This window comes from Desmodus rotundus, chromosome 4 (assembly GCF_022682495.2).
Source record: "Desmodus rotundus isolate HL8 chromosome 4, HLdesRot8A.1, whole genome shotgun sequence".
In the NCBI taxonomy this organism is placed as follows: domain Eukaryota; kingdom Metazoa; phylum Chordata; class Mammalia; order Chiroptera; family Phyllostomidae; genus Desmodus; species Desmodus rotundus.
In genome coordinates, this window is record NC_071390.1 from 126,391,289 (window position 1) to 126,461,575 (window position 70,287).

Here is a 70,287-nt window from a genome sequence, read left to right on the forward strand (position 1 = left end):
CATATACTCCCTAATGTATATTACAATGTAATCACTGATAATCCACCTACTATCACCGAAGAGAACAAAAATCTTGCTCAGAGCATCATGAAACATAAACTATCACTCTCCACAGTGGGCAATGCACACCTTATTGATTACAGGGATGGCTATCAAACCCCTGTTGCTGTCACTTCAAGCAATGATAATAGACTGACCAGTGAAGACAAAATGGCTGGGGCTGAAATAACAAACACCCCTCTTGGCATTTCCTCTGTAACTAATGATATTTACTATGCAGACCAAAACACTGAAGTTATAACAGACTTGGCTTTAACGGTTGCCACCTCGCCAGTAAAGAAAGGCCTTCTGACCGTGAATAAAGTTAGTAGTTTTAACTATAAACCTAATAAACTAGGAGACGACTTTATCATTTCCAAAGATCTTGATGTGTCTAGAGATGATGGCACTGTATTAATAGCAGATTCCTCTACCTTTATGAAGTCCATTGCCTCTAGCCAAGAAACAAACCCTGTAAAAAAAACCTCTTTGGCAGATATCATAATATCAAAAACATTTTATAGTAAGTCTACCCCAGCGACTTTGACTGTACCTGTCACCACTGCTTTTCAAGGAGATATTGACACCATGTTTTATATCCCACAATATGAATCTGAAAACACTTTCAAGGAAGATATAACACTGAACTATGAAGCAGATCCCCCAAACAACATAGACATGATGGCAGAGGAAGAAGACATACTTACAGAAGAAAATGTGAGGGATCATATTTATGTTACACCTATTGCAGGTGATAATGTTCCTAAAGGCAATAACTTGCCAGCAAAACATTATTCTCTTAATTCTGATGTATATAACTCCATCAGATTGAAAGGAACAACCAAAAGCACAGCTGGCCAACTTGAATTTGAGGATCCTGCATCATCCCACATGGTTGAAATCTCAAAATCCCTACTTGAGAAATCCATTCCTGAGTTTCAAGAAAAAGTGGTTGTAAGAAATGGTAATAGTGGTGGTGAACATGTTGCATTTTTTGGTGATATTTATCCAATGATGAAAGAAAATGTCCCAAAAGGATATACCTTTCCCCCTAAAAGAAGACACAACTTTAGGATTCCTATGAAAGATAATATAAAGTCTGCTCTGGAAAACACTATGTTATTAGATAAAGGAACTTCCAGCAAAAAGTATGCATCCTATATTGATGAACAGACTGATCCAGGAACAGAAAAAGACCAAGTTGCTACAGTTAGTATAACTAATTCTCATATAAGCATGATACCTCTGACCTTCTCCACACCTGTTTCCTCTGAGGACATAAATGTGGAAAACTATTACAGTGTACCTGAAACAAGTTCTCCTCTATCACTGAGATATGCAAATACATTGAGAGATGATTTCTTTATTCATAGGCCAGTGACCACTCTGGCAAAGGAAAATAATCTAGATGGTATGGACTTGATCATCATTGAACCTGATAAAAGTGATTCTGAATATATTTCAAATAAGCATACTTTTGAACTAGAAAGGGAAGAAAACAATTATATTAAGAAACCTGTTCAATCGACACGTGGACCCGATAGATTTGTGTCACATATACCCTCCTCTACAGGTGAGGCCTCAAAGAGTCTCCTGTATAGACTAACTCAACCTGAATTTAAAACTAAAGAAAAGTATCAAACTATTATTGTCAAAGACTCTGATATTTTTGCCACTTCTTTCAAAGATTATACCAAAAACTTCAACACAAGACATCTGAAAACCCTGGTTCCTTCCCTAATTGATGCAGATGAGACTTTGTCCCCCGAGTTTCAAGAGAAAACATCTGCAGGAAAGGGCATGCTAAGTGCAGATGATGTCATCATCACTCTTCCTGAAGTGTCTGATTTGGGAAATAAAAAAAGCAACTACATCTTTGTACCACACACAGAAACAATTATCATGGAAGAGAGCAGAACATTTAACGATGTCCCCACTGACCATGGTGTGATCGCCAGCCCCATAAAAAGTCAAGGTCATTTCTACGAGAAAGGCATTTCATCCAATGTTCACAACACAGCGGCTGTGGGGTTAGCTGACTCCATCACATCAGAAAAATCAAAAGTCAATGAAAATAAAATGGATTTCTCTGGAGTAATGCTTTCAGGTGATCACATTAACCCCTTGCCTCAGGACATTGCCTCCCAAGTTGAGAACATCTTCTACGGTAATGAAATTACTAAGGGTGTAATAAAAACAGATTCAATAGCTTCTCTGAATCCTGTTAAAGCCAACAAAATGAGAACAAATGCCAACGCTATTTCACATAGTGTCTCTGCCTTGGACTCTAAGGAAAGCAATGAAAATGGTGAATCCATCATGCCTGCAGTGGATGGTATCCTGTCCAAAAAATTAAAATCTCTATTAATTCCCAATCAGAAAATACCTAGGACTGCTATTGTTTTTAGTAAAATTGATGGTTCTTTATCTGATAAACCGGTGGCACTACAGGAATCAGAGCCATTGGGTGAAGACTCTACTATTATTGACCAAAATAGGGGAATCACCAAGGAGCAAAATAACCCTCAGTTCTTCTCTATGGTCTCCTCTGTTCCTCAAGATGTTACTACTCTTTTAGAGAATTCTATAAATGTAGTCACTGGCATACCTGCCACTGGAAATATAGGCATTAATAATAAATCTGACATTATGGCCTTTGTACCTAATATGTCCCTTCAACCTATAATCTATAAAAAACAGCAGAAAAATAACACTTCTGACCATGTTGTAAGTCACCATGTAAGTAAAGAAGTTATCAATCCATCTGCAAAAGGAGTCACTACCTCAGAAACTGAGACCAATGCATTCCTCAAGAAAAATACAGGTGTTATAGAGGATGAATCTCATATTTCTAAAGCCAAAATTCCAGTGAGCTTAAGAGACATAAATTCAATAGACATTAATCTTTTCATTCTTAAACCTAATGTTGCTTCTGTTGAACAGAAAGCACCTGGAACTTTAAAACAAATATTTTACCCTGATTCCACAGTGAGCACCACACAGCCAACAAAGGCCAGGACTACAAGCTTGTTTTCTCTTGATAATGATAACTTAGAGAGGTCTACTACAAACTCTTATAATAATAATAACTTATATCATATGCCCTTGAAGCCAACCCCTCCTCCTACTGATTTTGTTGATTTTATTAAAATCACTTACTCTGAACTTAATCCAGCATTCAATATGAGAGAGAGCATCAAAAAATTGACTGATGAGTCTATTATATCTAATAATATAAGTGTCCTACCTGATAAAGAAATCATTTCATCTAACAATATTATCTTTGTGGATGACATAAGGAATATTGCAAATGAAAAAAGATATGTAGAGTCTACAGAAAAAGATAAGGTAACTCAACATGAAGACTTTTCAGTAGACTCAGATGTGGTTTTTCTAGAAAGGGAAAACAATCCAAATAATATAAATCTATCAGCTGTTGGGCTTGATAGCAGTACTGTTAAATATGTATCAGAGGAAAGTACCTTTTTTATTGGAGAAGAAGGGAAGAGCCCCACAACAGAAATACCTACTTTTATTCAAGGGCTCCATAGATTTGGATCTCATGCTCCCTTCCCCATTGCCCATGTCACTGAGAGTCTATTGAATGAAAATCCTGTAGAACTCAAAACTAAACAAAAATACCAAATTCTGATCTCCAGGAAAGAAAGCCCTGATTCTTATGAAGATGGCCCCTTTCTCAAAGATTATACTGCCAAATTCATGAATAAGTCACCTGGAACCATGACTCACTCCCTAACATATGAAAATAAAAAAATGTCCCCCAAGTTTCCAAGTGATTTAGCTCTGGCAAGTGGTACCTTATATGGAAATGACATCATCACCATTTTTCCAGAAAGCAAATGGATTGAGCAAATCAATACTCCAGAGCTAGATTCAAAGGAAACTGTAGGAGAAAGCAGGTCATTCTCAGATGAAATCACTGATCTCACCATAAGTGAAACTCCAACAATAAGCAAAGACCAGCTCAACAGGAGATATGTCACATCCACTGTTCTTTATGACCAGAGGAAACCCACTATTTCACTCAAGTCAGAACATAATCAAGATGAAACTTTCAAGGCTGAGAGTTATCATTCACAGGGTGCCACTGCTCCTTTAGTTACATTCAATGTCAACCCTGATAATGAATTTCACTTTGTTGAGGAAGATTCTGAGACTACAAAAAGCAGACCTTTAACTTCTTCAGCTATGAAGACAGCTCCTACCATGGCTGGTACCCCTGCTCTTTCCCTTCAGAACAATTATGAAGTGAGTGATTCAATGAAACTTGATAAAAATAATGTTAGAGAATTCCCATTTCCACTAACAACTGAAAGTGTCATTCTCATGCCGGAAGTCTTAACTGAGGATTCCATCCTAAAGAGTAATAACTCCTTAACTGACTCCTCAAAGTCAGTATTGGGAGTATTAGAGACAGTGACTGAATACCTTGATCTTATTCATGGAACTGATATTTCAGAAAATCAGGACATTCAAATTCAAACAGACCTTCAGCCCCACTCCTTGGACTCCATTATTTCTCCTACTAATTCAATAACTTATACCAGCAATTCTACAGATGATGAGGCTTATTCAACACCTACTATGGGGAGAGACACTGCTAATTCTAAAGTTAAGACAGATGCCCCTCTGAGCACAATAATGAAAGTCCTTTCATCTAGACAAAGAAGCCCATTCCCTTCTGAAATAAGGAAAATAGCTAAACTCTCTGCTGAGGAAGAACCACCTGCTAAATTCAACTCAGGTCCCATTATAAGTGCAACAGCACTGGTTCCAACTTTGGAGAAAACACTTGTCTCAACCCCTGATTCCAGCACCCTCTCCAAAAGCAATAACGACAAGGAGGAGGAACTCAGTATTTCTGGAGCAGGCAATTTTGTTTCAGGAGATTCAAGGATATTGAAAGATGATTCATTTATTGATAAATTTAACATTTCTGCTAAACTTCAAGCTCCTCCCAATTTAAAAAGGATCCATTCAACTGATTCCTCCATGACTCTGGGAAAGGCTATAAAGCTTAAGGATGAAAACTCTGCTTCTTTTGATGAAGATACAGGCACAACAGGTTTGCTTCATAATGCTCCCACTGGAATCTATGAATTACTACGGAAGTTGAGTATTTCTCCTAATTTCACAACTTCTCTGAGTTCATCTAAATATTCTGAACTTGATCCAATTGTCAAAATGAAAAAAAATACTACAACAAAGACTAATAACAACATTCCATTTCAGGAAATATACATTCCATCTCAAAAACACATTATTTCACCAAGTAACAATACTTTAACAAAAGATATGTTGAACACTTTTCTTAAAAGAAGATTTGTGCACAGATATTTTGTAGGGAAAGATATAATCCCTGAATATGAAGTAGTTTCTATTACAGAAAACATTTCAGATATTTCTTTAGATAGTGAAAATATTCCAAATAATGAATATATAATAAGCACTGCTCTTGATGACAGAGGTCTTGAGTACATTGCAAATGAATATGTCCTTGAACAACAGGAAGAAAAAAACAACCCTATTACCAAGACACCTACTACAAGTTATGACCCCAAAATACTTGGGTCACATCCATTGTACTCCAGTGCCGATGCCTCTGAATATTCATCTCAAGATGTTCCAACTGAGAACAAAACTAAAGAAATACTACAAACTTTGATATCTAGAAAGGGACTCACCCATTCTGACCTTGATGCTATTGTCCCCAAAAGTTCCACTGACAATTTGAATTCTAAGGCTCTCAGATCCATGATTTACCCCCTAACTCACTTGAGTGATAATTTTCACAACTTTTTTGGTGAAACAACTCTAAAAGAGGACATTCTAAGGGAAGATGACACCATTGTCATTCTCCCTGAAGATAAAAGGATGGACTACAACCTTGTCCCTTACTCAGAAATAATAATAACCATGGTAAAGGAAAAGATGTTCCCAGATGAACCCACTGATCCTATTGTGATCACTTCTCCATTAAAAAATAAGAATCAATTCCACAGGAAAGTCACTTCATCTGCTATTTTTAACACTAATGCCCAAGGTGAAGCAGAAAACATCTTATCATCCAAAGTGAACAATGTTAAAGGTAGAACTTATATGGCAGAGACTCAACACTCATGGGACAGCATAATTTCTTTGGTTGACCTCAGTACCATCCCTGATGGTATATTTCCTTTTATCAATGAAAACACTGAAATTATAAACAACAGGGCTTCAATCTCTCCCTCACCAATGAATACAATCCACACTGTGAATGATATAACTACTCTCTCCGCTGATAGTAGGTATGAAGAAGGTGATTCTATGCTGCCAGATGACAATAGTAAATCAAGAGGATTCCTAGCTCTACCAGTTCCAGAAAAGCCCATGTTCATTCCTAATGCCTTAAGTAAAAATCTTGAAATCTCTGACCCAGTGACAAATAACTTCTTGACTAATTCTTCAACTGTATGGTCAAACATGCTTAAGTCAATAATTGAATACCCTAGTTCTATTAATGATGGTGATAATCCCATTAAAAATAAGACTGACCTCAAGCATTACTCCTTAACCTCAACTAAACTCCCCACTGGTTCCACTACTTTTTCTGATGATCTCACAAATAGTGAGTTTGATTCCTTGCCCTTAGTAAACAGAGAAACTCCTGATCTTTCTAAAATTGATACAGATGAAATATACTCTGAACTTCGGGAAACAATCATAAAAGCCTTTTTTCCTACAAAAGTCTCTCAACACAAGGTTTATGAAGAAAGAAAAATTGCTTATTTTTCAGATCAAGATCTAGCTACTAAATTTGACTTAAGCCACATGACAAATGCAACTATTCTCAGTTCAGTTACAGAGAAAATACTGCCCTCAGTAACCAAACCTAGTACGCTGTCCAAGAGTGACAGTAATGTGGAAGAAGTTCATATTTCTGAAGCAGGCATTTTTTTCCCAAAGGATTCAAGTTCATTGAAAGATAATTCTTTCACTGTTGAATTTGGTGCTACATTTACTGAACCTCAAGCACCTCTTAATTTAGAAGAAATATTTTCAGTTGAGTCCACATTAAGTCTTCCCAAAGCATCTAGGTATAATGATCAAAGCTCTTCTCTTGAAGTCACTAGAGGAGAAGGAATCGATGCAAACACTCCCACTGGGACATATGGTCTACCACCATGGAAATCAACTCTTCTTCCTTCTGATTTCACAACCTTCAGGAGTTCATCTAAGTATTTTGAACTTGATCCAGTTACCAAAATGAAAAAAGATACTACAACAAAGACTGATAATATTATTCGAACTGGAGAAAGAAATACTCCATCTGACAAAGTCACTATTTTACCTACTATCATTATTTCAACAAAAGACATGAAAAACACTATTAATACTATTAATAACAATAAAGTTGGATATAATACTTTTATAAAGGAAGATATACCCACTGAAGAAATTCCTTTTGTAGAAAATATTTCAGAAGAGGCATATAACACCCTTTTGGCAGGTGAAAATATTTCAAACAATGAGGATATAATAACTATTATGCCTGTTGACAATGCCCTTGATGATGTGGAAGGTAACTATGTTTTTGAACTAATAAAGGAAGAAAATGTTCCTCTTATAAGAAAGATCACACTCACTGACTCCAATGTCTTTGAGTCTCATGAACCCTATGCCAGCGCTGCAATCTTGGAACGTTTATTGCAAGGATCTCCAATTGATATCCAAACCACCAAAAAACACCTAAGCTTAATCCCCAAAGAAAATCGTAATTCTGACACTGATGCCACTCTTCTCACAAGTTCTACTATCAATTTTAGTATTAAGACTCCTCAATCCAAGATTTATCCTCTAACTGATTCAAGTTGGATTTTTTTACCTGAGTTTCTAGATGAAACAGTTATGGAAAATAGTTACCTAACAGGAGATAATATTGTCACTATTATTCCTAAAAACAAAAGAATGAAGTACCCGTTTATTCCAGACCCAGAATTAATAACAAGAATGGGAAAGGACAGTATATTCACAACTGATCCCATTGATCCTGCTGTGATGACCAGTCCCATAGAATACGAAGACCAATTCAACAGGAGAGGTATCACATCTGCTTTTTATAATAATGCTGTCACAGATGAAGCAAAAATCACCCTATCAGCCAGATTTGATGCGATGAAACATAAGCCAAATGTGGCAAATATGCTCCATTCACAGAACATTATTCCTTTGGCTGAGTTCAATGTCATTCCTGATGATCTCTTTATCAGTGAAAGTGCTGAAAAAGAAAACAACATAGCTTCAATCTTTTCCTTATTTATGAATCAGGCAGCCAACACTATGGCTGATTCCATTGCTCTTTCCACTGAAGGTAGTTATGAAGGTGGTGATTTTATGTTACCTGGAGAAGATAATGTTAAATCTAGACAATTCTTATCTCTATTGACATCTGCCATGCTTATTCCTAATTCCTTAACTGAAAATTCTGAAACCTCTGGTCTAATGACAGATAACTCTTTGTCTGAATCTTTGATAACCATGCCAGAAGTGTCAGAGAGGGCAACTGAATATGGTGATGTTCTGGAGAGACAAATAATAACTCAAGCTGACATTCATTTCCATCCATTGACCTGGAATATTCCTCCAAATGGATTGACTTTTTCAGAAAGTACCACAGATGAAGTTGATTCATTTTTTCTTACGAATAGAGATACTACTGACAATTATAAAACTAAGACTGACAAAATGTATTCCAAATCTCAAAGAACAATGATAAAAGCCTTTTCCCCTAGAAAAGGCTCTCAAAATAATATCCACAAGACAAGAAAAATAACTAATATTTTCAATCAAGATCCAGCTGCTAAATTGGAATTAAGACCTCCAAATTCAGCAGAAATCTTCTTAGCTGATTCCACATCAACTCTTCCAAAAACTTCTAGGCCTGCCTCTCCTGAGGAAGTCACTAATACAGAAGGGTCCATCACAAGCAGTCCAACTGGTTTATATGGTCTACAATGGAGGACAATTTTTCCTCCTCCTGATTTTACAAAATCCATGGGAACTTCAAAATATTCTGAACTTGTTCCTGTAACTATTATGGGAAAAGATAACACAAAAGAGATTGATAATAATATTCCACCTGAGGAAATAATTATTCTATCTGAAGAAATTATCCTTTCACCCAGCATTACCTCTGATGGAGACAGGGAAAGTACTTTTAAAGGGAATATATGTGAGCACAAAGATCTAACAGAGAGAGAGACAGCTGATGAATATGATGAAGTCAATTATTTTACAGAAGGCATTTCAGAAAGGGTGGATGATAATTCTGCAGGTAAAACCACTCCAATATATGTGGACCCTATAATTGTTATGTCTGATGACAGTGGTTCTGAATAGGTCTCAGATAAACATGGCTTTGAATTAGAGAACAGAAGAAATAATTCCCTTTAAAAATGAGTATAGTGGGCTATCTCCAGGGCATGTCCACACCATTCCTCCCCAGATGTGTCCTCCCTTAGCTCTAAGGGTCCCCACAAGACTTGCAACCAGGGGAGAAGTGAGCAGTGGTAGTTCATCCCTGGTTTATTCCCTGAACCTGTCTTCAAGCCCCCTTTTCTCTGGCTTTTTAGTGAGCCAAAGGAGCCTTGCCTAGGCTCTCTGCTGTTTCTTCTTCTATCCTAAGCTCTTCCTTATTTCACTATCCACAGCTTTAATAAATGTACTCTCAAGATCAAAAAATAAAATAAAATAAAAATGATTATATGCATATATGCCTCAAAGACATGTGTTTCATGCATCATATGCCACAATTTCTGCTTCAGGCCGTCTATCTAAAACAGCACCATCAGAGCTTAAAGCTAAAGAAAATTGCCAAACTGTGATTCCAAGACAGGAAAACAAGAACTCTGACACTGATGCCATTGCTCACAGACCCACGACTCACTCCCTGGATGATGCAAATAAGAATTTTCCTTTTAGTTTATCTGACAAAACATCTGTGGGGAAAAAGCACCATAAATGGTGATGATGGCAGTGTGATTCTCCCTGATGGCCTTGACTTGGGAAATAAACTCATTGAGTACCCCCTTTTTGAAAACACAAAACCCATCATTGACAGCAGGTCATTCACAACTAATGCTACTAATCATGCTTTAAAAACAGTGCTAATTTCCTCAGGAAAAAAATGCATCAGCTGCCATTTATAATACATTTACACCCAGGAGAGTAGACACTACCATATCTAGTATATCTGATTTGATTGAAGATGAAACATGTATAGCTTCAGTAATTTTTGTTTAGCTCAGCTTTCCGGTGATGACATCACCAATGAGAATGAAAACACAAAAAGTGCAATCAACATAGCTCTTTCTTTTGTCCTTTGAAAAAGATGCCTGACGATATGCCAAATGTTCCCACTATCTCCACTAAGAACAAAAATAACATTGGCCATTACAGCCTTCCATCATAAGAGAGCCTTGTCTCTAAGCCTTATATCTATGGAACTACTTCAAGCTCTCATCCTAACTTCTAATTCTCCTAGTAAAGAAACTGCAGCTCAGACCTATAAAAAGTACAAACCCATATTACCCAGAAGTGTTAATATTAGCAGCATCAAAGCCTGTGTCTATAGACTCACCTTACTTCAATGAAGGTGTCTCAAGGGCAAAATACTAAAAGTCAAATGGCCCCAAAGGCTCTCTGCCTTAGTCTGTAGTGTTTTCCCAGCTGATTCCACTGGATCTCTGGACAATATGGCCAATGTCAAACCTAAAACACCTGCTGCAGTTGTCACCAAGAACTAATTTTTTAAAATATTAATGCCTCTTGTAATCAAAATTTAGAACCCCCAAAAAGAACCACAAAGTTTTCTACTGTTTTTCTCAATGAATATAGTAAACCAAATTTGTGCTACACAAAGGAAATAACAAAAGCTTCTGCAGTTAAGACATAGGTACTGAATTTGAAATGGACCACCTTATAGATGTAAGTATGATAATAGAAAATGTTATTCAGGTAAAAACAAACTCTCCAAAAGATGTTGTCCTGAAGCCTTATCTTATGAATAGAAATAGCATTGCCGATAATCAATCAATAAGAATCATGACAATGTCCTGTAGCAGCTTATTCAACCTTTCACATACCCATGGATTCCCTCCCAAATGGATCTATTAAGCCACTTTATGGCTGAACACTCAAATTTTCTCCCAGAAGTAACTACCACTATTCACACTGATAAAAATATCTTCATCTGACATGGAAATAATTTCCATAGTAGAAGGAAATTCCCAGTTGGAATTTAATGTAGCCAATCTCAGAGCAACAGATCCTGAATTTCAAACTTCAGAAAGTACAACTGTTACACATGAATCCATTGTTGAGGTAGAAAAAATATATTACCTAGGTTTCCAGAAATTTATATTGTACCACATGTTAACATGGAGGTTGAAGTAAACATTCTTTAGGGCTGGTATTTCTCAGTCACAGACAGAAACAATTACTTCAAAGGATGCCCCTGAGGAGCCTACCAACAACAAAGCTGACATGAGGGTCATGACTGACCCTGCTATAAATGCCATCTTTCCTGAAATCAAAAAATACTCACCCCAAAGGCCAACACATTCTTCAATTGCAATTTCCTTACTCATGTACCCAAGATCCTGATAAATGAAAAGGAAGAGGGCAAAAATGTGGATGTGGATAGAACCAAATCTCACAACATAATTGCTTCTCTAACTTCCTTTGTTATTTCTAAAGGTGGGAATTTTTTTGTGAATGAAGATATTGAACCGGAAACTTCCTCAGCAACACATTCCAGTGATGATTATAATCACTTCAATGAAGATTAATAACTCTGTTTTTTCAAATAAATATACAAAATCCAAAGCTACATAGAATCGTTTTTAATCCTCACCTGAGGATATGTTTATTGATTTTAGAGAGAATGGAAGAGGGGGAGAGAGGGAGAGAGAGAGAGAGAGAGGGAGAGAGATCAATGTGAGAGAAACACGGATCGGTTGCCTCCCATTCACACTCTGACCAAAACCTAGGTATGTGCCCTGACCAGAGACTGAAAACACATTTTGTTGTACAGGATGATGCTCCAACCAAGTGAGACACCTGGCCAAAGCTAAACTCTTTCTAAAAGAAGAATTCTAGTGTCTATAGAAGACACTACTTGGTGTCCATTGATTCTTTTAAAATGGTAGTTAACAATGGAAGAAACTACTATTCAAATAAAATGAAACTTATCTATAGAATGTGATCATCTGTCCTTAAGTCAGATAATACCTTTGATGGCAATGACCTATTGGTCAAGGGGAAGTGTACCGCACTACCTCGGGCAGATGACTCCTGTTCCATCTTGACTATTGCTGAAACTCCAGCAGTCCCATCAGGATTTTCACCATATGCTTCCTGCTCTTTGACAAATGACACACACTCAATCTAAGTGTCCTTTTTGATATCAATGATTTAAAAAACATGGGTGGAGGGCATACACGTATCTCATATTGTAGAAATGTAAACTTGAAACCTATATGATCTTATTAACCAATGTCACCCCAATAAATTTAATTTAAAAAATAAATAAAAATAAAAGGTCTTAGAGCTTGAACTGTTAGAAATACATACATACATACATTCATAAATACATAACATAGATACTGTTAATAATATTCCCCATTGGAGAGAAAAGCCTATTTTGCTATAATCAATGTGATTCCACTTCACAGCTCTATTAATACAGGCAGAGTTGGTATGATAACCAAAATAATCTATGAAATTAAATACTATTTGACAAACTAGTATCTCTGAAGGTATTGTCATTTCAACTGACATTTCTAACCAAAAAATGCTCAAAAAATGAATATTTTGTTCCGTATTCTAACTCCATTCAACATAAATACCAAGTAGTCTGGGATAACTTCCAGCAGCTATAAAACTAACACCTGCATCTTTTCTCGCCCTTTTGTACACAGAAAAATAGTCCTCCTAAAAGAACACCAAGTCTTCTTCTATCATGTCTTATCCTGAATCAAACTTTACAAACACTAAATATTGTGAAAAAGTAGGAGTTAAAAAACCTGCCATTAAGTTAGTCGACCCAGATAATGCCTTTACTTTGCTATTTTCTTCGCTGTCACTGGAACTGGTGGTATTCTATCTAGAAATAAAGGACCTGTGCCTATCACTAACTTGAGACGTCCTTCCCTGTTTCTGATGCTGACAGCACTCCCTACATCAGTAAAAACACTGGAGCCCTCAGTAGTAACATCCCTTTGAAGGAAAAACACTTCTAGAGAAGCTGCCCATATCTTTAAAGTAACAAATCTGTCTTAAAATCTATCTGATATTTCTACAGAGAGTGCTAATATAGCTATATGTGGCCAATAACTAAGAGAAGACACTCCATTTTGAAGCTGAGTCCATAGCTAAGAAAAATAAGCCTTTGCCTTTGAGATGGAAATGACTACTCCAGCTCACACTGCTGTCATTTTTCAAACTTAGCTGTGTCCAAGTCTGAAAACCCTCTCTGCTGATGATATTGGAAAAAAATTAACACTAGGCTACAGTCTCCTTTAAGCAATTACCTAGACCTGGAGAGGGATAGTTAAACAAAAGGATGATGACTGCCATCATTAGGGAAAATCCTCCCTCTGAAACTGAGGATATAACACCCAAGGCTAAGGCTCTTGTTCCACAGCCTGATCTGTTTCTGGGTGATTTTTGACAGATAATGCCAACTCCCTGCTTGAAAACTCTTTGGGGGTTGAAATAACACTGTACATAAAAACATTCCTAAAGAAATTAAAACTACAAAACCTGACATTCTCACTGTAGTTCAAGAAAGAATAAGGAGTACAATGAAGAACAAAACTGCAAAGACCTTAATAGGCCAGTAACTTATTTTTTATTAGCCCTACCAGAAAAGTGAGAATTTCCTCTCTTAATAAGAGAACTGAAATCTCATTACCTAATTACTTTTGCAGCTCCCTTCACTGACAAAAATGTAATTAATTTTTTAGACAGTTAAGTATATGAATCACAAGAGAAGATGTTTTACCTTAATAAGACCCTGTTACTTACTCAAAATAAAGTCAACTTGAAGCTGATGCTGATAATCTTGTCTCCTACAGTTTTCCCCATTTGATGCTAAACCCATAAATATTGTGCCTGGCAGACTCTTCTATGTCTGTTTCCAGTGACACTAGCTCCTTATCAGAAGGCACACCCCTTCTAACCTGAGAACTGTTCCCATGTTCATAACAAGTCCCCTGTTATTAAAATATTGGGCTGTGAATGGTGGTTCCATAATCAGAGAAGACTCTGTTGTCTTCTTATCTAATATCAATACCAGATGCCCCGTCAGAGCATAGAAACAACCTCCAAGGGAAGCCAGTGCCATTGGCCCTGTGGCTGATGTAACAATCACTATGATGACCAGTGCCTCAGTCACTGTAATGAATACCACTCTCCTGCCAAGAGACACCACTGGGCCCAGAGAAAGACCTGTGAGTGTGCATGGTGCCACTTTGTCTCATGGCTGAAGATGGCTTGCCAAAAATGTATTCTCAACCTCCAAAAGAAAGCAGTAAAACAACACCTGAAGCAACCATTCTCTTTGAGACTGACAACACTATTCCTAGATCGGAAACAACTATTACTTCAGAAGGAGACCACATTACCTCCATAAGTGACTATATGCTAGAAAGTGATTTTTCAACAACTATTGGCAGCAAGCTTTCACCTCAAAAGAAAAGACTGAATTCAGAAGATAATGTGGAGTCCCACATTAAGTCATCAACCCATCTGGAAAAAGAAGTTACCACTCTGACAGGTGCCCCACACTCCATGGCTAATGACTCTATTACTGAAAATTTCATTGCGGTGAAAATCGGTGATTTTTCATCTCCAGTCACTTCTGTTTCTTTAATAGATTTTTCTACTAACATGGCAAAAGAAGATATTCTCTTGGATATAACTGACCCAGGAGATAAAGATGTGTCAATAACTTCTGAAGTCTCTGGCTCACTAAAGACAAGCACAGCCAGAGTTACTGACACCCTCGTCCTTTCAGCTAAGAAGGGTGGACTTAACCTTAATAATTATAGTTCCTCAGTTAAATCCGACATCACTATTGATGAGGCTGTCCACATCACTGACTCCTCTATTCCTGAGACTGAAGTTTCTCTCAGTGCTGAAGAAAACATCAACACTATTTCAGACATAACTGCCCTTACAGAAGAGAAAATAACTGAAGTTGACTTACTTCTTCCAAAAGATGACCCCCATGCTGTGTCTAAACTAACTGACTCGGATGAGGAAAAGCTCATCACTGTGTTTGAACTTACTAGCACTGTCAAAAGAGACGAAGATAATGCAGAAGATATTCTGCTAACTAGTGATGAGTCTATGGATGAAGTCAATGTTTGGATGGAGAAAGATTTTGCCAATGAAGCAGAGAACTATCCTGTTTTGCTTACTGCTGTTGAATCCAGGTATGACTTTGTTATTCCTAAATCAGTAAATATGAACCTCATGGAAGATTCATCTCCTACAACAAAAGAAGATTTGCCTGAAAATATTAAAGTGGAATTGGTAACTAAGGCTACTGAGACATTTTCCAAAACTACCCCTGATCTAGATACCCCAAGCCAAAATTAAGACACTTTTACAACTGAAATGGGTGTTTTTAAACTCCTGAAAGAAGAACCAGATGAGTTCCTGATTTGAAAGCAACAAGAAGATGCCACATAGAATTGTTCAATAGACTAGACAGCTAGTTTTAATATCTAAGAATTTTGTCCAGCAAGAAAAAAAGGTTAATGAAAAGAAGAATGTGGGCATTTAAGGCAAGTATTGGACTTAGCAAACGCAGATGCTAGGAATAGCGGTCATGCAACAGAGCATGTTTGAGGACACTTACAAACCTGCACTGCACAAGAGTTCCCCTAGCCTCACAAAGTTTAACAGAGTTTTCCAATCATTGTTTTAATATAAAATCTTTAATCCCAGCCTTCGGGGATAGGAAGAGAGAGCAATAAGGAAAGCTCACTTTCTGCTACATGAACAATTTGTGTCATTTTAGTTAATCCTCAATTGCATAATTTACTGTGAGTTAAAGAGATGAAAAGAATCAAATTAATAACATCTCAAAAAATTACTCTAGTATTAAAAGATATAAAGTTCCTATTATAAACAGCTTTTCATTAGTATGTAACCAATAATTCTCATCTATTAAAAAAATATAACTACAATCCTTACTCATATGAGAATTAGGCTCTTCAGTAATTGTTTTATAACCACACATAAGAAACATAAATATTGCAGGTTTCTAGGATATGTCGTATGCAAACTAAGGCAAAATGATATTTTACAAATATGTACATTTGGTCAAAAACAATATTGTATGTAAATGTATGAATCAATTTCCCTTTTTTAAATTTCTTTTCTGAATTTTTGTCAATTATTTTCCAGGTCTTAAATACTGGTATGGCACTCTTCCTAGGTTTTGGTTAACAATTCAAGGACATGTATCTTCATCCTTTTCTGTCACAGACTTTTGAAATCTGTCTGTTACACTTTGCTGACTTTTCTTCAATAAATCTTGACAGCAACTGATTTACTGTGTGTAGGTGTGTTTGATATTCTAGTACAGAAATTCTCAAATTAGGAGGGATGTAAGTAAAATGAAAATGTACTGGTTGTTTAAAGAATAACTTAGCTCTGGACACCAGGAATAGAATTATTCTATAGAGACTAATAATTTTATTGTATATCAAAAAAGAAAAAACACTAGCTGAATAGTAAATGTCACATGGGAGTAGTTGGGAGGAATGGAGATTTACACCATTAGGTAGACTATAAACCAGAATAACTGTGGTACCATATTAAAACACAGAAACATTTTAACAAAAATGTAGAGTATGGTAAAGTAGACTTCAAAATCATGGAATATGGTGGTTAATTGCTCTTGCTTTAATGATCAAGTATTTGGAGAAAAAAATCAAGCTAGAGTACTATTTAAAACCATACTCTTAAAAAAATTTACATGAATCAGAGGCTTAAAAATAAATCATATAAAAACTTACAGGAAAACATGTATATTTATCTAAATGGGGTAGAAAAATCTAAGCATACTAGAAACTACCAAAAATATTAATAGATTTGATATTATGAACAGTTGAAATTTTGTACAAAAAAATTAATGTAAAATTTAAGAGTAAATGATAACTGAGGGAAAATAATTGCAATATACATGGCAGGTAAGTTATCTCTCAGAAAGTGAGATTTAAGCTAAAGATTGAAAAGTGGGGAGAGTTAGGGACACAACATGCCCAAAGCCCTGAAGCTAGAAATGGCTCCTGAATCACAAGAAAATCCTATCCACAGTTCCCTCTGTCACAGATACCTCCATCAAAATTTCCATCTGTCCTAATAGTACCTAGTGAGATGTTCTCAGCCCACACTGTATTCCTTACCCACAGCTACTCCTACCCTGTGACATAAAACTCTCTTATCAGCCCTGGATGGTGTGGCTCAGTGGATTGAGCACTGACCTGCGGACCAAAGGGTCGCCAGTTGGATTCCCAGTCAGGGCACATGCCTGGGTTGCAGGCCAGGTCCCCCAGTAAGGGGCATGCAAGAGGCAACCACACATTGATATTGCTCTCCCTTTCTTTCTCCCTCCCTTCTCCTCTAAAATAAATAAAATCTAAAAAAAAACACAAAAAAACCCTTTTATCATAAGGCGTTCCTGATGGCAATATGAGAGAGAGGGTGAGAGCAAGACTGAGAGAGAGAGAGAGAGAGAAGTTTTAAGACAAAAGGACGCTGACCACAAAGATAATGTGTAGTATATAGGCATTGCTTAATTCTTCTACCTATTGTACATTAATTCATTAATAAATAATACATGAATTAAATTTTGAGTCTGCAGTCTATTTTCACACACCACTTGTTTGTTCTTTAGGATTTCTCACATATACCTCAAAAACAACAGAAGTTTCAAATGATATTGGCATTTCTCTTCCCTCAACTTTCTCCTTTTCTAATATTCTCCACCATAGCAAAAGATACCATCTGCACAGCGACAGATTTTTTGTTCACAGCTCTCTCTCACTCTCTTATTCTCTACACCCAAAGAAAACCAAGTTTTTACCTATGGGCCCTCAGAAATCCTCTTGCCTCCATTCTCACTTCCCCTTCTTGATGCCACGTTTTATCAAGCAGGAGTGACATTTTATAACAAAAATTGATCATGCTACTCCTGTCTCCACACAAAATGCTCAGTGACTGCACCCACTTTAAAATAAAGCTCAAAATCGTCATGATATTTGTGAGATTCTCCACAACTTGGACACTGCTTATCTAAAAAGTGTCATGACATGCTATTGGTCTTTTATTTTCTTGCTCTTCAATCCCAACTATATAAGTCTTCTTTGGATTTCCTTAAAGTATCAAGCTATGTCTTCTCCCAGAATCATTAAACATGCTATGTTCTCCCTGAGTCATGCTCCCAAATGTCACTTCCTCCAACCATGTAGTCTCCTCTATTGTCTGTCCCATCACAATGCCCTATGGTAAACAATATCTTGCTTTATGTAACACCCATAATTATAAAAAATTGTCTATTATATTAATTTCCTAGGACTGTGTCAACAATTACTACAAACTAGATGCCTTAAAATAATAGAAATTTATTCTCCTACAGTTCTGAAGCATATAAGTCTGAAATTAAGGTGTCAGCTGGACCATGTAATCTCTGAAGGTTTGAGGAGAGGATCTTTCCTTGTTTCTTTCTACCTTCTACTGGTTGCTGGCAATCCTTGACATTCACCACAATCTCTGCCTCCCTCATCACATAATGTTCTCTTTGTGTGCCTCTGTGTGGAAAGTTCTCTCAATTGTAAGGATACCAGTCACTTGATTAGGCCCCATAGTCCAGTATGACTTCTTAACTTGGGTACATCTGCAAAGACCTCATGTCTGAATAAGGTCACATTCTCAGTCTCTGAGGTTAGGATTCCAGCATATTTGAGGATGAAGAAAAAGACAAATTTAAGCCATAACATGTGTTTAATATTTATCTTCCCTACTAGAGTTTATGTTTGGGTGACTAAGATCACATAATTTATCATCAAAACCAGAACATTCTTGAGACTGAAAGAGGACACTATTAATAACCACAAAACAACAGAAATAAAATATGAGTGTCCATTCTAAAGGAAGGGATCATATCCCCTTTGTCCACTGCTCAATTCTGAGAGCTTTGAACACAATGGATGTTCAATAAACATGTTAAATGAGTAAAAATTAATGAGTTAAATGAAATAGTGAATAATGACTTTATTTATCAGGCTATGAATGCTCTCAGAGAAAGAATGGTATACCGGATACTTAGAGGTAAATATGAATTTACCAGGACAAGAGGATAACTGGTTTCAAACAGAGGGAAGGGCAGGGGCAAAGACCCAGAGCATGAGGATACTTGCTGTGCTCAATAATGTTGAAGTAAGCTTAGAGCACAATGCATCTGAGTGATAATGGTAACAGATATATGTAATTGTGACTGACATTAAAACCTTACGGAAAGCAAAAATGATTACACGTGCAAGACTATGTGTATTAGTCACGATTCTCCAGGGAGTGGGAGGGAGAACAATGATATAGATAGATGATAATAGATAGATAGATGATGATAATAGATAGATAGATGATAGAGATTTTTTTTAAGAAATTGGATCATGTACTTGTGGAGATGAGCAAGTTCAAAATCCATTAACACAGGTTGGTATACTGGAAATTTAGGTAAGGGTTAATATTGTTTTCTTGAATCCAAAATCCACAGGGAAAGTCAGTAAACTGTAAATTAGACAGTGTTTCTATGTTTCAGTCTCAAGGCAGAAATCCTCTTTTTTTAGGAAACTTCAGTCTTTGCTCTTAAGGCCTTCAGCTGATTAGATGAGGTCTATCCCTATTATGAAAAGTAATCTGCTTTACTTAAAGTCAACTGATTATAAATGTTAGTCCTATCTATAAAATGCCTTCACAGCAACACCTAAACTAGTGTTTAACTACACAACCAGGTACCATAACCTAGCCAAGTTAACACAAAAAATTTACCGTCACACCACGTGTAGCGATTTACGGTTAAAATTCCACATAACTGACAGTTCATATTTCCTAAGCTAGTTTCACTGGAACTAACACATTTTATTGTTTCTGTGTTGTTTATTTGTTTCGGGTGATTTTTTTTTTTTTTGCAGGAGCAAAAAAGAATTTCATGGTAAAATGCATTGATAAAATGTGATAAATTTTCAGGAACCTTTAAATGAGAATAGGTATATGAAGTGTTCATGTAGCTCCAGGAATTCTAGGTACTATGCTTGTGTAACATGGTTTGCAAAATGCTAGTGTAGACAATGGTAGGCATCCAACGTTTTAGGAAAGTGGTAAATATATTAATTGTTGCAGAAAGGTTATTTTGATGAAAAAGTAAAAGTTGAATTGGGAAAGTAGAAAAAACAAGGGGGAGAGGAACAAGAAACTGTAGCAGGAACCAATAATAATTATCAATATATTCTAATACTCATCAGTGTATTATATTTATACTAAAATAAACACAAGCTGAGCTACACAGACTCCTTGACATAAAAATTTTATGCAGAAATTTGTAAGTTCAAGTATCATCTCATTTTGTCATTGTTCCCAGCCACGTTTGCCGCTTCTCTTTAAGGAAAACAAGCCTCTTACGAGTTGAAATTCTTCCATTTTCTCTCATTCTATAGAATTTTGGATCAGATATAATTTACAACAAGTAAAAAAAGGAAAGGAAGCTCATATACATTCACTTGGTCAAAAGTATTATTTATCACCTAAATTTATGCCAGAAAATCTAGCTGATAGGGACACAAAACTGCCTAAGACAGTCTGTTGTACTCACTATAATAATCAGAAATTCTCATAACAGAAGTTAACACACTCTAAAATATCCTGATACATTGGAAAACTGTGAAAATAAACAAATTTGGGTTAAAATGCTGGCTCTTAAAACTATGAACTAATTAAGCTTTAAGCTTAATTATGAGCTAATTAAACAATAAGCTTCATGTACAAAATTACTTTGTATGTAAAAGCACACAGATATAGGTCTGTATCTTTATCTAGATTTTAGGTTGTTCTCCTAAAAAAATGGTTTAAAAAAGATATGGTCAAATTGGAAAACAAATAACCAAGCAGACACTGTGTCCAGGGCCGTCTAATGCACCTTTAGGATAAAAAATCTAGACATCCTCATCTGACCTTCGATTCATCACCAGGGAAATTAATGCCAACATACACCATGGTTAACAGTTAATGTGAAAGAAAAGCATCACAAATCCAATTACCCACCAGTAGAACTTCTACGTGTAAGTACATAATGCTTTCCCATCTTTCTGGTGATAACCAACATTTACAAGAAAAGTAAAACTTAACTGACATCAAAGCAAATGTCAAACTACTACAATGCTCACATTTTGTATTGTTCAATGACTAGAACATTTCACCTGAGTGAGGTAATTATGTGGTTCAAAACATACCTTCTTTTATAATCTATTTAAAGAATTATTATTGGTCCACTGATAACAATATAGGATGTTATTAAGGGGTGTCAAAATGGTTCATTAGTCATCTTTTTTTTAATTTTTATGTCTCAAAAAGTCAGGAAAGAATGCAACGTTTGAAGCTGCATTCCAACTACTAATGTTTAAATTTAACTCATTTTATAATCTCTAAAAACTAACATTCAAGAATGAAGCACTTTGTCTTAAAAAGCTAAAAGTGCACATGAAAGAAACTACCATCTTCAAATGCTTTCTGCACCTTATGCTCTACAACATTCATGTACACTAGCAAGGCAAATGTAAATACCAGTCTTAATTATGGAAATGTTCATTAACCTAGAGTTTGTAGTCATTTCACTAATTATTGCTTTGTTAATAAAATGTCAAGTTAGTAAAATGTTAAGTAATAGGCCTTCACTTTTTCTGATAATTAGCCATGATATTTCTAAGGAAAATGAAAAGAACAAAAGTTAACTTTTGAAGATTATACCACACCTTGTTTGCTTCAGGATACAGCTGAATTAGCTCAGAAGCAAATGCTAAAAAATAATAATATTTTGCTTAACAACAGGTGAAAAGTAGGATAAAGGAGTAGAGGTTGGAAGGCAGGGAGGGGAATCCTTTAAAAGGCATGAATCATTTCTACTTTTCCAGCTTCAGAAGCTGAGGTAAGGCTGATGTTTCTGGACAAACAGAAGGAGGATCCCATATTACGATATCATTTTTAAAATTTTGAAGACTTAAACCAATTTTCTTTCAACTTTGATTAAATCTAGTTTTTAACTAGTGTAGTTATTATGAGATCTCCAACTCTGTTTCCCATGGAGTTCTCATAGACAATGCATTTAAAAGGAAATGTTAGACATTTTTTAAAAAAATGTAAATGCTTTAAGTCATCAGTCTACAGGTTTTATCCACTTTTATTAGTAAAATGTTAATAATGTCAGTAATTATGATAATAAGAAAAATAGCTTAGCTTTGCGCAGTGGCAGCATCATAGCCAATGAGGTTTATCCAAGGTGCAATTATTGCTAATTGAGAAAAATAGCTTGTACTCTGGAATAGCACATAACTCTGGACTGAACCTTTTAGACATAAATCAATATTTTAGTTTTGCATCTATAAAAATGAAAATTTTTTCAGTAGCAGACATATCTATTGTACTAAATTGTGCAAGAAATCATTGGGCTTGACTTTTTTTCAATTAACCAAATGTTCCCATTTAATTTATCTTTTATTATAAAAGGAAGAATTTATAAATATCTAAATGTATCATATTTTACTTGAGATTGTGGCTGTTTTACATGATGGAGATAAACTTATTAATTGGGTTTGCTATTTTTATTCTTCATGTATTGGGATGTAACATTTTCATCAAATAAATGAACCACTTAATTTAAAAATTTTTTAAATAGGCCTCAGATAGGTTCAGTAATGTGGCCAGAGTTTGACGACTGAGTGAAGCTCAACTCTGTGACTATAGACACAGTGGTTTTTCTCTTAAAATCACATTGTTAAAATAGTACTTTGCCATCAGTTATGTGGCAAATATCATGTTTTTAATATGGTGACTTAAAGATTGGAAAAGCAGTTGCATTTGAAGCTGAAACTTTATAAACATAAATAGTCAGTTATTACTCTACTTAGCTACTTTTCTTCTTTGGGAGAAAAATTAGTTAAGTAAATAGTGACCAAAAAAAGTGTTTCATTACTGAAGTATGATATGTGAGTGCAAAACAATGAAGAAAATACTTGAAGAGATTTAAGTTTGGTTTTGGTTTTTCTTTTTTTATTTCCTTTGAGTAAGTGAATTCAGCAATAATGACCATTTCAAAAAACTTTAGCAGAAACAGGCATAGACTCATGGAGCAGACTGACGCTGTCGGAGGAAAGAGCGGTGGGGGGACTGAATGAGAGAAGGTAAAGGGATTAGCCAAAGAACAGGTGTGCATGACCCACAGACAGGGGATGGCCTTCAGGGTGCGGAGGCTGGGAAGAGATGGGCAGATGGAGGTAGGGGGCGGGGGGAATGGGGACAACTGCAATAGCATAAACAATAAAACACAAGGAAAAAAGAAGAGAATACAATTTCTGAATGAAATCTTTACTGATTATGTAAAGACTATTTTTTTAACTTCAGACACAAAGAACCTATTGTTTTACAAAATTAATAATAGTTTAGCAGAAATGTCAAATTTCTATAATAGTTTAGCAGAAATGTCAAATTTCTGTTATTCATAATAAAAATAATACTGAGATTAATAAAATATTTCATATTTCTAACTATACACTTTTTAAGTTGTAAGTTAATGTTTCAAACTTTCTGTCTAGTATATTTCCTTTATGTATTTAAATTATAAAATCAATAAAACACCATAAAATTTTTTTTCCTCTTCAGACTGAAATTTTATTTTTTTTATTTTTATTCAGTTACAATTTTTAATAACAGAAAATTCACACATAAATAAAAACATCATACTACACATTTTAATTTTTGCTTATGTTTTTCTGTCCTTATCTATTTGGATAATTTATATACCGTATGCTATTAAACTTTATTATTAAATATAAGGATTTTTTAAATTTCTGCAAAGATTTTATGATTATCAGTATCCATAATTTTCATTATAAATGTTTATCCTTTGGTTAAAAGTTAGCAAAAACCAAATAGTACTGCTTTTATTTTCCCACCACCAATGAAGCATCTCTTGCATCCTACTTCTAGAAAACCCTAAGACAAGATTAAGGGTCTGGTTTTGATTGCTACCATCTTGACTTTCCCTACTAGCTTCTCAGTAAATGTTATATACCTCACGTACAGGGTCTGGCACAAATAATGCTTTTTATTATAAATCTTTTATTACAAAATCATAAGCATGAATTCTGTAACATAACAATATCACACTCAAGCACACCATATGATATTTTAGGTGAAATGTTCAAATAAAAACTATAAATTATTAAATCCATATTATTTACCCAATTAACCACACTCAAGTAGCCATTACTTCTGCTGGGCACCGTATATTTATTTTTTTTCAATTCTTAATCATAAAATGTACAATTAGTTCATTGTTTCATGTCAACATAGGTTTATACTGCACATGTGTTGTTTTAATTTTATTTTTGCCAAAGACCTCAATTTAACTTCCTCCATGATCATTTGTTGACCTTGAGATGCAATCAATTATTTTATTTTATTTCTTTACATTTCAGTAGTCTCTAGAATCCCCAACATTTGTAAACAGGACTATGTAATATCATTTTAAATTGTGTGTTGTGATTCTACCTCCGCAGTAGCATTTCTGTAGAGTATTTAGTCTTTGGTAGGCTCCCAAAAAGAAAGATATGTGAAGAAGAAAATTGATTATAAGATTATAAAATAAATTTGAAACCATATAAAGTTTTAATATGCATCAAATAAACTAAGAAATTTGAGGTATGATAACTTTCAATCAAGAACATGTGCTTGGTATCATCTATCATTTTTTTAATTTACATTTAGACAGACGGGAAGGGAGGAAGAGAAAGAGCAATGTGGGAGAGACCCACCAGTCTGTTGCCTCTTGCACACCTCCAACTGGGGACCTGGCCTGCAACCTAGGCATGTGCCCTGACTGGGAATCAAACTGACAACCTTTCAGTGCACAGGCCAGCTCTCAATCTACTAAGCCACACCAGCCAGGGCTTGCCTAACATTTTTAATTTGTTTACCTAACTTACACCATCTGAAGTATAAGTTATACTGCCTAAGGCTTATTGCTGCAAACATTATCCATTATCATTTCATGAACTGACAGTCTTATGGGCTCTGCTAACTTCAGGAACTCCCTCTTCCCCTGTTATCCCATGCTAAAATGTAGTAAGGAGGATTTTTATCCAATGAAAAACCCTGTTCTAGTGTTCTTTGGATCACCCATTTTTCTCTCCCACAAAAGACGGTCTGGTTTTTCCTTGCGTCGATTAATAGAGATGGTGGTTCCAAGTGGTCTCCAGGCTTGGCACCTGAGCGAATAGTAGTTATCATGACACAAGAAGCCAAACCTGGCACTACTAGAAAATTGGAGACTGGTTCAACACACCTGTGAGAGTGAGGATGGAGAGGAACTTTTCTGCTTAAAGATCTCCAGAAACAAACTGCTCATCCTTATCCCATGAACTGTGTGCACTTTAAACTGTTAGAAGGTCCCTCCCACTTAATGATGACCCTCAAAACCCTGTTGTATTCCATTCCATTCCCTCTAACCCAACCACATTTCATTCTCATAAATAATTTATAATCAATATTCTTAAAATGCCATACAAGGGGTGACCCCCCAAAAAACTGGAATAACCTTCTGGAGGGCTGACCCCTTGTAGTATAGACTTCCTCCACTAGGTGAGTGTTCTAGGAACCCATCTGTATCAGCGTAGCCGCTGGCATTTTTGTGAGAGGCTGCATTCACTTTAGTGAATTTCTTTTGAAGACTCTTTGAAAACATTTGCCCATTTTATGGTGGGTGATTTACAGTGCACCTGCCCACACTGAGTGTTCAGCAGTTTTGGACCAAAAACAGCATGCCAAATGTGCCCCACCCTCCCTAATCACCCAATCTCACTGACTTTCTTTGTTTCCATGGATGAAAAAATTCTTCAAAGGGAAACGTTTTCCCAATGTGGAAGAGGTGAAACAAAAAACAGCAAAAGCACTAAAAGGCATAAAACTTGATGAGTTATAAAACTGTTTTGAACAGTGGGAAAAGGGTCTCAATAGGTGTATTGCATCAAATGGAGAGTACTTTGAAGATGATTGAAGTTTATTCTTAAATGTAAGAATAAATACACCATTTTTATAAATAAATTCCAGTTTTGGGGGGGGTTCCACCCTCATATGTATATTTAAAATTGCCAGCATGATAAAAGTTACAAAAAGGTGTCAATACATACGTACCTTCAAAGAGATCATAGTCTAGTAGGACACATTTTCAAAAATCAGAGAGAAAATAAATAAATTTAATTTCTACATATCCATAAATATTCTCCTTCTGAATATCTCAAACAATATATTTCATCTAAAGAAGTATTTTCTCCAGAGATTATTCAGCTGAAACTTTGTATCATTTTATGAAGCACTTCATCCAAAAATATATTAGATCAATTTCTAATTCAGAAATTAATTTAACCAGGTAATTTAGAAAAAAATTAACTAAATATTGAAGAGAGAACAGAATAATATTACACAAATATAAAACTTCAATCGCTATTCCTCAAAGATTTAAATAGCAAAGACAAGACAATTAACTAAATAAGGAAACTGGAGTTAATATTACATGCAAGGCACAAAAGATGATAAACAAGAAAGAAAGATATTTACTCATCTTTAGGGAGAGCAAACACTAATAGAAAACTGTAATGTATAAACTAATATCAGAGAATCAGAAATTCACAAAACTTGGTACAGAAGGGTTGAAAACAAATTCTCTAGTTAATGCTACACAACCTACTACTCCAGTAGCATCAGTAACCTAATGCTACTCCAACTACACACCACACTGTCAAGTTGCTCCTAATCCTGTGAAACAGCTGTCGTCCATGAATATCAGACATACCTAGAAAAATGGATATGAGCATGGGAATTTATAAACAGATTAACAAGGACTAGGATTAAGAGTTCTACAGAAAGAGAAAATTAAGAAAAGTTTTACCACAGAAGATTATTAGAGAAAATATACCTTCAAAATAATAAAAACATTTCATTTCTTATATGTGGCAAACTCTGTTCTCAAGTTTCACATATAACTATTCAATACTCACTATAATCCTATAAGATAATTCCCATCATTATTGACATTCTACAGATAGGAACACTGAGGCACATGAAATTTAATCAACTACCCAAGGACATATAGTAGGTCAATGAAGAGCAGGTATTCAACCTGGATGGTGTAGCCTGTACTATTAACTTTTCCTACCACTAGTCCCTAGGACATCTAGAAGGTGAAAACAAACAAGGAATCAATTGTGATGGTCCAGTCAGCTTTGTGTTCTGTTCATCCTGGACTTTCATATAACAAAAAGTTTTGCTCAACTAGGACTGCACAAACTCCACATTAATGTAATTCAAATAGTCTTTACCATTAGATACAGTTTGGAGAACATTTCTGCTAGAAACACAAGTTCTTCTGTATATTTAGTGTTGTTCAGTAAAGAGAGAAGAGAAAGAAGAGGAGAATTAGGGGTTTGGAGCAGGACTGGTGGGGAGAAAATCAAAAGAAGGAGTGAGAAAGGTAGAATCATGAGGGAAACCCATTCTTAGACCAGAAGAAAGACAGGAAAGCAGATAGAAAAGAGGCAATCAGAGGTTACAGAATTCATAAACTATTCAAAAAAGCCAAGAAAAGAAAAGGGTTTAAGAGTTTATAAACACTTAGAGAAAAGCAAATAAGAACAATAACCACCTGGATGACACAATGCTTGGAAATAAGAAACTCAATAATTCTCCAAATCATAAAAAAGTTAAGGGGTGAAACGAAACATGAGGCAGCAAAACAAGAGGTTTCCTATTAAACAGACCACAAAGCGGCAGGTCATTGGCTTGAAAAGGTAATGCAATCGAGCATAAATTATATACAGTTGAAAATAAGGCATTGAACATTTAGTTTGAAAAGATGATAATTAATAAAACTGTATCCCAGAGAAGGCAGAAGGAATTAGACTTTCAGAGGATAAGGTTGCTCTTTTACGAGGAATGAATCAAATGGATTTGTCATCCCCTTGGCTCTGCTTCCCAATTGTGGTAGTTGGTACTAGTGTTCTCAGCCATTTACTTCCACTGCCCTTACAAAAAGAGGATTATATGTCCACTCACTGCCATAGGGCTGCAGGGCATCTGCCCTCTATACACAGTACACGTTGACAAACCGGCATCCTGACTTGCTTGGGCACTGAAATGCGAGCTCAAGGCAACATAGGCAACTCCTAGGCAACAATCCCACCAGTCCCTCTCTTCTGTCTTCCTTTATCCTAGGAGAGTTGCAAGTCCTAAATGGGGACTGTTTCTTCCAACTGGGTCCTGGGATGAGAAACACACACACCCAAATTGCAGAGACAGACTGCCCTCAGTTGTCAACACGTGATATGAGAGAAATAAACGTTTGCTTTTGCTAGTCACTGAGATTGTTGTTGTTACTACAGGAAAGACAAATATTACAGAGTCCATTTCTCTCCCAAACTTCTAACAGACGATTCCCACTGTGGTGAAGCCTGGGACATTTGGCCCTCCCTCCTCCTTCCCTTCTCTATGGCTGCTGTCACCCAAACAGCAGGTAGTTGATAATTATAATTTTGTGTTTTTTTCTTATCATCAGCTCTCAAAATTATATAAGTTTTAGGCCCCTCCAAACCTAGATCTGCCTCTAATGGGAACAAAAGGGAGCTATTTATTTTAACTTTACTATTTCACAGAAGAAAATAAAGCCCTGAGAGGTTAGCAAAATTTCTCCCAAGGCCATACTATTTATAGGGGCCAAGGTCAATTCTGAAGCTGAGGTCTTTTGATTTCCATTTCAGAGAACAATATACCATTCCCCCCTAAAAAAACCCATAAGATATTTATACTAGCTTTTGGTGATGAACATATAACTTTCATTCTTTAAATAGATTTATTTCCTAGAGTCCTGCTTTATTTTATTTTTTAAGGTTGTATTTATTTATTTTTTAGAGAGAGGGCAAGGAAAGGAGAAAGGGAGAGAAAGATCAATATGTGGTTGCCCCTCATATGTCCCCAATTGGGGACCTGGACCCCATGCCAGGCATGCGCCCTGACTGGGAATCAAATAGGTGACCCTTTGTTTCACAGGCCCACGCTCAATCCACTAAGCTACATCAGCCAGGACCCTTCTTTGTTTTTTAAGTAACAAATTCTTACCAATAGACTATGAATAATTTTTTTTAAATAAACTTGAAAGAAAGAAGGAGCTCCTACCCTTCACAAACAGCATGGATGGAACTGGAGAGCATTATACTAAGTGAAATAAGCCAGGCTGTGAAAGACAAATACTGTATGATCTCACATATAACAGGAACCTAATGAACAAACAAACAAATGAGCAAAACAGAACCAGAGACATGGAAATAAAGAACAAACTGACAGTGACCAGAGGGGAAGGCGGGTAGTGGGGAGAAGACGGAGAAGGGGCAAGCAAAGGAACATGAATAGAGGACTCATGGGCACGGACAATATGGTAGTGAGGAGGGCAGGGTAGGGATGAACAATGGGGAAAAAGGTGGGACAACTATTACTGGACAACAACAATTTTTTTTAAAAAGGAAAAAATAAACCTTATTAAACATGTGTGATGTGATCCTAATACTAACTCTACCCTTCTATTTTTTTTTGTTTAAAAAACCAGGATATTCATTTCTTCCTGACTATGTCTTAGAGGTTTTTTGCATATTAAATGAAAAAATAAATAGGATTTATCAACTAACAAATGTGTTTCATTCACATTTTACATTTTTTTAAGCACTGGATCTAGTTCACAGAGAAAACTTGTATACAGCCAGATTTAAAAAAAAAATAAAGTGTGAAAAAGGAAGTATATTATGAATAATAAGGTGAAGCCAGCAATATTCCCCAAGAGAGATCTTCAAAGAGGAACTAAAATCCTTTGGCTACCTATTTAGAGTTACCTATCTAATAAAATTCTAATTAAAAGGCAACTCTACACATTTTCATTCACAGGTGGGAGCCAAATACATAACTCAGAAGTGGCCCATTTACACGCCTTCCATAGGTCCAAAGAAACAGCCACGCTGCCGCAAGACAGAGCAGCAGACTGCAAATACGTTGCTGCATGACTGAGTTTAGTTTGGTTAAATATAATCATTCATGAAAATATTTTTCTATCTGTCACTTAATGCTCTGACTTCACTGTCACCTTGAACTTCCAGTGACTAGAGACATTATTTAGGTACTATTCTAGAAAGTATTCACTCAGATCTGTAAAGCCACGAATTAATTAAAGATTAACTTGAGTGACTGTTTTCTTCCTTAACAGACATGTGCTTCCGTTGGTTTATGTTGCTCTGATCCTTTGTTGGTCATAAGTCACTCAGAAATTATCTTTCAGTTTTGCCAATATTCATCCTAAGTCCTTCAGAGCCAATGATCCATCACAATGCAGATTGTTCCTGGATTTAAAACACTTGCTTTAAAAATATGTGGGCATCGAAACAAGAAAGAAGAGATACTTCTTTGACAACCTGAATAATTTTCAGAGAAGAAGGTAGTTTGTTGAACTTTCCATGTTAACTTAGACACAGAACCATTTTCACCATTAGGACACGTTAATTGTCCAGTAACTGATTATGCCCCAAGTTTAGCAAACCATTTATACAGTTTATTACACTTGATTATGTCATCAGAATTTCTTAAGGCAACAAAATGTCACAAAGCAAATGAATTTTTAAATTAGGTGCAATAATTTAAAACTAAGATCAAATCTCAAAATGTGGCTTCTTTGTTCTGACACCATCTCTTGACTCCCCAAATATTTTTAACAAACCAAACATTTAAATATTCTGTGACTTTGACAACTATGTCTGACATTAAATAACTGTAGTAGGCATTAAATAAATGTGGAATAAGTGAATGAATTAACTATGGAATAGCCAAACTCCATGACATAGAAATTATAAATGTCCACATTTTCAATGAAGATACTGATGTGCAATGGGTTGAAATAGCTTATCTGATATCACTCTGCAAATAAATATTGGTATATGCTTTGAAGAAAATGACCTGACTATAAATTCATTTTAATCTCTGCAGCATACTAACATATAATGTTAGTTAAGTTTTTGAAGGTTATTTATTTTTTCAAGGGATAGACACATTTTGTTTTTTAACACTTTGTTATGGGGAATTTAAAAAGTACAGAAAAGAGATAGAATTGTATAATGAATATCTATGTACCCAATGCCTAGCCCCAATAATAAGTAATCCATCATGCTTCATCCATACCTCAATTCACTACCCCCCTCCCAGAGTGTATTTAAGTAAGTCCCAGTCTTCAGATTCTATCTGAAACTATTTCAGAATGCATCTCTTAAAAAACAGGACTCTTGCTTGTAATGTAATGACAAAACAATTATTTCACTTACAACATCAATTCCCTCAATAACCTGTCGGGGTATAAATTGTATACTATGTGTGAATTAGGAACCAAATAAGGTCTACACGTTGTGATTAATTGGTCTATCTTTTCAATTTTTTTAATCTATCAGTTTCCCCTCCATCCTCTTTCTCTCTGCAATGTGTTGAAGAAACCAGGTCATTTCTTTTGTAGAGTTTCCTACTGTGTGGATTTTGAGGATTGCATTCCCATGGTATAGTTTAACAAGTTCCTTTGCCCACTGTTTTTTCTATAAAATAGTAATTAGATCTAAAGACTTGATTGTATCTAGAAGTTTGTTTTTTTCAGGACATACTTTTGATCTGGTGTTGTCTTCTTTTATTAGGAAGCATACAATGTCTGATTGTCTCTGTACATATATTTATATTAAGTTATCTTGTGTGTTTAACCATTGTTTGATAAATGGTTATATTTATCAGAGTCCAGCTTCATATTTTTTTTTGTATTTTTTGCATTACCATTTAGTCCCCTTAACCCTCCCCCTCCAGGATTCACCACACTGTAGTCCATGTCCATGAGTCCTTTTTCCTTTTTGCTCAAGTCCTCCATCCCCTAACTTCTTCCCACCCCCCGCCACTAGCTGTCACCTGCTCTCCATCTACGAGTCTGTTTCTGTTTTCCTTGTTAGTTCAGCTTGTTCATTGGGTTCCACATATGAGTGAAGTCATATGGTATTTGTCTTTCTCTGACAGGCTTGTTTAGATTTAGGTGGCACCATGGAATATGGGTTAAGTCAGTATTAGATTTTGAAGTGAGCAGACTTAGGTTCATTAGTATCTGTGTAAGATGGAGATAATAACAAAACTCATTCCATGTTGCCATGAGGTAAATAGTAAAAGTTTTTTAAATAATAGCAAATATTGTTATACAATAATTTGTAAAACTTGAGATTATAGAATCATCTAGCATAAGAAAACCCTCAAAGCCTGGGTTCATTAAAAATATAAAACTTTGACTTTCCCATAGATATACACTTTAAAGTAAAAATATATCCATATAATGTTCCCATAATTGAAAATTTTACATTGCTACTTTTTTATTTAATTAAATTTCTCAAATTAATTATGGCAAACAACATGTTACTTTCTAAAACACAATCTCTGACCACTGTTTTAGTTCTTCACTGGCGAAAGGAAACTTCCTTTTAAAAATGTTCATTTAAGTATCTTTTAAATAATCTACATATCTTGAAACAATCACAGACACAGAGAATTCAAGTACAGTTAAGATTAAGAAACTGCATGAATCTAGGTTTTTCTTTCTTGCTATTTCCAAAACTTAGATCAAATTTTAATCCAAGCACTCGTTTTTGTCATCCTTCAAAAACATTTATGCAACTATGCTAATTTTGCAAAAATGGGAGAAATAATACAAAGATTACCAGATATGTAGAAATACCTAAGAATAAAACAGTAATAGAATTTTACTTCAACTAAAAAAAGGAGTAGAAACAATAAACCCAAGAGATGTAGAACAGTGGTCCAAAACCCAGGCAGCATATCTGAGACACTCAGTCCGTAACTGGCCACAGCACCCTGGGTGTGGTATTTAGCAACACTGATTTAATAGCAACTTCTAATTTTAATTCTACATTTATCCCCCTAAATTATGTCTCTATTGGATTAGAGTTTATTTTAAAAATAACTAGACATTTTAATTTCTCACATAATGTAGTTAGCTTTTAGATAAAATTAAAAATATGGTAATAGTAACGTGTAACAAAAGATGACCCATTACAATCACTTGAAAAAGAACAGCTTGAGCTTTTCTTTAAAATAGAGGCAGCAGTGTCCCACAAACTCCAGATTATTTTATTGAAACAAAAGGGCATTATCATTCATTGTATAATATATGTTTCTTCAGGAAACATGAAATATTGAATGGGTCAAAGCTCCTCAGAAATGAAAAAAAAAACCCTTTAGAAAAAGACTGCCAAATTGGCAATGACACTTTTCTATCTTTGTTTAAATAACACCAACCTAGAAGTTTATTTCTTCCAACTAGCTTTTCCTTATTATCACTAGAAAGCCATTGCAACATATATAAGAGCTGCAGTTTCTTGTTCTTTCTCATCTTCTTTTGTCATCTTTGGAAAAATAGTTGGGAGGAGACATTTTGACCAGCAGAATTCTCAGCCCTGAAAAGGATCCTCACACAAAGGTAGGTACCTGGAAACATGGAATGAAGAATTTTTACTTTGAATACTAAACTTTTCTGAGACTTTCATTTTTTAAAAATTTTTATTGAATTTATTAGGGTGACATTGGTTAACACACTTATGTACATTTCCATTGTACATCATTCTATAACAATAATTCTACATAATTCTATAATACATCATCTGTATATTGTCATGTGTGTTCCCCACCTGCTGTTATGTCTCCTTCCATCACTGTTGTCCCCCTTTATCCTTTTCTACCTCCCCCATCCCTCTTTCCCTCTGGTAATCACCATACCGTCATCTGTGTCTATGAGGGTTTTTTTTTTAGCTTAATCACTTCACCCTTTTCACCCAGTCCCCCAACCCCTTTCCCCTCTAACAGCTGTTGGTCTGTTCTCTGTACCTATGGGTTTGTTTCTCTTTTGTTTGTTAGCTTATTCTGTTCATTAGATTCCACAATAAGTGAAGTCATATAGTATTTGTCTTTCTCTGACTGGCTTATCTCACTTAGTATAATACTCCAGGTCAATCCATGCTGTTCCAAAAAGTAAGATTTCCTTCTTTTTTACAGTGGAGTAGTACTCTGCTATGCAAATGTACCATGGCTTTCTGATTCCTTCATCTGTTAATGTCCACTTAGGCTGCTCCCAAAACTTGGTGATGGTAAATAACACTGCAATGAACATGGGGTGCATATATTTTTTCGAATTCATGTTTTGGATTTCTTTGGATGTATTCCCAGAAGTGGAACTGCTAGGTCATAAGGCAGTGCCATTTTTAATATTTTTAGGAAACTCCATACTGTTTTCCACAGTGGCTGCACCAATCTGCATTTCTACCAAGAGTGGCAAGGGTCTCCTTTCTCCACATCCTCGCCAAGACCTGTCGTTTGTGGATTTATTGATGATGGCCATTCTGACAAGATATTTCATTGTGGTTTTAATTTGCATTTCTCTGGTGATTAGAGATGTTGAGTACCTTTTCATATACCTATTGGCCATCTGCATGTTCTCTTAGGAGAAGTGTCCATTCAGGTCCTTTGCCTATTTTTTAAATTGTATTTATTGTTATTGTTGTGGGGTTTTCTTGTATTGAGTTTTTACATTCTTTATAAATTTTGGATATTGACCCCTTATCATATGTATCATTGGTAAATATGTTCACCAATTCAGTGGGCTGTCCTTTCTTTTTGTTGATAGTTTGCTGCACGAAAACTTTTTAGTTACATGTAGTCCCATATATTTGCTTTTTCTTCTGTTCTCCTTGCCCAAGGAGATATATTAGAGAAAATATTGCTACAATAAATAGCTCAGATCTTACTGCTTATGTTTTCTTCTAGGATTTTTAAGATTTTGAGTCCTACATTTAATCTTTAATCCATTTTGAGTTTATTCTTGAGATTGGTGAACAAATGGTCTGATTTCATTTTTTTGCACATGTTTATTCAACTTTCCCAACACCATTTATTGAATAGACTACCTTTACCTCATTGAATGTTCTTGCTTATTTTGTCAAATATTAATTGACCATAAAGGTGTGCATTTATTTCTGGGGTCTATATTCTGTTCCACTGATCTATAAGTCTGTTTTTATGCCAGTACCACTCTGTTTTGTTCTGAGACTTTTAAAGATATCATTTTCATGGGCTTTTAGAGAACATTCATTTTTCACTAAAATAATATGTGACTTACATGAAATTTGCTAAGCCATAAAATGCATTAAATCTTGTGAAATTCTATATGTCAGAGAAAAGCATTTATGTGAGCACTTAGGACAATTAATCCATCCAATTACACAATCAATCAATTCTTCACCCTGATGTATCTTAACATTTTTTGAGCTTCATAATGACCCCAACACTATCAAATGTCCTCAAAGAGAATTGAATTGTTCTACAGCACATTTTTATTATTAGTTTTGTGTTTGTTTTTTAAAACTTTATCTAAGAATGTGTCATAGGAAAAGTAATACTTAAATAAATAGCTATGTGCATATATAATGGAATATTCAGTGAAATTTGTCCCTAAGATTCTTTTAAGACTTGGATTGTTCAGTCAACACACACAACTGATGGGTAGAGTTGACTACTAGAAAGCCAGTCTTCACAAAGGTGCATGCACTGCTTTCCCAGAACAGAGGCTATCATGAACTTGAAATATATTGTAAATCTGAAGTTAATTGAGAGTAAAACACCTGAACATATACCCTTTTCTGCCTTGGTCTTTGATGTACATTATATGTATTTTTGGAAGTAACTTGAGATTGCTTATCATGGAATAAAACAACTTAGTAGAATGTTGTTAAAAATAGGATATATATTACATGACAATTTTTCTTTAAACTATAGTTTACCCATGAACAACATAGGAGTTGGAGGCATCAGCCCCCCACAATAGAAAATCCAAGCATAACCTTTGACTCACAAGTCGTCCTTCATTATCTGCAGGGGAATTGATTCCAGGTCCCTCATGTATACAAAAATCTGTGAATTTTCAAGTCCCTTATATATACCACGGTGTAGAACAATGCACACAGTTGGCCCTCTGTGCCCACAGATTCCCAATGAGAAGATCAAAGACAGTTTTCAATCTGCAGGTGGTTGAATCTGTGGATGCAAAACCTAAGGATATGGAGTGCCCACTGTATATTTACTGGAAAAAAACTGAATGTAAGTGGACACTTGCAGTTCAAACCTGTTTTGTTCAAGGGTCAACAGTCTTTGAAATGCACTCTTTTTCAGATTTGAACATCGTGATATTTTATAATAGGGATTGTGTTACTTTATACATTTGTATTAGAGGCATTAATATAACTAAATCACATGTTTCAAATTTTATGTCTTGGTGAAGGGATTAAGCAAAAAAACCTCATAGGTAACATTATGGTCATTATCAGAGGAAAAAGGGGGTTGGGGAGTCAAGAGAGGGCAAAGAGGGGAAAAATGGTGATGGAAAGAGACATGACTTAGAGTGGTGAACACACAATACAATATACAGATAATGTGTTATGGAATTGTATATCTTAATCCTATGTAATTTTATTAACCAATGTAATCCCAAGAAGTTCAATAAAAATAAATAGATCCTGTTTCTTGGGACATCTCAATAATAAGAAAACGAAAAGAATCAGCTTACAAGCTGAATCAGCATAATAATATGAAAGTAAAAATCTTACTCATAAAAGCTTCTGTCAAATGAAACATTTTATGAACAACTTTTTGCCATTGTCTCTTGTGCTTAGCTTACAAGTCAAAAGTGAAAACAAGTTTCATCCTTCCATAGTTCCACATCATAAGCCTAACGGTATTGCTCCATATTAATAGAGTCCAAAATAAAATTAGACAATTTTCTTAAAATGCTACAGTACTATTTCTACACTATATCAAATACCAGTGGTTGGGACACTTTCAAAAAAAGAAGGAATACTGATCAGCCATTATGCTTATTTTCAGGAATAACAATAAGAATGAAATCATTGTGCTTAATCTTGGGCCTTTTGGCCCTTGAAGCCTGTTTCTCGGTAAGTCTCGTTAATCACATCTTCATATTTTTCATGCAGCTCCTATCAGATTTTTTACATTAATGATATCACTATTCCTTATATATTAGCAGCTATCAATCACTGTTCTACTGCTTTAATTTCCATTTAAATTACAAATCTAATTTAATTTAAATTGCCACACATAGCTCATGGCTACCATATAAGACTGTTTAATTCTATAATATCAGACTGCATCATAAAGACATGTATAAAAGTGGGTACACATACACTAGCAATTTCACAAGTAGGGAAACTAATTTATTGCATTTTTTCCAATATACTTAATGACACTTTTGGAATAAATATACTTAAGTGTGTTCTTTAATTTTACTGGGGTTTTGTTTCCTCATCTATATAATGGCATAGTTAAAACAGATAAATTTTATCAACATAGGATTCATGCATCATACATATCAGAGTTACCTGACTCACTTATTAAAAATATAGTAAGCCAAGCCACATTCCAGAATGAATGAGTGTCTGAGAGTAGGACCTGGAAATATGAATTTTTCCAAGGACTCAGGCAACTTTTGATAAACTATAAACATTTATATTAATAAACACCTACCATGAGTAAAGGACTGGGTTAAGCACCACAGAAGCTTCTAAATATTCAAAGAATATTCAAAATTTCAATGGATAAAAAAAGCCACAAGTTTTGGTGATCTGTAAGTAATAGGATAATAATCAGTTTCCAAGTAGGGATAGATTCATTCCAGTTTTGAGAAAAAGAGATTAGTTCCAGACTAATTTCTACCAAAGAACTGTAAAATATATAATAGCAAGTGAAAAGATTTTTTAAAAAAACTTTTTTTCAGAAGAGACTAGGGTTAAACAAAGCAGGCAACATAAAATTATATCATTATAAGACATAAAAGAATTCTTCTATCTCCTCTCAGAAACTTGAATAAAAACAGACCATTGGACAGGTCTCTCAAGCAGTCAGACCTTGGCCATACTGCTAAGTGCATTATAGATGTGATATAATTTTTTAAAAGATTTTATTTATTTTATTTTTAGAGAAAGAGGAAGCAAAGGAGAGGAGAGAAACATCAATGTGTGGTTGCCTCTTGCACACCCCCTACTGGGGACCTGGTCCACAACCCAGGCATGTGCCCTGACTGGGAATAGAACCGGTGACCCTTTGGTTTGCAGGTCCACGCTCAATCCACTGAGCCACACCAGCCAGGGCTAGATGTGATATGATTTTTGATAAACCAATAAAACATATTGACATGTTTAAAAGGTCATATTATGTCATTCTTACCTGATGCTACAGTTTAATATTTTCATGTCCTCAGACTATAAGAGAAAAATACTTTATTTTAAAGAATTAGGCACTGATTAGCCAAACACTGATTTTTTTTGCAAAATAATTTTCAGAATTCCAATAATATAAGCATTTGAAATAGAACTAAGCTTTTCTCCAGTTTAATTCTGTGAGATTCATGATGATTAATAATTAATAATATGGGCAGGTAAGTAGTAATATTGATCCAGTCATCTTTTGTGTTTATTCTGTTATAGGTAATTTTCTAAATGCTTTACAGGCATCATCTCATTTAATCCTCAAAGAAAGCCCGAATCCCATTAAAGAATAAATATTAGTCCCATCAAAGAATAAATAAATTGAGATTCTAATTATTCACATGCTAACTGAATTGTTCCTAAGCCATGTAATGTAAGAAATTAGCTTCATTTTAGTTCACTGAGAGGGTAATTTTTCTTTCTAACATAGTATCTTCATCATTTTTACCAAGTTCATTACCATTGTCCAGTTGTGAAAAGGAGGCTAATTACTGTGGCTGGGTTATAAGGTTAGGAAACAACGGATATTTACTATGAAGATTTTTTGCATTGGACACAACTTTTAGATTGATAACCAGGATATGCTTAGGAGATAAAGGTACTTTCAGCAAAGTCATTGTCTCAACAGTGAAAATAATGTGAAATATTTTTCCACACTAAGGATTTGGGGGGTTTGCCAACTAAAAATCAAGTCTTGAACTTTTCAAACACCCTGATCTAGCCTTTGGATTGGCAGCCCTTGGGTCAAATGCCCTCCGTAATTCAATGCACTGCCACTAGGTAGCAAGGGCTGACTCAACTGGTTCAGAACTGTGACTCGGCACTTCTTGTTTTATTGGTGATACCAAAGAAGGTGTTTTACTGGCGTGCTGGGGACAGAAGTCAGTTTGAAGAGTGACTAACATATGAGAAGTGGGATTAGTGTCAGCAAACCTAGACTACCCTTTCAGAGAGTTTTGCTATCAAGGACAGAGGGGAAGAGAAAGTGGTAACAAGGAAATGCATGTTGAAAGGAGACCTTGTTTAAAAGTGGCACACAGGTGATAGTTATCTTCTGAGAAAACAAGCCAGTTAAAAGGCACATATTGAAGTTCAGAAATAAAAAAGGAAAAACTAACAGAACCCTGAAAAAGTACTATAAAGAAAAAGGAAATATCCAAATACCTGTTACATTATGGTATGTGGCCAGTAAATCGATAAAGTTCATTTCTAATTGCTCACGTTACTTTGAAGAAATAGTAGAAAAAAATCAGCTTTGTAGGGGTGGTAAGGGCTAAAGAAGAGGTAGAGAACTTTAATAAAACTGGCACCAACTTAGAAAAGTATAGGCTTCTGGAGAATGGGGTAGCATAAATCTAAGGCATGTGAAGGGAATACAGGGCAATGCTGAAGGACCATACATTTGTGACGAAACAGAGCTTGGACATCGGCCATCACTGGTTAAGGGCCTGCAAATAGAAATTAAGAAAAGAAATCATCTAGGGGGATCCTACAGTTTGGAACTGGCAGTGTCAGACAAATAGGTGAAGGACCTGGGGACAGCAGGGAGGAAGTTCAGTTGTGTGCCCCATAAAGGAGAAGAGGACTCAGGAGAACAGGACCTGTGTTTTCCTGCCTTGGAGCATTTACATACTTTCCCTCCATTTGACCTGCCCTCTCCTCTCCACAGTTTTGTATTATTTAAGCCCCCTTTCAATGCTGCCTTCTCAGCGAGACAATCTTTCCTCTCTCCAAAACTAGTCACTCTAAATCTCTAATGTATTTGTTTCCGGCACTATTTTTCTTCCCAAAAATTGTAAACACTATTCTAGGTGTTAACATAACCAATAGTAGCATGTAACATTTACTGAGCACTGCACCTAAGCCAAGCACTGCCCTAAGCACTTTGCTAATAATGTTTCACAACAAATCTGACAACGACCCTAGGACATGGGTACTTTTATGAACGTCATTTTCCAGGTGAAGTAAAAGAGAGACTCAAAAAGCATTTCACACTCACACAATCTCTAAGTAGCAGAGGCAGGAAACTGCCTCTCTTTGGGCCATTTTTGTGCCTTCGAGTATTATAGCTATTTAATCTGTACACTCACAAAGGGCATGTTTGTACCTCTATAGCTCTGACTACAGCACATTGCACAAAGTAGGTGCTCAATAATCTATTTGACAACTTATTAGTTTTCAAAGTCTGAAACAACCTTGAACTCTTGAATGAGATATGAGAAATTTTCTCCATTTGAAATTGATGCCAATGGCAGTCTCTATTATAAGCAAAGGATGTGATTTAACTCACAATTTTTATTTTCCATTGGATACTATCTCAGCTTTCACTGAGTGCCTAGGCACTCACGGGACAAACAAAAAACTCTTTCTCTTCTCTAATATAGACTTTCAAACTGTGTGACTTAAATAGATAGAATATTTTCTCTTGCTGCATAAGAAATTTCCATAAACTGGTAGCTTTAAAAATCCATTTATTATCTCACAGATTCTTTGGTCAGAATTCTGGCCTTGGCTTGGTTGGATTCTCTGCTCAGGGTCTGACAAGGCTGAAAAAGTGTTGCCAGAAGTATGTTCCTTTCTGGAGCCCAGGGTCCTCTTTCAGGCTTGTGTGACTATTGTCAGAATTGAATTCCTTGTTTGTAGGACTGAGGTCCTTATTTTCTTGTGGACTGTGAGCCAGCAACCATTCCTCTCTCCTCTTGCCCACCTACCATCTACTTCCACATGTTCCTTTCCACAACATGGCTGTTGGCTCCAAAGCCATAAGATGAGCACTTGCTGCAGCTTCAAATCTCTCTGACTTCTTCTGTCTCTGACATGTAGAACCTATTTTAAAAGGCTTACCTGATACAGTCAGACCAGCATTGGCCAGCAGGAAACAGGGGTCTTGGGAGCCATCTCAGAATTCTGCCTGCCACAGAGAGTATAAGTTCTTGGGCTTCACACTGAAATATTTAAATTAAAATTGTTTACTTCTTTTTTCCCACAGCCTGGTGAGAGTCACAGAGACCGCAGGAGACTATATCCACCATGGTTCCAACCTCCTTTCCCTCTACAACCTTTACCATGGGCCCCAGGATTTCCTCCATTCCGTCTTCCTCCCAGTTATGGCCCAGGGAGGCTTCCATCAACCTTTTTCCCTCCCTATTATGGCACAGGTTATCCATTTCCACCTTCCCAACCTAACCCTATTTTATCCCCTGAATACCCTCCTATGAATCCTGTCTATTTAACCCCTGCACCCCAAGAACAAACTTCTTCAATGAGCTATACCACAGTCACAGAAAAACCCACCACCACCAACACAGGCTCCACCAGCCCTACAACTACTGCCCAAGACACAACTCCTGCTACTTAACCCAAAGGCTTTTCCGATAAACTAGTTTCCAATTGGGGATGAAGATGAAATATTTCAGTAGTCCTAAACTGTGTGGAGAAATAATCTTAGAAAGAAATGAAAACAACTCACATAAACCTTAGGCTAACAAAGTGAAAATAAAGAGTTGAGCAATAGTCCTGGCTTATTGTGTGTGTTTCAGTTGGTTGGAATGTTGTCCCATGGACCAAAAGGTCACAGTTTGGATTCCTGGTTGGAGCACATACCCAGGTTGTGGGTTTGATCCTTGGTGGTGGCATGTACGAGAAGGCAGACAATCGAAGTTTCTCTCTCACACTGATCTCTCTCTCCCTCTCCCCCTCTCTCCCTATCTCCCTCTCTCCCTCTCTCCCTCTCCCCCTATCTCCCTCCCCCTCTCCCTCTCTCCCTCTCTCTCCCTCTCTCTCTCTCTCCCTCTCTCTCCCTCTCTTATTCTCTCTCAAAGAGCAATGAAAATATGTCCTTAGGTGATGATAATAAATAAATTTAAAAAGAAGGAACTATTATTGCCTTTAAAAAAAGAGTCGATACTCTGGTTTCTCTTCAGAATGCACAAGTCTTTTGCCTTAAAAAAAAAAAAAACTGTTTAGCAATAATATGAGATCTCCAGTGCTGTCAAGAAAGTTACCAGTCCGTCTCCAGGTAAGCAGCCCAGATGAAGATTGGAGCTAACAGAAACCAAGCCTTGTACCATGGGACAAAAGCTGTAATTAGGGAAAGTACAGTGAAACACCTGAATTTCTGGGTGATAAAGCTAGAAGAGTAAGCAACAGGATGCCCTCTTGAGTACCAGAACCCATCATACAATTACAAAAAAAATATCATCTGGAAATAATTCTGTATGGGGCCCAAGCAAGTATGTGAATAATGATAATATTTAATGAAAGGAAAGACCAAAGAAGACTCAGTGTACAAGAATTTGAAATATCCTAAATTCTGCATTGGGTATGTCAAGTTTGAGGTTTCTATTTAACTTCAGTATTATTTTTCATTACTGCCATAATATATTACCACAAATTTAGCATCTTAACACAAATACATTGTCTCATAGTTCTATGAATCAGAAGTCCACACAATAGCATGGATCAGCTAGTTCCTCTGCTTAGAGTCTCACAAGGCTGAAATCAATGTATTGGCAGGGCTGCACTTTTCTTTTGGAGGCTCTAGAAAAGAATGTTCCAAGGCTCATTCATTTCCCCTGCACACCTCTTCTGCCTGACTCTTCCTCACCACATCTCTGGCTCCAGATGGAGAAATTTATCCACTTTTAAGATTTTAGATGATTATATTGAGCCTACCAAAATAATCCAAGATAATCTCTCTGTTTCATTATCTATATTTAATAACATCTGGGAAGGCCCTTTCAGAAATATCTAGATTAATGTTTGATTAGGTAACCAAGGGATGGAATTGAGGGGCACAGACTTACAAATTTTGAAGGGACATGTCCTGGTTGATGTGGCTTAGTAGATTGAGCACTAGCCTGTGAAAAAAGACAGTCACAAGTTCGATTCCCAGTGAGGGCACATGCCTGGATGGTGGGCCAGGTCCCCCATAGGGGGCATGAGAGAGGCAACCACACATTGATGTTCCTCTCCCTCTCTCCCTCCCTTCCCCTCTCTCTAGAAATAACTTAAATCTTTAAAAAATAATAATAAATAAATATTTTGAAGAGACAGAACTTTTAAGCAGATATACTCAGCTGAGCCGGCAGGATGTATACAAGAGCAGAGTAAATGGAAGGACTGAATTTAACCACGATCCCAATTTTGCCAGGAAAGAATGACAGAAAAATAGATGGGAAAGAGGAGCCACTCTAGGAATTGCAGTTATATATGAGTTTAGCCATACCAAAGGGCTGGTGAAAGTTTTAAAATGTTTCATTTTTTCTGCTTTCCCTTTTATTAACACTTATTTTATGCTGAATTTACTCTTAGGCCATATGTTTTTGTTTCTTTAGTTTCTTCTGGGATATATTTTTCTTCTATGCAACTTTCTCTTCTGGTTTAGGAACAATCTGCTCTTTTTCAGTATGTTCATCTCAGTGTGGCAGAGAGAGCTCATGTATGGGTTAATCCGCCCATGAGCTCTGTAAGTTCTGTACTGTCTCTGAGGAACTTGTTCACCTACATATTCTCAATAAGCAGAGGAGAATCTACATCTAGCCCCTTAAATTCAGCATTACTCTGTATTTTCAAGCATGTGCAGCAAAAATTCAGCACCGTTTTGGGGCTGTCAACCCTGTGTCCAGCCTCACTGTTTGGCTGGGCCACACCTACCAACTCCACCATTATAACAACAAAATGGCACACATGGCTTCTATAAAGGGACATCCTTCAGGTACTTGGCAGCATTTCAGACTTTCATATGCTTGGTGGCCTAGAAAGTCTTATGGGTGTTAAAGTGAACGTGAAGATTTGAAACTCTTGAGTTGCATGATTTTGTGGAGTTTTCTGGGTCAAGTGAATAGTGAACTATTTTCAAAGGTCACCACAAGTAGTTTTGGGAAAAGTACAAATTGGTTTTAGTGACAAGTCAGACTTGACTGAGTGTACCTTGAGTTTGGAGTATTATCAAACATGTGAACAAGCAGGGAAAACAATATGCAGACATCACAAAAATGTGGTGTGCATGAGTGAATGGTGTGGCTTTCTGGTACTTTCCCTCTTTATCAGGTAGACACACACAGATTTCAGAGGTCTCAACAGCCAATGTGGACTAAAGAGTCCACCAGCTCAAAGGACCCAGAACTGACCTGTAAACTGTCTTAGGCATGGGGGAAAGGTACTTTAGGATGGAAAGTCTCACTGTATTGTCTTTTAAGGAATTTCTTGCTAAGCCTGTTATTTGGCCTATTTTTCAGAATTTATATCTTAGTGTGCAATCAAGTCTAATCAAGGCTTCTAAGCACTGAGCATGGGCATTCCAGGAAAACATTACAGAAGTTGACTATATAATCTCACCTGGATGGCAACACACACAAAAAAAGAGTCCTGACTTCCGGCCAAGATGGCTGTGTAGGTAGATACACTTTCCTTCCTCACACAACCAAAAGGACGACAACAAATTAAAAAAAAAATAAAATAACTAGAATTGCCAGAAAATAGAACTGTATGGAAGTCCAACAACCAAGGAGTTAAAGAAACATTCATCCGGACTGGTAGGATGGGCAGAGACAGGCAGAGGGGTGGAGAGGACTCCAAGCAAGGGATCGGCTAGAGGACTGGGTGGTCCCACATTTGCATGCGGATAAACCAGGAGGAACAACCAGGGAGCAAGAAAGACCATGCAACCCAGTTTTCTAGCTGGGAAAATAAAGCCCCAAAACCTCTGACTGTAAAAATCTGTAGGGGTTGTCATGGCAGGAGAAACTCCCAGCCTCATAGGAGAGTTCATTGGAGAGACTCTCAGGGTCCTAGAATGTACACAAAACCACCAACCTGCAAATCAGCACCAGAAGGGCCCAATTTACTTGTGAGTAGCAGGGAAAGTGACTGAAAGACAGCTAAGAGCCAAGCAAGGGCCAAGAAGTGTTCCCTCTCGGCCCCTCCCTCACATACAGCACCACAACACAGTGACCTGGGTGGCCCTGCCCCTTATGACATAACAGGCATGGCAAGACAAAGAAATATGGCCCAAATGAAAAACAGATCAAAGCTCTAAAAATAGAAATAAGCAATGAAGAGATAACCAACTCATCAGATGCAGAGTTCAAAACACTGGTAATCAGGATGATCACAGAATGGTTGAGTACGGTTGCAAAATAGAGGAAGCTATACAAAGTTAAAAAAGGAAAATGTACTGGGAACCAACAGTGACAGTAAGGAAACTGGGACTCAAATCAACAGTTTGGAGCAGAAGGAAGAAATAAACATTCAACCAGAACAGAATGAAGAAACAAGAATTCAAAGAAAGGAGGAGAGGCTTGGGAACCTCTGGGACAACTTTAAATGTTCCAACATCTGAATCATTGGGGTGCCAGAAGAAGAAGAGGAAGACCAAGAAATTGAAAACTTACTTGAAAAAATAATGAAAGAGAACTCCCCAATCTGGTGAAGGAAATAGACTTCCAGGAAGTTCAGAGAGTCCTAAAGAAGTTGGACCTAAGGAAGTACACACCAAGGCACAGCATAATTTCATTACCCACTATTAAATAAAAGGAGAAACTCTTGAAAGCAGCAAGAGAAAAGGAGACAGTTACCTACAAAGGAGTTCCCATAAGACCATCAGCTGATTTCTTCAAAGAAACCTTGCAGGCAAGAAGGGGTTAGAAAGAAGTATTCAAAGTCATGAAAGGCAAGGACCTACATCCAAGATTACTCTATCCAGCAAAGCTATCATTTAGAATAGAAGGGAAGATAAGTGCTTCCCAGATAAGGTCAAGTTAAAGGAGTTCATCATCACCAAGTCCTTATTATATGAAATGTTAAAAAGGACTTATCTAAGAAAAAGATCAAAAATATGAACAGTAAAATCACAGCTATCAACAACTGAACCTAAAAAAATAACAAAAAAACAAATTAAACAAACAACTAGAACAGGAACAGAATCACAGAAATAGAGATTACATGGAAGGTTGTCAGTAGAGAAGAGGCAGGGGGGACAATGAGGGAAAAGGTACAGGGATAAGAAGCATAAATGGTAGGTATGAAATAGACAGGGGAGGTTAAGAATAGCTTGGAAAATGGAGAAGCCAAAGAACTTATGTGTATGACCCATGGACATAAACTAAGGTGGGGGAATGCTGGTGGGAAGGGTGTACAGAGTGGAGGAGAATAAAGGGGAGAAAAAAATGGGACAACTGTAATAGCATAACCAATAAATTTTTTTAAAATAAATAAAAGTCCACAGAGTTTTTTTAAAAAGTCCTTTTTCCTTTTTGCTCAATCCCTCCACACCCTACCTTCCCCCTTGCCCCATTAACTGTCATCCTGCTCTCTATGAGTCTGTCTCTATTTTGTTTGTTAATTCAGTTCACTTGTTAGATTCCACATATGAGTAAAAGCATTTGGATTTGTCTTTCTCTGAATGGCTTATTTCACTTAGCTCAATGTTCTCCAGGTCCACCTATACTGTTACAAAGGGTAAAATTTTATTCTTTTTTATGGTAAAGTAGTAGTCCATTGTGTAAATGTCCCATAGTTGTTTTAGCCACTCATCGACTGATGAACAGTTGGGCTGCCTCCCTATCGTGGTGATGGTAAATAACACTGCAATGAACATAGGGATGTTTATGTTATTCAAATTAGTGTCTGCAGTTCCTTTGGATATATTCTCAGCAGTTTGAGATTGCTGAGTCAAAAGGTAGACCCATTTTTAATTTTTTTGAGTTAGCTCCATACTGCTTTCCACAGTGGCTGAACCAATCTACATTCCTACCAACCGTTCAAAAGGGTTGCCCTTTCTCCACATCCTCACCAGCACTTGTTGTTTGTTGACTTATTGATGACAGCCATTCTGCTGGTGTAATGTGGTATCTCATTGTGGTTTTAATTTGCATTTCTCTGATGATTAGTGACATTGAGCATCTTTTCATACGTCTGTTGGCCATCCTTATGTCCTCCTTGGAGAAGCGTCTTTTCAAGTCCTTTGCCCACTTTTTAACTGGGTTGTTTTTTTGGTGTTGAGTTTTGAATGTACTTGATAAATTTTGGATATTAACCCCTTATCAGATGTATTGGCAAATATGTTCTCCCATTCTGTGTGTTGTCTTTTTATTTTGTTTTCCTTTGCTGTGCAAAAACTTTTTAGTTTGATATAGTCCCATTTGTTCACTTGTTCTTTTGTTTCCCTTGCATAAGATATATTCAATAAAATATTGCTACAAGCAATGTCCAAGATTTTGCTGCCTATGTTTTCTTCTAGGATTTTTATGGTTGCAGGTCTAACATTTAAGTCTTTGATCCATTTCGAATTTGCTCATGTGTGTGGTATAAAATGTAGCCATAGTTTCCTTTTTCTGCACATATCTGATCAATTTTCCTAACACCATTTATGGAATAAACTCTCTTTAGCCCATTGTATGTGCTTGCTTCCTCTGTTAAATATTAATTGACTATAACAGTGTGGGTTTACTTCTGGGCTCTCTATCCTGTTCCATTGATATATGTGTCTTTTTTTCATTACTATGGCCTTATAGCAGCAGTCCCCAACCTTTTTGGCACCAGGGACAGGTTTCATAAAAGAAAATTTTTTCCGTGGATGGGGTCAGGGGAAACAGGAGACGGAGCTCAAGAGGTAATGCCAGCAAAGCTTCGAAGCTTCACTTGCTGGCTGCCCTGCAGCTCACTTCCTGCTGTGTGTCCTGGTTCCTAACAGGCCACAGACTGGTATTAGTGCACAGTCTGGGGGTGGGGGATGCTGCCGTATAATATAGTTGGTATCAGGCAGCATGATTCCTCCAACTTTGTTCTTTCTCAGGATGCTGTTACTATGTGGGGCCTTTTGTGGTTCCACATAAATTTTTGAAATATTTGTTCTAGCTCTGTGAAAAAAAAGTTGCTGCTTTTATATTAACACCTCCAGCCAGTTAGCAAAATATTTAGAAATCACAAAGATACTGGCATAAACAGAACCTTGGCCATAGACGGGTATTCTGAACACTCTTTTTAGCTGGTTATCTTCTGGAATCAGGTCCCTCTTGAGATCAGAATTACAAATGTAAATAATCTTACTCCTATTAATATTAAATATTTGTTTACTCTTCAAAGATATCCTGGCTTACTTTAGTCAATGTAAAGCAATTTCATTATTCCTCAAATCCTGATCTCCATCCCAGATCAGCAGGAAACAATTATCAAACCCATACTTCCTTTTTCTCCATGGATCATCACGATGGCATCATCATGGTTCAGGTCCTGGGGAACATAACAACAAAATAAAGTTGCACTTTATTTTGTGTCTCATACCAGGATATAGGTACCCTGGCCCGCTTCTAACTGTACAATTGCTATGCTCTCTGCTTGTAACTTAAACACCCAGGGTGGCTGCCCTAAGGCTCAGGGACCATTGCGGAAGAGGTGGGCATGGGAAATCCTAAGAGCTGGATAAGAAGGATGCAATAGGAAGACAAATCTGACTCCGTCTTAGAGTTAGTCAACCATCTTAACTGAAACCAGACCTTGTTACCATATTTCCCTCAGGAGTGAGGAATGAATAATAAGAAAGGGAAGCTTATAATTGCAGAACCAGTCCAAACTGGCCTGGCCTGTTTCTAGAGATATAGAGATCTTTCCCAGAGGTCACAGAACAAAATCACAAATCATTCAGTCTGACATGCGCACTAGAGAAAGAATTCATCTTTCAACATTGTTAGGTAGAAATCTACTGCAGGCTACATATTAACCCCCCCCCCAAAATATAAACATGTGATGCATAAAAAGCTGAGATCCTCTAGCCCCTGCACACTAAGCTCTCATTTTGCTGAAATAATGTAACTCTATAGAATATATATAACTTCCTTCAATTCTTCCTTTAAATATAACACAAAAATCCTTGGTTGATGAGACAGATTAAAGCTTCATGACCAGTTTCCTTGCTAGTCAATTAGCAATAAACACTTTTTCTTTACTCAGATGCTGATATGACAGTATTGACTCCAGCACAGGCAGAGCCCTTGATCAGTGACAAGCAAACTAGATTATCTAATTACAGGCAAAGACTGTCAGACTAATTGTTAAAATTATGTGTTGTCTACAAGAGATTCTTCTTAAGCAAAAGACACTGAATGTTTGAGGAGAGGGTGAAACAAGGTGGGGGGGGAATATACCATGTAAAACACTATCCAAAAGGAATCTGGTATAACTCTACTAATAGCAGGCAAAATAGATTTAAAGACAAGAAGTATTACCTAAGTCAAGGCATGTTTCCTAATGCAAAAGGATCAGTTCAATAATAAGTCAAAAATTTTAAATTTGTTTTGAAACATAGTCTCTAAGTATGTAATGCAAACTGAGAACTAAAGGAAGAAAGGAGCCATAACAGGAGAACAAAGATAAATCACTGACTAGAGACTTCCAGCCAAGATGGAGGCATACGTAGACACACTGTGCCTCCTCACACAACCAAAAGGAGGACAACAACAATTTAAAAACAAAAAAACAGTCAGAACTGACAGAAAATCAAACTGTATGGAAGCCTGACAACCAAGGAGATAAAAAAGAAGCATTCATCCAGACCAGTAGGAGGGGCGGAGACAGGCAGCTGGGCGGAGGACTCTCAGCAAGGCAGCGGCTGGTGGACCCAGCAAGGTGGCAGATTGTGGAACAGGGCAGGGAAGGCTGCAGCTGGCCAGTGAGGCAGCAGCTAGTGGACCAGGTAACAGACAGCGCAACCCAGAGTTCCAGCACAACCCAGAGTTCCAGCACAAGGAAATAAAGCCTCAAACCACTGATTGAAAACACCCATGGGGGTTGGGGCAGCAGCAGGAGAAACTCCCAGCCTCACAGGAGAGTTTGTTGGAGAGACCCCATGGAATCCAAAAATGTACACAAGCCTACCCACCTGGGAATCAGCACCAGAAGGGCCCAATTTGATTGCAGGTAGCAGGGAAAGTGACTGAAAATCGGCAGAGAGTGGAGCAAGCACCATTGCTCCCTATCGGATCCCTCCCCCACATACAGCATCACAATGCAGCCACAAGCATTACCCCACCTGGTGACTACCTAAGGCTCCACCCCTTACTAAGTAACAGGCGCTTCGAGACAAAGAAAAAATAGCCCAAATGAAAGAATAGATCAAAGCTCCACAAAAAAATACAAATAAGCCACAAGTAGATAGCCAACCTATCAGATTCACAGTTCAAAACACTGATAACCAGGAAACTCACTGAATTGGTTGAATTTGGTCACAAATTAGATGAAAAAATGAAGACTATGCTAAGAGAAACAAAGGAAAATGTACAGGGAACCAATAGTGATGTGAAGGAAACTGGGACTCAAATAAACAGTGTGGACCAGAAGGAAGAAAGAAACATCCAACCAGAAAACAATGAAGCAACAAGAATTCAAAAAAATGAGGAGGGGCTTAGGAACCTCCAGGACATCTTGAAACGTTCCAACATCTGAGTTATAGGGGTGCCAGAAGGAGAAGAGGAAGAACAAAAACTTGAAAACTTATTTGAACAAATAATGAAGGAGAACTTCCCTAATCTGGCAAAGGAAATAGACTTCCAGGAAGTCCAGGAAGCTCAGAGAGTCCCAAAGAAGCTGGACCCAAGGAGGAACACACCAAGGCACATCATAATTCCATTACCCAAGATGAAACAGAAGGAGAGAATCTTAGAAGGAGCAAGAGAAAAGGACACAGTTACCTACTAAGGAGTTCCCAAAGACTGTCAGCTGATTTCTCAAAAGAGACCTTACAGGCAAAAAGGGGCTGGAAAGAAGTATTTGAAGTCATGAAAGGCAAGGACCTACATCCAAGATTGCTCTATCCAGCAAAGCTTTCATTTAGAATGGAAGGGCAGATAAAGTGCTTCCCAGATAAGGTCAAGTTAAAGGAGTTCATTATCACCAAGCCCTTATTATATGAAATGTTAAAGGGATTTATCTAAGAAAAAGAAGAAAAAAAAATATGAACAGTAAAAATGACAGCAAACTCACAGTTATTAACAACCACACCTAAAACAAAAACAAAAGAAAACTAAGCAAACAACTAGAACAGAAACAGAACCACAGAAATGGAGATCACATGGAGAGTTATCAACAGGGGAGTGAGAGGGGGAGAGGGGGGGGAAGGTACAGAGAATAAGTAGCATAAATGGTAGGTAGAAAATAGACAGGGGAGGTAAGAATAGTATAGGAAATGTAGAAGCCAAAGAACTCATATGTATGACCCATGGACATGAAATAAAGTGGGGGCGGGGGAATGGGGTGTGCAGGATGGAGTGGAGTGAAAGGGAGGAAATGGGACAACTCTAATAGCATAATCAATAAAATACATTAAAAAAATAAAAATGTAACCACCATGCCATTATCATACCAAATAAAATTAATAATTATTATCCCCTCCCAAAAAAAGATAAATCACTGACTTTAATTCCACTAGATACAGATTTCTTCAGAAAAAAACATTTTCTAAAATTAGACTCATAGATACAGAGAACAGACTGATGGTTGTCAGAGGAGAAAAGAGTTGAGCAATTGGATGAAATAGGTGAATGAATTAAGAAATAAAAATTGGTAATCACAAAATAGTCATGGGGATGTAAAGTACAGAATAGAGAATATAGTCAATAGCATAGTGGTAACTATGTATGGTGCCAGGTAAGTACATGAAATATCAGCAAACTCATTTTATAAAGTATATGATTATCCAACCACTATGCTGTACACAGAAAACTAATACAAAATAATATTGAGTGTAAACTGTAATTGAAAAAAAATAATTTTTTCTGTTAAATGACTTTATTCACTAACAAGAGTGAGACTCCACAAGCAACCTGAATTTCTTGTCAAAAAAGACAATTGCCATTTTAGATATTATTCTAAAAAGTATTTAGTCAAGATCTCTTAAGGTCAGATTTTAATTAAAATTTCACTTGAGTAAAACTGAAGTGTGCTTTCCGCCTGTTTTGGACTCTTTAATCCTTTATTGGCTATGACCCATGCAGAGATTGTTTCAGTTTTGACAGTGTTCGCCCTAGATCCTTTAGCCAATGTTCCGTAACAACTGGAAATCACACCTTGTATTTAAAGCACTTGGCTAAAAATGTGTCTTGGTATGAAAATAATTTACAGCGCCAAGGAGAAAGAAAAGATTTTTTTTTTCAGAAAGTGAATATGTGACTACAGAAGGTAACAATTCATGAAGTACTCAGCATTAACTTAAAGGATTTACTGGATCTTACACATGCATAGTAACAATATGTCAACATAATTAGTAAGTAATAAACTGTGTATGGGTTCCAGTTGTCAACTACATGAAATCATTAGCGAAGAAAACTTGATAGTTTAAGCTCAATTTCAACCCAGTTTCCCCATTGCCACCAAATGCTTGTAAATCCCCTTTCAAATTTAAATACACATTGTACCACAATTATTGGAGAATCATCAAATCAGGATTTTTTAAAAATTGAATGATGTAAAGAGGAAATGCCTATTGAAATTTAACACTAATCACATGGGTCAGACTTTTGTATGTCCAACATCAATTTAATCTTCAGAACATTCTATGAGGTTTCTTATTTTGTAGTTTACATTTGTTTACATCTTGTTTATTAGTAAACATAACAACAATAATAGTCATACACATAAATCTTGGTGCTTGGTTACATTATAATGTAGTCTACTCCTAAAGAGAGAAAAATGGTGAGCAAAGTGGGCCCTTATTGCTTCTTCTTTAGTTTTGCTATATTGTGAAAACTTCTAAAGATAACTTGATTTATGCATTTGATCACATGAGTATTGGTCTCTTTACTAGTCCGTAAAGTGACAGCAGAATTGCTAGCACCTCTACTCTTTGAGATGACTCTGTAGTACACAAAGTACTAGTCCAGAAAAATAAAATGTAAATGTTCAAGGGCAAAAAGTAACTGTTTGAATTCACCCCATATGACATCATGTTAAAATACTATAATATTTATAAATGACTTTTTGTGAAACCCTAGTGCATTTAGTAATAACCAAAAAATTACATCTAAGTAATTTATGTAAAATGTAATTCTATACATAGGAGGTCTGTCCAGAAGGTATCCAGCCATATAAGAGGAAAAGTAGAAACATTTATTGAAGAAGACACAAGATACAAGAAACATTGTACATAAGAAAATGACACCTCAGTCCCCTTCAGAGAAGGCACCTTGGAACCTACTGACACAGTTCTCCCAAGTGCCATCAGCTGCCCCATTGTATTTTCCTGAATCTCATGGATAGTCTGAAATTCCTTCCCTTTCAAAGGTGATTTTAGTTTTGGGAAAAGCGAGAAGTCGCTGGGTGCCAAGTCTGGGCCATAGGGGGGCTGAGTCACCTGAGTGATTTGATGTTTCACCAAAAATTCTACAGGAGACATGATGCATGAGCAGGCACATTGCTGTGATGAAGCTGCCAATCACCAGTTGCCCATAGCTGCGACCTTCTGAATTTCCTCAGAGGAATGTTCAAGCATAGTTTCCTCAGAGGAGTGTTCAAGCATAACACAAAATTTGATGAAGATTCATTGCTCTACACACTTAGTCATTTTGAGTGTGACGGCCATACAGTACACATGCTTACTCAATAGCATCTACTACCCCTGCAGACTAGTACAGTGAAGTTATCATTGTTCACACATGCACATTCCAGTCCACTCTCCTTGGCTGCCAGGTTATATCAATGTTATGCAAACCATTCTCATTCTATTAGCAATGGCTGGACTTTTTCCGGACAGGCTTCATATAAATGTGTACATAAAATTCCAACCATGATAAAAGCCACAAAAAAGAAATACAAATACATCCTATCTTCAAAGAGATCATACACTAGAAGGAATAGTTTCAAAAAGAATGTAAAAAATAAGTAAAATAAATTTCTACAGATCTACTGATACTATTTTCCCAAATATTATAATCACTATTCCTTCATCAAAGAGGTATTTTCTCCAGATATCTTTTAACTGAAACTTTGTACCATCTCAGGAATCACATCATCCAAAAAATTTTTTATCAATTTATACTTGATAAATTAACCCATTCAAGTGATTTAGTAAAAAATGACCTAGATCTAGAATAGGGAACAGAATAATACAAATATATAAAAAAAACTCAATTGCTACTCATCAAAGATTCAAGTAGCAAAGACAGAAACAAGGAAATTAACTAAATAACTATCTAAAGAACCCGTACTATTTATACGGTAGAACAAAAGTAGTTTTACAGTTGTGAGTATGTGAAACACAGGGTTTATTCTCTTATTACTTATTAATTATTATATTATTTTCCATATAAACAACTGTAAATATACTTTTTCCCCACCCTGTATCATATGCAAGGCATAAACAATAATGAGCATAAAGGGGAGGGAGACATTTATCCCTCTTTAGGGAAAGCAAACACTTATAGAAAACTAGAATAGATAAACTATTATAGAAGATACATGTAATCACAAAATCTTGGTACAAAAGGGTTGAAAGTAAGTTCACTAGCTAATGAGACACCAGGTCCTGAAGAAGTAAGAATCAAAGATAAGAAGGCATATAACTAAGATTAGGGCCGTAAAAAATGATCCGTAGTACATACTATGATTTTTCACTGAGGAGACGGAAAAAAAAAATGCTTTCATGAAGATGAAAACAAAAGGACTGATTTCAATGGGCAGAAAAAGGTAGAAGGCCCCTGCTGGATAAAAACATAGCAAATATATGGAGGTAAGAGAGCAATTAGCAATCATGTTCACACCCTCCAAACATATGTTAAGGGTACACAACATACCAGGACTTAAATTCTGGGAACATGAATATGGATAAACTACAATACTTTCCAAAATTCCCATTTGCTCTTAATCCCATGAAACAAGTTGTCCATGAATATCAGACATACCTAGAAAAATGGATATGAGCATGGGAATTTATAAACAGATTAACAAGGACTAGGATTAAGAGTTCTACAGAAAGAGAAGAAAGAGAAAATTAATAAAGGTTTTACAGAAGATTATTAGAGAAAATATACCTTGAAAATAATAAAAACATTTAATTTCTTATATGTGGCAAACTCTGTTCTCAAGTTTCACATATAACTATTTAATACTCACCATTATCTTATAAGATAATTCCCATCATTATTGACATTCTACAGATAGGAACACTGAGGCACATGGAATTTAATCAATGACTCAAGGACATATAGTAGGTCAATGAAGAGCAGGTATTCAACCTGGATGGTGTAGCCCATACTATTAACTTTTCCTACCACTAGTGCCTAGGACATCTAGAAGGTGAAAACAAATGAGGAATCAATTGTGATGGTCCAGTCAGCTTTGTGTTCTGCTTATCCTGGACTTTCATATAACAAAAAGTTTTGCTCAACTAGGACTGCACAAACTCCACATTAATGTAATTCAAATAGTCTTTACCATTAGATACAGTTTGGAGCACATTTCCCCTAGAAACACAAGTTCTTCTGTATATTTATTGTTGTTTAGTAAAGAGAGAAGAGGAAGAAAGAGGAGGAGTGGAAGAGGAGAACTGGGGGTTTGGAGCAGGACTGGAGGTAGAAAAGCAGAACAAGAAATGAGAAAGATAGAATCATGAGGGAAACCCATTCTTAGACCAGAAGAAAGAAAAGACAGAAAAGTAGATAGAAAAGGGGCAATCCTGACCTGGCTGGTGTGGCTCAGTGAATTGATCACCTGCCTGGGAACCAAAGGGTTCCAACCCGGGAGTTGAATTCTGCATCAGGGCACACGCCTGGCTTGTGGGGCCAGGTTCCCAGTAGAGGGCGCACAAGAGGCAACCACATATTGATGTTTCTCTTCCTTTCTTTTTCCCTCCCTTTCCCCCTCTCTAAAAATAAATAAATAAAATATTTTTTTTAAAAAAGAAAAGGGTTAATCCTACGTTGGAGAATTCAGAAACTATTCAAAAAATCCAAGAAGAGAAAAAAGTTTAAGAATTTTTAAACACATAAAAGAAAAAAGAAGAAAGGAAGAACAAGAAGCACCTGGATGACATAATGCTTGGGAATAAGAAACTCATTAATTGTCCAATTTATGAAAAAAGTTAAGGGGTGAAAGTGAGATAGCAAAAAAAGTTTTCTATTAAACAGACTATAAAGAGACAGGTCACTGTTTAAGAAGGTAATGCAATTGAGCATTATTTAGTTTCAAGAAAGATGAATTAGGAATTACATACAGTTGAAAATAAGAAGTTGAATGTTTAGTTTTGAATAGATGATAATTAATAAAACTGTATCCTAGAGAAAGTAGAAGGAATTAGACTTTCAAACACTAAGGTTGCTCTTTTACAAGGAATAAAAGAAATGGACTTGTCATCCCCTTGGCTGCTGCTTCCCATTGTGGTAGATGGTACTACTGTCCCCAACCATTTACTTCCTCCACCCTCGTAAAAAGAGGATTATAGATGTCCACTCACTGCCATAGAGCTGCAGGGCATCCAGCCCTCTAAACACACACAACAAAATTGCAGAAACAGGCTGCCCTCGGTTGCCAAGACATGATATGAGAGAAAATACGTTTGCTTTTATTAGTCACTGAGATTGTTGTTGCTACTGAAGGAAAGCCAAATAGTACCGAGACCATTACTCTCTGATCTTCCAACAGACGATTCCCACTGCGGTGAAGCCTGGCACATTTGTCCCTCCTTCTTTCTTCCCTTCTCTATGGCTGCTGTCAACCACACAGCAGGTAGTTGGTAATTATAATTTTGTATTTTTTCTTATCATCAGCTCTCAAAATTATATAAGCTTTAGGCCCCTCCAAGCCTAGATCTTCCTGTACTGGGGACAAAGGGAGCTATTGAACTTAACTTTACCATTTTACAAAGGAAGAAAATAAAACCCTGAGGGGTTAATGATATTCCTCCAAGGCAATACTATTCATAAATAGCAAGGTCAATTCTGAAGCTGAGGTCTTTTGATTTCCATTTCAGAGAATAACACCATTTTTTCCCAAAATACAAAGTTATTTATGGCATTTGTACTAGCTTTTAAGTGATAAACATAACTCTAACTCTACCCCTCAGCTTTTTTTCATTTAAAAAACTAGAAAGCTACTTTCTATGTCTTAGAGTTATTTTGCATATTAAATGAAAAAATAAATGTAACATGATTTATCAACTAAAAATATGTTACATTTACATTTAATTTTTTTTAAGTATTGAACCTAGTTTACAGAGAGAACTTGTATAAAACTAGATGTTTTTAAAATAAAATAAAATTGTAACAAAGAAAATATATTTTGGATAATAAGATAAAGCCAGGGAAATTCCCCAACAGAGATCTTAAAAGAGGAACTGAAGTTCTTTGGTTACATGATTGCAGTTATATAGCTAACAAAATTGTGATTAAAAGGTAACTGTACACTTAATTACACTCATAGGCTGGAGCCATTCAGGTTATACTGTGAAGATCACTTTCATGTTTACTACAGAATAATACTCTTTCTACGTGAAAACAAATGAAAATTTTTCTCATGGTACTGAAATGAAGGAAAGGTAATTATATTAAACAATTACTGTGATTTGGTTTATGGATATTTTGAATCCTTTATATCTCATTATATTTTTTTCTTTTAACTTCAGCATCTTGGAAATTGGGGGAAATCTGTAGCCGACTTCCACAGTTTACAGAACTTCCAGGTCTGGGTCTCCTGCAACATCCATGCTGCGTAAATCAGAGCTATAGTTCTTCTCCAGCCTAAAAGCCTAGTATTAATCCCATTTCCTTGTGCTAGACTTCTTCAGTCCCACAGAATATGTTTCTCTGTCCCTAAAGGCATGGCTAACTAAACCCACACCACAAATTTTTCCATACAAATTTTCAAAAGCAATCTGTAAATTCAAAATCATGAGACATATTCAAAGTATTATTATCCCCAAAGCCAAAACATCTACTACTACATAATCTGGAAGAAACACATTCATATGCTTTTCATTGGTCCAAAATCAGAGCTATTACTATTGCACAACATGGCAGCAAACTGCAGATATGGTGTGGCCTGACTGAGTTTAATTTTGCTAAATCTAATAACATGTCACAAAAACATTTTCTGTCACATAAGTCTATGCACTAAAAATTATGTCATCCTACTGTCATCTTGAACTTCCTATGACCAGAGACATTAGCTCAGTTAGGTACCTTTCTAGAAACTATTCAACCAGAATCTCTCAACACTGTGAATTAATTAAAGATTAACTGGAGTGACTGTTTCTTTCTTTTTTTAATTAAAAAAATTTTAATTACAGTTTACATTCAATATTATTTTATATTAGTTTCAGGCATACAGCATGGTGGTTAGATAATCATATACTTTACAAAGTATTCCCCCTGATATTTCCAGTACCCACTGGGCACTCACTATACATAGTTATTATGATATTATTGACTACATTCCCTATGCTGTACTTTCCATCTTTTGTGACTATTTTGTAACTGCCAGTTTGTGCTTCTTAATCCCTTTGCTTTTTCAGCTAGCCCCCTGACCCTCATTCCTCTTCAGCAGCCATCAGTCAGTTCTCCCAACCTATGAGTCTGTTTCTGACTTGTTTGTTCATTTATATTGTTCTTTAGATGCTTTCATTGGCTTATGTTGCTCTGATCTTTTGTTGGTCACAAGTCACTAGAAATTACCTTTCAGTTTTGCCAATGTTCATCCTAAGTCCTTCAGAGCCAATGATCCATTACAGTTCAGATTGTTCCTGGATTTAAAACATTTGGCTGAAAGATATGTTGGCGTCAAAGCAAGAAAGAAAAGATACTCCACTGTTGACAACCTGAATTAATGTCAGAGAAGAAAGTGGTTTATTGAGCTGTTTATGTTAGCTTAGAAATAGGAAAATTATCTTCCCTGTTTGGACATGTGATTGTTCAGTAACTGATTAGGACCTAAGGTAAGCAAACCAGTCACACAGTTTTTTACTCTTAATTATATCATCAGAATTTTTTTCAAAATCAACTCTCAAAATGTACGTTCTTTGTTCCTAAACCACCTGTGACTCCTAAAATATTCTTAAAACCCTAACCATTTAAACATTCTGGGACTTTAACAACTAACACCATGTCTGACGCCCAGTAGGCATTAAATAAATGTTGAATGAATGAATGAATGAATGATGGAATAGCTAAACTCCATGACAAGAAAAATTATAAATATCCACATTTGTTCAATGAAGATATTGAGGTATTATGAGTTAAAATAGCTTGTCTGGTATCAACCAGTAAATAAATGTTCATATTACACTTTGAAGTAAAATGACCCAACTATAAATTCTCTTGACTAATCTCTACAACACACTAACATATAATGTTAGTTATATTTATGAAGGTTATTTAGATTTGGCAGGCAACATGGAATACTGATTAGCTCTGTATTCAGGTCTTGAAGTAACAGACATGAGACACAACACTAGCCTTATCAAATTTAGGAAGGTTAAAATCATACCAAGCATATCCTGCAAACACAATGCTTTTAAATTGAAAATCAGCGGCAAAAGGAAGCTGGAGAAACCACAAATATGTGGAGATTGAACAACATGCTACTAAACAACAACTGGGTCACAGAAGAAATAAAAGAAGAAATCAAAGATACCTAGAGACAAATGAGAAAGACGTTATGACATATCAAAGTTTGGGGGATATATGTAAAGGGCTAATATCCAAAATTAATATAATAAACTAATATAAATGACTCAGACAACCAAACACCAAAAACTCAAACAATCCAATTAAACAGTGGGCAGAGGACCTGAATTTATGGCCAATTCATAAATAAGTTAATAAATTAATAATTTCTGTATGATTTTTACCTGTCAAATACATGAAATCATGAGCCAAAGATATGACAAGGCAAAGAAAACTTGGTAGTTTAAGACCAATTTCAACTCAATTCCCCTATCACCACCAAAAGCTTTTAAATCATCTTTAAATTTTATTTTTTTAATTGAATGGTTTGTCACTGGTCTGTCTTTTATTTTTATTTTTATTGAGGTTATCAGGGTGACATTGGTTAATAAAAGTATGAAGGTTTCAGGTAGGCAATTCTACAATACATTACCTGTATATTGTAGGTGTATTCACCACCCCAAGTCAAATCTCCTTCCATACATTACATCTTAATTACCATAAAACTATCATAGCAGAATATTTTAAAAATTAAGAGAAGAAAAAAATCTTATTGAAATTTTGCCTAACATTTAATAATCACAAGGATCATATTTTCTATATTCAATTTCATTTAATTCTCAGAACAATTCTATCACATAGAATTAATATTATCCTATTTTTGGATGAATATATTGGCACACATGTGATTAGTAATTGTCCATACAACACATAGCTAAATACAGAAGGATTTGGGAATCCAGTCAGGCTACTTGACTTCATCCCACACACACCATTGAATTACCCTATAACAAAAGGCTTTCATACTTTTCTGACTGCAAGTCAAAGACATGTAACTTGCATAACCCAATACATACCCACATGTACAACCATAAAATATTTCTTGAAAAATAGTTACAATCTGATATTTTCTTTTTGGTTCCTCTCAAATCATTCTTTAAATAATGTTTACAACCCTCTAGATTGATAGGACAGATGGCTAAGGGGTTGCATCCACACATCAATTTGTGCCATAGTAAAAAAAAAAAAAAAGTATGCTACTTAGCTATTGGAAAACAGATTTAGGGACAAAATAGCACAGAGGAAAAATTCAAATTCTTAAATGTGTCATATTTAAGATCATCCCTATCTTAAATATTTGACAAACTTAACCAAGTTGACTTTCCTATGATTTGTTTTTTTAATCAGTAATCTAGCAATAATAACATAAATTGCAAGAGTTTTTATGAGGATTAAATGATCTAATCCACATGAAGTGATTATCACAGAGTCTGCATAGTCTAGGACGTGATAAGGACTAAATGAACTATAGCTATTAGAAAAGAAAGTATAACATTTTCTAGCATAGGATAATTTTTCTCAACTGAATACATTGATCACATATGGTTAAATCTCTCAATACTTGGATTCACTTTAAATATAAAATTATCTGATTCACTATACCCACTTGCCATAAATTAAAAATAGGTTATGAAATTTTCCGTGCCTACCATCTTTGCTAAGCTAGTGTCTATTGTATCCATTCACATTATTCAGGTCATGGAAATAACATACTTACAGAACTTACTATATCTTGAAGTATTTTCTTACCCTTTAAATACCCAGCTATTCGTTAGCTACAAGCAAATTTATTAGGCATATTTCATATTTTATGTAGCTTAAAAGCCTGTCTACAGTACCTTTAACCATCTTAAATAAAATTACAACTAGAAAAGAAATATCAAATTAAGATTAAGAAACTATAAAGACTGTGTTTACTAATTCTCCCCCTCTACCCCGAGATCTTTTTTCTTCCAAAACTGAGACAACCGCATTTATTTTAACTTTCTCCTTTTCCCATTTTTCAAAATCCATCTTGTCAAATAGGCTAATTCTTACAGTGTACATCAGTTGCGATTCATATGCCTAGACAAGGGAAAACTCCAGAATCCACCCAGTTTTGCAATAGTGGTTCTCAAATAATGGTTTCATTTTGTGAATAGTACAGGACAGTTTTAAAAATGCTTTTGCCTGTCTCCCTGCCCCATAGATTGTGAAAGCTGCCCAGGTAATTTTAATGTGCAGTCAAGTTTGAAAACCACTGTCAGACCACTCTGCATGCTTTCTGAAAGCCTGTTATGTGATTGGATCAAAGCTCTATGAATGAAGTTGCCAAACTGGCAAATGCAACTGTCATTTCTTTGTTTAGGTAAAGAAAATCAACCCAGAGATCACCTTCACTCAACCCTCTTCTTAACTCCAATAAAAATCCAGATGAAGGTACTTATAAAGGAAGACTTTCCTGTGGAAGTTCTTATTCTTCTTGAATTTCAAGCTCTCTCTCATCTTGAATTTTCAACTAGTGGCTGTATAAACTGACTATCTGGCAAAAGTAAAATTAAACAGTTTGGTTGTTTCAAAGAAGAATCTCCAACCAAGGTATGTATTAGAAATATAGATGTAGGGGTTTTGACTTTTGCTCATATTCTTAAGTTTATTATGCTCACATGTGATAAAATATAATGGAATATTATTCATCCTTTAAAAAGGAAAAACTAGTTCATTTGCAGCCACATGGGTGAATCTGAAGGGAATTTTGCTCAGCCAGACAGAAAAAGGAAAATACTGCATGATATTACTTATATGTAGAATCTAAAAAATAAAAGTCAAACTCACAGAAACAGAAGGTAGAAAAGTGGTTGCCAGGGGCTGTGGTTAGTGACATAGGGAGAGGTTGGTAAAAGGGTCCAAACTTCCCCTGTTACAATATGAATAAAGTCTGACATTTAAAGTATAATGCAGTGACTGTCGTTGACAACACTGTATTGTATAACTGAAATTTGCTAAGAAAGTAGAACTTAAACATTCTCACCTAAAGATAAAGAAAAAGTGGTAAATACGCGAGGTGATGTATGTGTTAATTAACTCAGTGAGGGGAGTCTTTTCAAACTGTATACATATATCAACTCATCACATTGGACCCGTTAAATAATCTCAGTTTTATTTGTCAATCATAACTGAATAAAGCTGAAGAAAAAATGGAAATAGTCATACTACCTAAAAACCTTAGGTGTATTTTAAGAAAATACATTCTCAGTGGTAAAGCTCACCAAATCTTTAACATTTCTGAAGGAGTGTGTCAGGAAGGACAATGGTGTTGAATGGCTGTGCAATTTACATCCAACCTAACAATCTACTGATTCTTTTCTGCTGATGTATTTTAATGGTCTCTGAAGTCAATCATGAGTGGAAGAGTTTTAAAGACACATTAAAAATAGATCTGCATTTCTGTTGTTTTGTTTGAGTTGGGTATTTTATGCATTTTAAACTGCCTACAAAGAGAGCATAGTAGAGATAGCACTTTTAAGTAGGTGGCCACAAGAGCACAGCACTATGGAATCTGTGGACCTCTCCTCCTGTGTCATTTTTAAAGATGGCAAGGATGATAGACACCAACACTGGCCCCAAGCAATCTGTCAGCATGAGGGTTCTTGAACTTTGCCTTCCCAGAGCACAGGTTGCCATATACTTGTGAAGTAGTGCTGAAAACTATAATCAAATTAAGGACAAAACCTTCTTCCTCATTGGGTCACTGATGGACAATAATTTGCTTTTGGGAATCACTTGCAAAAAAAAACTCAGTAGATTGATGTTAAAGAAAAGATGGACATTGCACAATTATTTTCCCTTCAGGTATATGTAACACAGGAATTACATTTTTTGTTTTTTAAAAAAAAATTACATTAAGATATTGAGTTTTACAATAATCCAGTCACATCGACACTATATAGATCATGAATCTACAGAAATCTGTAAGTTTTGACTAATTTTAGCAAATATTATCAAAAGTACAACCAAATAAGTTATATCTCTCCAATCTAGCCACCACTGGAGGCCACAAGAATTTTTCAAAAAAGCTTTGACTTTCAAAAAAGCATTTAAAAACTATCTGGAATTGCTTTTCATAAAATACAAGTCCCATGATTTTGTTATAAAATATCAGAAACATAGCAATATTACTATACAGGGTATACTCTTCCTTTCTTCTAAGTTTCAAGCGTATCTATAAAATCCTGTTGTGCTTTTTTTTTGTCACATTACATAGCATGTACTAGGATTGTTTTTAAATTTTTATTTTAAATTAAGAAACATAATGTTATCAGTTTGACTAACCACTGGTAATCTTTTTCTGCTTTCAGAGACAATATCAAAAAATGAAAAAATTAACTTTCAACTTCAGCCTATTGGCTCTTATTGCATGTTTCTTGGTAAGTTCCCCCAAATCCTAGAAATTCTTAATATACTTTGTATTAATTATAACTTCATACAAAGTCTTGACACTAATTATGTCTCCTTTATATAACAACGTAATGTCAAGATGTCTATTATTATAGACTTGTTCCTATTTTCCTTTTCCTGTCTCTTTTACATATAATTCTCTATCTAGTAGTTTTGGGCATGAAGGGATTGCAGCTAGGTAGAATCTGGGAAAGCTATCTCCTTTTCCAGGGACAGCTCTTTCTTTTTTTTCTCTTTTTCAAAAGCATGACAATCAAACCATCAGAAAAATATTACTGAAGCTTATTTAATGTTTTAAGGTTACAAAATAGAAAGTTGAAGATAAATATTCTAGAAAGACATGCTGCATCAGTGGACATATCACTGACTGTATAATCATTTTAATAAAAATATTTGTAAAGACAAAAATTAGAAAGCATTTATGATCTATACAGACACATTGGTTACAATTAACATGTTTCTGTTAATTGAGGAGTAAAGTTCTTCTTTACTGTTTACTCTTTTTTTTACTTAAGGAAAAATAAAAACAGAGGGAGGAAAAGGTCATTCACTCTAGAAACACTTTCATTCAGACTTTTAAAAATAAGCACTTGGTAGGCTCCAAAACATACAATGCAAAAAAGGAAGTGTAACTCCCATAGCCAAAAACATCAATGGAATAATGAGAACCTCAGAGAAAGAACAATGACCATAAACTATGTTGGTATTAGGGTGAGAGTAAGGACTGAGAGTGCTCAGAATATGTTTCACTTTTAATGATGACTAACAATCTGCTGTGGACTGAGCCTAGTGCTGGGTAACACAAAAAGTACCAAGGCTGAATTCAAAACTGGGAGCTCGCAGATTAGGTCTTCATTTTATAGTGCTTTCCTGAGAGAAAGTATTTAGAAATCCATCTACGTTACACAACGAACAGATATCAACATTTGCCATCAGGCACATGTAATAACATAAGCAGATAAAGTAGAATTATTATTCTGGTACATTTAATGACATCTGTATAAATATTTTTGGACAAGTGGTTCATTTTCACTGAGCTCATTTCTCATCTATAATACAATGTCAAAATAGAAAAATATTTCATTCCATGGGATATCTGTATCAGAAACTTGTGATCTAATTATCTCAGAACTTCTAAAAATCCCTATCCCAAAAATTAAAAAAACAAAAAAATCTGGCTGTGGGGCCTGGGAATCGGCATTCTACAAGATTCTTTTCTATGCTGAAATTTGAGATTATGCAAATACATTTTTTGAGATTAACTTCTTACACTATTACCTTATAATTACATGAGTTATATAAAAAAGATTTTAAGGTCAATTCCACTGAAATCAATACACCAAATGAAAAGCCTCAGGTCAATGATTATAATTAATTATCAAATTTAGCATGCTACAGTAAACCACTGTTTTGGAAGCATTCCCCAACACATTGTGACAAATATGACTTCACTGGCCACATTAATAAACTCTGCTTCAGACTTTCCAAAAATGTTAATGGATTAGAAGACAAATAAAGTTCTGTGGACAAGCCAACTTAGGAAAGGTAGATAAAATTGTATCTAACTTTGTGGACGAGAGCAATTTTCAGAGACAGTAGAGAGAAAAATGGTGTCTTGGTTTCCTTTCCTACAACCCTCTATTTCATACCAACAGTAGGCAACTTCCCAGGAGCCACGTACAAGGCATCCATCCTGAAGATTCTTACAAATTAATAGCACATTTCTATTCCAGAAGCCTGAAATACAAGACTAATGCAACTTATGACAAATTATTTTCTAGTTTATAAAATTATAGAACCCCACTTGTACATGAAGCACAGGCTTCTATGTCCTGAAAAACATAAATTTAGCACATGGATTTTCTCACATTAGAATTAAACTTTGCAAAAATCCTGGAAAACCAGATAGGTACTTGGGATGCACCAACACATACACAGAGCAGCAAAGGACATAAGCCTCAATAGTGAAATGAATGAGTAATTTAGCTTCTGTGTGTTTGACTGCATGACTAAAAAATAGGTTTCTTACACTTATTACTAACTCAGGCATTTCACAGAATATCTGAAGTATGGTGTGGGTATGGACAATCCGCTAATTCTAAGCTCTAAGACAAAGGGTCCATCTTTTTTTTTAATCCTCACCCAATGATATATTTATTGATTTTAGAGAGAGAGGAAGGAGGAGAGAGAGAGAGGAACTTTGATGTGAGAGAGAAAAAATGATTGGTTGCCCTCCATATGCACCCCAACTGGGGATTGAACCCACAACTTTTTGGTGCATGGGAAGATGGACCAAACCAACTGAACCACCCAGCGAGGGCCAACGGGTCCATATTTGACAAGAGATATTTGCGAGGAGCACAAGAAAACTAAGGGCAGCACATTCTGTCCACAAAGCTGCTTGAAACAGAGCAGTTGGTCTGGCAATTTCTAATCTTTAAGAATGAAAAATGTAAGAGAGTATAAGAAAAAAAAGTGATAAAGACACAAGCATAAATGAATCACACCCTTAAGTCAGAATAGAACAATCTAAAAGCAGTTATTGAATAACATAGGCCAGCTTGTATTTCTAAAATTCTACACACTATAAAGGCACACAAATCACTGGAGGGTTGTGTAGAAATGTAGATTCTGACCCAGTAGGCTGGTATGGGGTCCAGGAGTCTACATTTTTTACAACCTCTCAGGTGATGTTGGATGTTGATGCTCTTGGTCAGCGACTAACATTTTGAATAGCAATGACATAGCCAGCAAAAGTCATAAAAACAAAATGAGAAAAAATGAGGACTTCTAAGTATCTGTTCCCCTCAAATGTCTTCAAGGAAAGAGACTAATGCTCCTTGCCTTGTGCAAGGAAGAAATTAGCCAACAATTCCAGTTAGGGTTATTTCTGCTTATCACTAGCTCAGGCAATTCATTCACCTCAAAATATTTATTGAGCACCTGCTGTCCACCAGGAATTATTGTACATGTTGGGTAAATGCAGTAAGAAAAACACAAAACCTTACTAACATCATGGAGCTTATATGTAACACAGTAAAAACAAGAGGCAATGTTGAATTTTAGAAGGGATGAGGGGAGAATAGAACAAGTTTACATTTTTGAATAGGATATTATGTAGGATAGCCAGACGGAAAATGACATTTGATTAAAGACCTAAAGGAGGTGAAAAAGCAAATCATGCAAGCAGAGAAAATGGGAAATATCCACATCTGAAGGAGAGGCCTGCCTGCTTGGTGTGAGGAACAAGGTTAGTAGGCCTGGTGCAGAGTGAGAGGGAAGGCAGGTCAGGAGGGAGACCAGAAGACTAGAAGAGGGTTAGATGGCATGAAGTCTCATGAGCCTTTGACTAGCTCAGGTTTTCACTCTGAGTGGTATGCAAAAACAGTGCATGAAGTCAGTGCACAGTCTTGGAAATATATAGCCCCTTCTCACACACCCCCACCTCCCATAGTCAGTGATGTTTGTCAAAAAATGAAATTTCTACAACATCCAAACAGCATCCATAAATATCCCCTTCTCACACACCCTCACCTCCCATAGTCAGTGATGTTTGTCAAAAAATGAAATTTCTACAACATCCAAACAGCATCCATAAATATATACTTAATATTGTCCATTGATAGTGGTATAATAATGGTATAAAAAACTGATTTCTGACTCCAGGGGGCTTAAATCTGTCTGGGAATATAGCATGGATTTATAATAATAACCAAGGATTAACAAACTTTTTCCAAATAGTGCCAGGTAATAAATATTTTAGACTTTGTGGGCCATATGGTCTCTTCATCAACTGATCAACTCAGCCAATGGAGAATAAAAGCAGCCCCAATAAACAAAGGAGTATGACTATGTTCCAATAAAATTTTATTTACCAAATCAGGCAAGCTTCATTTGGTCCAGGGCTTTGTTTTGTCAACTCCTGAGCTGCATTGGAAAGGCCTAATATAGCTTTTATAAAATAATCATAAGATTAACTCAACATTATTAAGAAGTTTATAAAAAGTAACATTTAATTTCATTGACAATCGAAATAGGCCAAATTCTTTATGCCATTTTTGAGTCATGGCTGACCTTTGTAAAAGATAGTAGGTTGTGTGTCAGGGATAGAATGCAGGATAAAAAGTGAACAGGTGATTAGGAAGTAGAAACAGAAAATCTATTCTAGCCCTCCCCAATACCTGGCTAGGAATGGAGAGTGGTAACCTAGTGATGATAGCGCAGGAGTACATTAGGTGGTCAACGGGCTTCTTTAGTAGATGAGATGTAAGTTGCTACTATATAGCCTGAGATCATAGAGCCAGGGATTTTTAAAAAATGTTGAAGGGAAATATAATAAATGAGAGAGGAACAGCCCTGGGGAGGAGGAAGAGATCCATACAGAACACAGGTGAAGATGTTAGTTGTAAACAGGAAGAAGGAATGACTGGATATAGGTGAGCTTTACAGGTGTCTGGGCAAAAATGCAAAGTCCTTCATGTGATAGCCTCAATTTTGTAAAATAGAAGGCAAAATCATCTCTCTAGGGGAAGAAGAGGAAGAGGAGCATGGATGCTGAGAAGACAGTCTTTTGTGGAAAACAGGGAAGAATGAATTAGCATTGCTGAGGTTCCAGATGAGGGTAGACAATGTATGTCTCTAGTGTTTCTGATATTTGGGGATTTGTGTCATTCTCCAGCAATGTTCACCAACCTGGAAGTAGAAACAGAGAAGGTAATTTGTATAGGGTTGATCTAAAAGTTTGATGTTTTCGAAGTCGATAGGGTAAAAAAGACACACAGGGAAGAAGTCAAAGGTTACAAGAGAGAGACTAGAGTCTCGTACCTTCCTGAAACTTCTGTTAATATAAATTGGTGTTCTGTTTCTAAAAAAGGATTAGTATTTTTCTGACACTATTCAGGGCTTACCTTCATTTAACTTGATTTCCCCTTCCCCATTTCTAGTCTATATTATGTAAGCCTCATTTCAAATGCTATCTTTCCTACTAGGCGATCCTGAATGCTCTTCCTTTTGCCAAAAATAAACTTTCCCTCCAAACTGCCATTGCATCTAGAACATTTTTGCACTTTTATCAATTATTATTTGAACTTCTGTCAGATATACAAAGCTGGCAATCACCACCCAGGCCATCATAGAGTATGAAATAGCTCAAATTTATAGAGTTTTTACCTTATTTACTATGTCTAAGCACTTTACATAGTATATATGTAATCTTATCAGCCACTATATAAGATAAAAACTACTTCTAGAGCTATTTTAGAAATGAGGAGACATAGGCTTAGAAAGTGTAAGCACCTCAGCTAGCTTGCTACAGTGGAGGAACTGGCTCTTACAATCAGACTCCAGTGTCTTTATCTTAACACACTATACTGCTCCCCATAGACTTTTTGTTGTATTTCCTTGGACTGTAGTTTGGGGGAGGGGAGGCTATGGTTTCCACTAGATTTCAGACTTATGTAAAGATAGGTTCATATCTTCAATGTGTTTCCCTTAGATATGTTGCATATAATAGTTTCTCAGTGCCCAGTTACAAA

At 36.0% G+C, this 70,287-nt stretch overlaps 2 protein-coding genes, 1 long non-coding RNA gene and 1 other non-coding gene across 4 annotated transcripts in view; all 4 read left to right on the forward strand.

Moving 5' to 3' along the window:
• Positions 1–14,580: 14,580 nt before the first annotated feature.
• Positions 14,581–15,705, forward strand: CABS1 (calcium binding protein, spermatid associated 1). The gene has a single exon (XM_024579021.2). The coding sequence runs from the start codon at positions 14,581–14,583 to the stop codon at positions 15,703–15,705; it is 1,125 nt and encodes a 374-aa protein (XP_024434789.2).
• Positions 15,706–22,621: 6,916 nt separating this feature from the next.
• LOC112296451 (U4 spliceosomal RNA) lies at positions 22,622–22,755 on the forward strand. The gene has a single exon (XR_002973899.1). It is a non-coding gene; the product is annotated as a U4 spliceosomal RNA (small nuclear RNA).
• Positions 22,756–33,903: 11,148 nt separating this feature from the next.
• LOC112320021 (uncharacterized) lies at positions 33,904–42,344 on the forward strand. Its single transcript, XR_002976389.3, has 3 exons — positions 33,904–33,982; positions 37,435–37,502; positions 41,821–42,344. It is a non-coding gene; the product is annotated as an uncharacterized lncRNA (long non-coding RNA).
• Positions 42,345–62,685: 20,341 nt separating this feature from the next.
• MUC7 (mucin 7, secreted) overlaps positions 62,686–70,287 on the forward strand; it is a 9,851-nt gene continuing 2,249 nt past the window's right edge. Inside the window, exons 1-2 of the mRNA XM_024579693.4 lie at positions 62,686–62,893; positions 64,654–64,722. Of these exons, the coding sequence (XP_024435461.2) occupies positions 64,669–64,722 (54 nt within the window). The 5' untranslated portion in view covers positions 62,686–62,893; positions 64,654–64,668. The remainder of the gene's footprint in view (positions 62,894–64,653; positions 64,723–70,287) is intronic.

Bases quoted from the DNA above. Each gene is read 5' to 3' on its own strand.
- CABS1 (XM_024579021.2), top strand. From the start codon at position 14,581: ATGGCTGAAGATGGCTTGCCAAAAATGTATTCTCAACCTCCAAAAGAA.